This window comes from Adelges cooleyi, unplaced genomic scaffold (assembly GCF_023614345.1).
Source record: "Adelges cooleyi isolate 19-005CV unplaced genomic scaffold, UGA_ACOO_1.1 ACOO_flye_CR_arks_rails_tigmint_CR_PRNA_247, whole genome shotgun sequence".
NCBI lineage: Eukaryota > Metazoa > Arthropoda > Insecta > Hemiptera > Adelgidae > Adelges > Adelges cooleyi.
In genome coordinates, this window is record NW_026095912.1 from 4,701,397 (window position 1) to 4,773,485 (window position 72,089).

At 33.2% G+C, this 72,089-nt stretch overlaps 2 protein-coding genes across 2 annotated transcripts in view; one reads left to right on the forward strand and one right to left on the reverse strand.

Annotated features, from left to right (window-relative positions):
- Positions 1 to 1,156, forward strand: part of LOC126836751 (segmentation polarity homeobox protein engrailed-like) — a 12,718-nt gene extending 11,562 nt beyond the window's left edge. The window contains exon 2 of the mRNA XM_050570375.1: positions 1 to 1,156. This exon is cut by the window's left edge and continues 93 nt beyond it. Within this exon, the coding sequence (XP_050426332.1) occupies positions 1 to 293 (293 nt within the window). The 3' untranslated portion in view covers positions 294 to 1,156.
- Positions 1,157 to 31,874: 30,718 nt separating this feature from the next.
- LOC126836994 (homeobox protein E60-like) lies at positions 31,875 to 59,312 on the reverse strand (the record flags this gene model as incomplete). Its single annotated transcript, XM_050570720.1, has 3 exons — positions 31,875 to 32,215; positions 35,133 to 35,461; positions 59,087 to 59,312. Coding segments are annotated over 3 exons (576 nt in total), but the record flags the coding sequence as incomplete, so codon positions are not given.
- Between the last annotated feature and the right edge of the window lie 12,777 nt (positions 59,313 to 72,089).

Genomic DNA, 72,089 nt, shown 5'->3' on the forward strand with positions numbered 1-72,089 from the left:
AAAAGGAGTTCAACGAAAACCGGTACCTGACCGAGAGGCGGCGACAGGAGCTGGCCAACGAACTCGGACTTAACGAGGCCCAGATCAAAATTTGGTTCCAGAACAAACGGGCAAAGATCAAAAAGTCCAGCGGCTCCAAGAACCCTCTGGCTCTGCAGCTGATGGCCCAAGGCTTGTACAATCACACCACCGTGGCCATGTCCGACGACGAAATGGAAGAGATGCTGGCCCAACAACATCAACAGCAGCAACAGCAACAGCAACAGCAACAGCAACAAGCATCGTCCGTTTAAGTGTATGATTATTATGATTTTTATTATTATACTCTGTCCCCCGAGAGAACGACACTGCGCAGAAACCAAAACGCATCACTCGCGTGTGCGCCTGCGCAGACCAGAAATGAACGGGTTTTGGTTTCTGCGCAGGGCCGTTCTCTGGTGGGACAGACGCTGTAGCTGTTTACACTACGACTACAGCCGATTACCGCCGTTTCTTCTTCCATTCGCCAGTTTGTTATTTCTTCCACGTTTAGAGCGCATGGAAAAGAAAAACAACTAGTTGTTATGACTCTATTTTTTTTTTATACGTTAAACGGTTAAGGCGTTTAATTATTGTTTTAAATTCGATATAAAATATCTTTACACGTTTTTAACGTCGCACCCGCCTAGAGTTTTAAATATTATTAATATTTTCCCTTTGTAAAATACATGCGGTTTCTAGAAAAAAAAAATTCTTGTATTCGGTTATTCAAATAGGTACAATAATAATGTTTTCTAAAACTAATCTTTTTATTGTTAATTTTCGACCGGATATTATTTTGTGTCGTTATTGGTTTTTTTTGCGCCCAATAAACTAAAAAAAATGTCACATTTGTGACGTTTTCCAATAGTTTTGATCAAATTTATTAGCAGACTAATAAATTATTTTGTGTACATATTTTAATAGTCTTTCCCGTAAGCGTTTTACATTAAAAAATTAATTCCCTGTGAATATTATATTTAACTAAAAATCGGTATATTTATATTATTATTATATAATACGTCGTAGAGAACAACGTTTTATTACTTGTATAGAAATAAATATCGTGTAGACTGAAATCTTAGTAGTTTTCTAAGGATTATTATACAGTAGCGTCATTATTATATATTTATTTTTAATCGGCAACGTTTCGATTTGTTTAATTTGTATTATTATTATTTAATCTAAACAATAATATTATTGATCTAGTCATTAATTTTTACATCGTTTGTATAATATTATAGCAGTGTGTGTGTGTATACACACTATACATACATTTTTTAGTGTACAAAAAATAAATAAAAATATATTTGACCTTTATATATAGATGTATATTATTAGATAATATTATATTGTCATTATTATTATGTTGTGCGAGTATATTATTATTATTATTACATATTGTTTGTGTGTAAATACAATAGACGCAATCAAGCCGGTGTAATTATTATAGTATTATTATACATATAGAATTTAAAAACAAATCAGAAATATACCTATATATATATCCATATAATTAGTATTAATAATTACTTGTTGCGTGGAGTTTTCAACTAAAGTGCATATGAAAAAATCATATTTAGACGGTTTTCTCGAAACAGGTTTTCCAACCGAAAAGTATATCCCGTCTTCAAAGTCAAGACGTGCCGCATAACGTGATATGCCAATTGACATACAATACCTAATTAACTTAATTAACTAACCGAAAACGCTAACATACCTAGTACTACTATTGGCGATCTCATCAAAATATATTTTATAATATGTGTTAATTGATTACCAATAATAGTGGTCTGGTCTACTATCGATTTTTAATTAGTCCGTTTGATTTCTACAACCCACGTTAGGTATTAAAACATATTGTTGTATAAAGAACAAATCCCAAAACTAGTCTTACATAGTAGGATATTATAGTTGAACGCTCCGACCAGATACAACGCCCGACGATGTGCCCAACGCATGATGAAGATCGAAAAAATCATCTACCGTAGATTTAACATAACAATATTATGCCGTCGCTGTCTTTCAATAACTCGAGTACAGTAAACCTTATGTGAGACTTGACCGGGGATGTGGCCTATATGTGTACTTATACTTGTGGCAAAAGGCTAGCCGATAAAATATGCAATATAAGTATCGAATGTTTGAGCAATTATAGAACTTAGAACCTGACCAGTCTCAAGACCTTATGGTAGGTTAGGTTAGACATTTGTTTTAACTTCCTTGATTTGTACTTGCTTAATGTCCACTATTTGACATTGTACGCGTAACTGTTATTCCCGTTTAAAATATACTTGTTTCCGACCTATGCATATCTTTGTTGCTGCTGTATAATAATTATTAATATTATTGGCTGCCAACTCAAATACAATAATTGTTAACTGGCGTCCACTAGATAAAACAAAAACATCGTAAATTTATCATATTATAATAAGCATTGACTTAGCGAGTTCAGTCTATAACAAAAGTCTCTAGATCAAATTCATAAGAGGGAAGCACAATGTACCAGGTAAAGACTGTATTTTGACAACGTTTATGACATAGGTTCAAAAGGAAGCGGCTTAGACTGTCAAATTGGTTTTGCTACTTTAGCTACTTTGGAGTTCGGACACTAGGTTATTATCATTAATACTTACTTCAGACTTGTAAGTATATAAGAAGGTCCTACCTATATAGCTGTCATACTTGGCAAACAAAATTGTTGCATGGAAATTAAATAGGTTTCTACAAAACTTGTATCTAAATACCAAAGGAAAAATGTTTAATGTTAAAAAATTGAAATCCAAAATTGTTTAGTGTCATCATTTCAAAACTACACTCAACACCTACAACATTGCATACCGCATATTGTGATTGTATATTATTATGGTACCTATACATGTGTATGTGTCATAACTATATACACCGGAGAAACGATTACAACGACTTAAGTCCCGTGACGACGCGTTGGAAACAATTTTCATAATCGATTTCCGGCGCGTGCGCGTTCGGATCACATCCCGTACAACAATAATCGGCATTGGTTTCTGATAACAATAATGATATCGTTAAAAATGGAACATTGCAGCAAAAATAATATATTATTATATTATATTGTGGTGTTAATATTGCGCACTAGTAGCCGCGGTCGTCGACTGCCAACAGTGACAAATCGTACGGTCGTATTGCCTCACACAGTATAGATATGTATATCTACCTAATAAAAATAATAATAATTATATACCTAATAGAAAAACAATAATATTTAAACAAATTATTCACGGTTAAGCTTTAGAGCTTGCGTTCCGACTAGCGGCCACGGTCGATTATTATTAAGTATTTGTAATAAAGGTATTTTTTTAATAGGTATTAAAAATAGTTCCTACTAATAATTTTTTTTTTTTACTATCGAGAACAAATTGCATATAAATACAATTAAAACCGACGTGGATTATCCAATCGATTGACAGGGGCCCGCCCGTTTTTTTTTAAATTTATTCATTAATATTATTGTCATTGTCGTCAACAAATGATTATTAGGTATGATAATATATTTTAAATATCGTTAAAAATATCATTTATTTTTAATACCGCCCATTAGTCAGCTGATGCCAGACCGTGACCGTCGTCGTCGGGCTACCAGCTACACCTTCATCTTCAGCAACAGTATGTGTAAAATTTTTAATTAAAAATCGTCACATTTAAGAAGAGTTTAGTGTAAAACATTTTTCAATGTTGTAATACTATACCTATTTTTTAAGCTCGGCAAGAATCGTTATCACCAAGCTTGAGTTAACCTAAATCTAACCTATGACAGTTGATGTAAAGAACTAAATTTTATACGTTTTTTTTTACAGGAAAGCAAAATGAAAATAATACTACCAATGTGAGTCTACACCTCGATGTTCTTTAGTTACCTTCATTTATACATCTTACAAAAGTCGACTATAAGACAATAATACACATAGAAAAATGATACGTTGATGTAACAATGTAACATGTTTATGATAACGTTTCCCTAACAATAATATTAGTTAAAAAACAAATTTGTCATAATTTTTTAAAACACTTCCCAGGAAAAAAATGTAATTAAAAATGGTTTCATGTCACAAAAATTTGTTTAACTGAGTGAAAATCATTAAATCAAAATATACCTACGGTTAACATATATTTAGCAATATTTCATAAGCGTTATAAATACAATAAGTATACATGAAATATATGTTAAAAACTTTAAACGAATAAAATTATGCTCAAAATATGTTTGTACCCAAACCCTTGGGAAGTTTTTATCTCTCTTAATTTGTGCGTGGGAATAAAGCGCGTTGGGACCTTATATAATATTGTATCCTTTTGAATGGTTAATAAACGTCTTAATTTACGACGAGTTTGGATAAAAAGAAAAAAACATTATTCAAACGACTAAGATTGAATTACTTAATATTGACATAACAATTGACCATTGATTCGGACTCGGCAGTGGGTGTAATTGTGCTACAACGACACTGCCGAGTTAAGGTTATACTGGCGCAGCAGTTATTTGAAATAATCTTATTTGGTTTTAAGTAGAAAAAAAATAGTCATAAATAGTTACAAAGTTAGTTTGAGAACGAAGTCTACTCCTATACTTATTTGAGTCATATATAATAGTATGTAGGCCGCATTCGGCCAAGACTTCATTAAGTATTCTACTCCAGTTTGACAGGCAGCGCGTAGACACCGCCAGCATAGCAAAATATAGTACATCAGTTTGGTACGCTCTCCAAACAGAGACACGTGTTACACCACGGCCAAAAAGTTACCAAAAGATTATGGACTTTTTGAAATAATTTATATCCACCTGAGTCCGAAGCGGTGTGTAATCTGGCGAACAAGTTTTAGGAAAATAGAGACTTGCGACCGACTAGAATAATACAGTCAGTTGTTTTACATACAAGTGTGTATAAATTACCTGAACACGTTAGATGTATTTTTCTTGTTTGACTTTCTAATGTGATGATTAGTCGTTGTAACGCGACTGCGGTTTGCATAATTATTTTAACGACACAAATAAAAGTAATATGGAACATATTATAAGTATATCCAGTCGATACCGCTTTGATTGAATTATATTAGTTGAGCAGATATGCAAAGATTTTTTTCTTTTTTTTTTTTACTTATTAAATTTGATTTATGTCTGCCGCGCCGCCGTAATTACTGTAATACCCACACATGACACGTATGAGTGAACAGCTTGTGAACACATTATAATCGCCGACGGGTTGATGATACACACCTTCGCCAATGTTAATGCGCGTCGTGCGAGAATGGGCTGTATTTTATGATGTGTATTACATTATGTATGTATATTATTATACGCTTTTGTCGCATTCTTTGGCTGGAAACCGCCATGGCCGTAATAGCGGTGGGAAAACGGCCGTAAATTATACATCAAGTTACACAGGTACGGGCTGCTGCGAAATTACCTAAAGTTAATGAGACGAGAAACGTTTTAATTATCCATACGGCTTAATATAATAATATAATGCAGTACATAAACGCTTACTCGCCGTGTTGTTCGTACAAACAAGTTAACTATATCTTTTTAAACGGTATCGGCCGCTTACCGACCCGTGTAAGACAAGGGGGATGTGTAGTTTCAGAGGGAAGGGAAAAATCGGTTGTTCCTGAGTACTAAGTTATAATATCATACTGCTTAAACACATATTGAGGAGTCTAGTTAGGCCAGCTGTCCCAAACTGGAACATATAGTCGTGTAAAGATTTGGGTCGGTTAGCAACTCATGTTAGGTTAGGACTTGGGTTGATTGAGGTCGGTTCGTTTTCATTACTGTTGCTCACGCACTTTGAACATGCTCAAACTCCTTCGGTCTATGTCTAGCTTGACTATATATGTATATTGATTTAAATTAATATAGATATGCGTATTGTAAACAAATAATATATACTTCATATTAACATATATATATACTCATTGGCGTCGTGTGGTCGATATCATCCGACCAAAAAATAATTATTAATTAGCGAAGGGAAGTTGAAATTAAGTGTTACTAAAAGCGATTTCCGTGTACAATTATGCTACAGACCGTCTTGTCTTTCGAAAGACAAGACGAAGAGTGTTGTAAAAAGCAAACGACTAAATTTAACTTGTGCCTTGCAACGTTTGAAAAGCACAAATGCGAGGACATGATATATCAATAATATAATAGTTTAGCCTTGGGGGCTGCGCTAGCTCGTTGACCAGCCAGGACTTGACCGCGGTTACAATGGATTCTTCAAAGGGTGTCCCGACTCGAAGTACTGAATGGCAACGTTGCCGTCCCGGTTTGGAATGAAATGTAAGAACACGTAGTGTTTGTCCGCTTGAAAGATCACCTTGAAGAGACACACGCAAGCGGCCGCCCTGAGATTATTCTTGGTGCAGTACGAGTCCTTCAGAAGGACACTCGTGGGCGGCACTCGCAGTAGCTTCTGGTCCTCGTTGTTGCAGACTTTCTCACACATGTTTATCCCTCTCTTCGTGAATCGCACACGGTCCACCATCGTACCCTTGGAGAAAACGCACGCCTCGCACACGGTTTTCGCGATCGACGAATTGAACCCTTTGCCTGAGAGAGAGAGAGCAGAATGCAGTATTACTTGACCGTCCGTAAGATGTATGGGTTGTACTAGCACTTGATTAACAGTGGCACCGGAGCTAGGCTTGAACACTAGATGAACACTAGAAGATCGGTGACTTGATCGGCAGGTGTTGTGATCCCAAAAGCTTGCAATTCAAAGCGACCCTCTCCTATCACACTGGAATCCCCCCGCCCTGCCATATGGAACCCACAAGCGGTAAGATTCAGTTCCTGTATTACCCCCGTTTAAATTTGGGGCTGCTGGGGAAGTAGAGCTCTATTTCTGTGGTACTATTCGGCGTGGTCTAGAATGAATCTTTTACTTATAGAAATCGGTGTAAGTTCAAGTAGGTCTTGTTGGCCGATCGACCTAAACGTACATAAACTAGATGTTATAATATTATGTTCTTACCCCAAACGCGTTCGGCCGGGAAAAATTCTAAAGTGGGATCGCAATTATCGCTTTGTCGACACGGCAATCCAATGTACTCTGGCCCGCTTTCGGCTTGCATTGGTATTTCACCAGGAAACTTTCGTTCGACGTCATTGCCTGGAATGACAATTTTGCATCAGACTTAACTTGACTGCCAGTGGTCGTCGCGTGGGGTTTAAAATAATCGAATAATATATATCATAACTTACTGTCGATAGAGTATTGCTGTGCGGTCGGGGCGTCGCCGACAGTGTACCCGGGCTCGAGTGGATTTCGTGCGACATCTTCCGCAGAACATAAGATTTGAAAATAAATCACCGCTACGATGTGTAATATTAGCATATTGTTAACGATTGACAGCGATCGGCTATACGAGAATCAAATTGGTTCATTTGTAGAGAAAACAGTTGTTTTTATTGAACCGTCCGTAAGTGAAACCATAGAGATCAGATGATAGCAATCGGCCGTTTACTAAATGAATCTTATTGATAAGTTTGTTATAAAAATAAAAAATATAATAATAAGTTTGTCTGGAAATTAGGTACAGCGAATAGTAAATTGTTGACATTTTTAATTTGAAGGGCACATGAGAAAAAGGGTAATAGTCCATTGTTTTCAATTTTGAGATAATGACACCATTCGATGGTACATTGGGACTACTATATTAAATGTCGAAATCCGGCGAAAGAGAGGTTATGGTGGGGCCAACTTAGCGCTTTAAAAACGGTTGACACATAGATTTGTACTACTATGAAACTAACTATGTTGTTGCTCTCTTGAAAAATTGTCATAACTGGACTACTGCCTTTCATCCCCTGTGCCCTTCATTTATGTATCACAAAATATACGAATTAGGAAAACCGACATAATCACTCCACGAGTTGCAACTACCTACTTCCATTTGCCTTTCATATAGTTGACTCAACGTCCAACACTTACTTCCATTCAAAAATGCTGGCCTCACTACAATAGTATTAAAAACATACATTCGTTATAAACAGTGCCTTTTACGAATTTTTCTATTACTTTACTAGGAGGTTAAGTTGGACATGCAGCCTGCAGGCAATGATGCAGTAATGATGAATAACACAAGAGAGTTGAGGAATCTTAGATGATAACACGGTGAACAAAATTCCACCGAGTCTAATATGTGTAATTTGGAAGAAAGAACATGTCGCAGGCGTGTTTTAAAGCAAAACTATTGCATATAGATGGAAAGAAATACGCAAGTAGTTTAACATAGAAAGGTTAAGCAACAGATTGGGCGGCTAGGAACGAGTCTATAAGTGGTAGTTTGAACGTTGTGCTTATAGCAAAGAACATTATTGTAACGGTTTGGTCATGTCGAATGAAGTGAGAGAAAAAATATTCAAAAAAGCATGAATGATTAGAATAAATATACCTAAGGGTCTAAGTAGGAGATAGATTGATAAATAAGTGGATGACATTCAAAATAGATACGTAGAGAGAAAGGATTAAGTTATCTATTTTAAGCTGCGCCCTCGGGCACACAGAGTTTGAGGGCCCTTTAAGAAAACCCCCCCAAAAAAAAATCTTAAAATGTGCCACACGTACCCTTAGGGTAAAGATGCAGCTGAGTACTAGGCGACTTGTCTCAAAGCTCCTTTTATTATTTAAAAAAAAATCTCGATAGCTGACAAATGTTTGAACATTTGAAATATCCTTCGATTTGTCAGCGTAGTTCTTGGGGTAATTTTTTTTTGCACCGTTAAACAAAAAAAAAAAAACAAAAATACCGAGACTATTATAATATTATGTCGTGCCAAAGAATGGCGAGACCTACAGTACGTTTTGCTTTGGGTCAGATCGAAGGGTTAGAGTTTCCGGTCAATTGCGTTCAGTCCGTTTTGTATAATATAATATTTAACACATAATTCGATACGCAAAACATAATAATAATACAGAAACGGTACGTCTCTTTGGGTTTTCTTTTGTACAATCTGTATGTATAGGTATATATTGTTATTATTGTCGTTACGGCGTAAGGACAAACGCGCGTTTACTTTATCGCGTCACACCCTTTATTTCCTTTACCTTTCCGCTTTTTGCAAGTAAGCAAGCAAGCATGTACATTGTACACTCCACGGGTAACGTGAACGGATCAAAATATTTTGGTCTCAGCCGGGTATGACCTTGTACGATATATAGTTCTGTTACGAGACAAACGTTTATAATTTGACGCGGTCGCGAAAATATAAAAAGAAACCAACGACACACGGGCACATTTTACTTTTGTGTGTGTGTATGAAAATATTCCATATATAGGTATAACAGTACAATAGATAGGTGTGCGTTTGTTTACGACCGCCCGGTGTTTACAGGGATGTACACACGAGCATGAATCGTTGAACGAGAGAGAGACAGAGATAGAAAGATGGATTTTTGTGATCACACATATTATAAGGACTCTCTGTGTACAGCAGGGTTTTTGGGTGGCCCCGGCGGTGAAGGATAAACGTTTTTTTTTCGGTCTAGGCGATTCGGAGCTGATTAAGAACCGTATATTGTTATTATAATATATAAGAATATTATGTGCGTGTACCTACCTATATCTCGCAAGAGTCGTGCCGAGCGTAACCGTATCTATGTGTGTGTATGTTTTTAACATATTACACAGGAATATCCTATATGGCTATATATGTATATATAGGTAAGATATAATAATAGTAATAATATGTAACGCGTTGGTGGTGGTGGTGGATAATATTATTATCTAGAGCATCCCCGCTGGCCCGTAACAAATCGCACCGCGACACGTATTAAGCCATTAACCTTGGACGGGGTATCAATATTATTATTACCATTATCTGTCGTTATATCACTATTTTCATGTATTGTTGTATGGATAGGTATTTCTGTGGACCACCGAGTACTCTCTATTCGTGTGTGTGTGTGTGTTATGTGCATTACGATTGTCCGTGTTTTGACACCTGCACTCACGCGATACAATACAATTATTATTTATAGTAAGTAATGATCGAGTGTAGACACACAAGGGTCAGCGCGCGAAACATCGTATAGGTAATAATTGTCGCCAAAAAAAACGTTATTCAGGAGATCGTTGCCGGAGATCAGGGGAAGAAGCTTGGTATTCTAAAAATCAGCGCTACGTTTATTTCTATTTCAAATGCACTTATTTTATATGTTTTAACGGTATTTTAGTATCCCAAGCTTGAGTACAGTTTTTGCTCGGTATCCAGGCGTGGGTGTACACCTATATGTGTATACTATGGTCGGTATCGATAATGATAATAGATAATAATAATTGCTGCAAGTATTTTTTTCTTTTTTTTCGGGTTCCAAAGGAGACGGCGGCCGGTCGAGACTTAACGGATGATTTGATACGCACCGCGATTTCCAATGCGATGTGTGTTACAACTATCCTTTATGTCTGATACACACACATATAATAATAATAGTAATAATATATAGAATATCGCCGTTGTTGTCAATATTGTTGTGTGGAAGTTTTTACAATAAAAACTCTTGATAATAAACTGCGAAAAACTATAAAAAAAAAATCGCCCGGAACGCTATTATACCCACAAGTCGGTTAGGTCGGTATAGGTGTGTGTGCAAGTATATTATAATTTTTCATCTGATACACTTTATCGAAAACCGTGAAAACGTACAGGCGTTCCTGCATAATAACATTAAGCTTAATGTGTTTATGTGTTTATTTATTAGTTTTGAATTTATTACTGTTATTCGTGTTTTACAACGACTGTGACGCGCTATAAATCCGTTTATAGCCCGTCGGTATAAAAAAAACAAGTTGTATAATATTATGTATTATATTTATCTGTTTAAGTACACACAGCGGCGACCTGACGAAAATTAATTTCTATACAGTTAAGTCGGTTTAGAAATCGAATAACTAAAATAAAAATGTAAACGCAGTTCTAATTTATTGCATATAATATGTATTTACTTAATTACGTAATACTAAATGTGTATGCAGTGCAATAAGACAGTACATTTTAAGTATAAAAATAAATGGCTTTAATGTAATATACTTATCACCGTCTAGTCGGTAAAAAGGAATCATATTTTGTGCTTTTTATTTCTTACCCAACATGTTCTTGTTGTGGTGCTTCAGGTATTGTACCAACAATTTTTGACGAAGAAAGTATGTATCTACTGAAAAAAAATAGGAAAAAAATGTATAGTTAGTGTTGTCTAAAACTAAATGATATGTCCAATAAACTCATTGCGGCGAAAAAATGTCAATTGAAAAATAAGTGTCCACATTTTAGTAGAATACCCTATAAACTCAGATCATAAATCAGATAAATTTCAGATCTTATAGCTGTTCTTAGGTGGTACCCACAAGAATCGAATTTCAAAAGTACAAACAAAGAACAGACTGTAAGGGTAAAGTTATACTGTATGTGTTATCATCTTTGATCTTAAAACACTATAGGTATATAATATTATATTGTAAGTATTATATATTTTGCTCTAACTATATATATATATATATATATAATGCACCGTGTCAACGAAGCGACTGCTAAACGCCAAAGTGTATAAATAATACATTTATACCGGGTGTTGTGTTACATATAAGTTATTTTATTATCGATACCTTGTACCTATATATATTGTATAGGTAAACATGATGATGATTATCATGATTCAGATCCATCATGTTAGACATCTGAGAGCTGTGTACACTGACTAATATAATATATGCAACACAAGAGTTCATAAATACTTCTTTCAGACGTAGGCGCTTGATTATGTATATGCACAATATAAAATATAATATGATTAATTACATATTAATATCATAGTAATGGCTGATTTTGGTTTTCTGAATTGGTTTAGTACAACAACAGTAAACAACAAATGACAAGAGAACACAGTGAAGTAATTTGCGATAAATTACAACAGCCTATAAATGGCTTATTTACTGTTTAAAATTGAAACCTTTAACGCTAATTCAAACAAACTTCAAAGTTCAATTCAATGCTTTACTTTATCCAGCATGGCCTATTATTCTACTTAAACGGTAGGTAATATATTTTTGTTGATATTGTTTTTAAGTCTAGTAGAAAGGATGATTATAATTTAAAAGTGTAAAACTTATATATGGTTTAGTTTTTTGAGGTTTTCCATTGAACTGTACAATATAATAGTCGCTGTAAAAGTCAAGTTAAATAGCAAAGTTGAGCAAATTACTAAAAATCGAGTAAATAATTACAAATTGGAATAGTGAATAAAATTGCAAACAACAAATTACCTAATTGAATCACAAATACTTTCTCGGTTGAATACTTAAACTAAAATTAAAATAAAAAGTTATGCGACTATTTGTTATTTCTAATTAGGCACACACACATATGTATCTTATTAATTGTACAATAATTGAAAATACAAATTACAAAATACATACATTTTCAATAAACCTACTACCAACAGAGCTACCAATATTATTATTTGGGTAACTGAATTGAATTGCGGCAATTCAACAGTGCACAACCCAATGGAATAACGTTTTCACGGAAAATCCTATTCTCGACAAATATTTATTGCCTATACGGAACGCCTTAATAAATTCGGGCGAGGCGTTCACCGAATAGCTGATAATAATAATAATAATTGTATAATATGTATGAGGTCACCGCGGGGAATCGGCTGTCGTTTAAGTGAAACTAAAAATTGAAGAAGAAAAAAAAATACCTTGGTTTTTCGTCGCCACCAAGTCGGGCCGATATTATAATATTATTATTACTATAATGCATGTTGTTGGTTTTGTCGCGCTGAGATCTATATTATGTAGATCCGATCGATCATCCGTGTCAACCGGTCGGGCTTATACAAAAATATATTATAATAATTATACCTATACCTGTGTGATTATGATGTCAAATTCGGGTTTGGAATTAAAATCGATTAGGGAACATCCAAAAAAAAAAAAAAAACCCACTAAACACACATAACGCTATACCCGTTTTGTCGTTTATCATAATGTTATTATTTTTAAAAAACCCACCGATGGAGGGGAGGGTGGGGAATGAAAAAAACGACATTGTATACAACCCGATGAGTACTGATGCGGTCGCACAGGTACACGTGTATGGTTAATGGACCAATTGATCAACAAACCGCGTACATTATAATATATTATAAATAATGTATAATAATATTATATACTTAGGTGTACTCTCTTACTCGTGGTCACAATACTCGGCGTGATTATCTTAACGCCGCATATCTACGCCAGTTCACTCTTAAAAGGATTGAAATTTTGGTAGTTTTTCTTTTTGAAAACAATTTTGTCGATGCCACACACTACAAACCAAGGCAATATTCAAAATTATCATATTTGTTTTTTCAGTGTTTTCTAAAGCCTTGTGGACATTTTTAAAACTTACTTACCGAGTCGGTTAACGTAGGTATATTATGTTTTATACACATTTTTAATTAATAACGATTTCCCCCCACCCCAGGAATTTCGATAATTTATGTCCATTCTCTTTACGGTAAATTTTCTAAAATATTTTGGTATACTACTTGTTAAAATTACTAAAAAAAAATTGTTTTATATTTAAACAATAGGATTTATTAAACTAGTTTAAACTAGTTTTTTAATCTTTTCAGTATTTATCAATGCCTTATAATTATTATTTGACGGTCAAATTATAATAACAACGAAATGTTTTTTTGTATCTGTTATTGTATAAGTTCAAATAAAATGATATCCAAAAAAATTTCAATTGAATTAATTGATTTTATTAGTTTTTTGTTATTCAGCTAGTCGGGCATTACGATTGGTGTTTCGAAGGATTTGTTTAATTAGAAAATATAAATTTAGCGTAATCACGTTTTTAATGATAACAACAAAATTCAAGGGGTGCCATCTACAAGATATCTAGAATGTAATAATTTAAACCTCCTTCGAGTATCAAATATTATGTATGCTACCATTTAAGTTTTAAAAATGTATAAACTCTAGAATTTCTAGCATGACAACATAAACAACAAACGTTTTCAATGAGAAAAAACTACAAATTCGCAATATTACATAATTATATTTTAAGAGTAAACTAGTGTGGGGTGGTTCAAAAGAATCATCCGGTACAAAAAATAATAACAATATTATTATTATGTCGAACGTTTGATATTATAATAATAATATTATCATATACTTAACCGTAAGCGAGCGCAGATTATGTTACGGTCGACGTCGATCGGTCGTTACTGTAATTCTGTGCGACAGCTAAAAAAATATATGTATTTATTAAAAAAAACACTCTATATATAAATGTATAGTATACCCAACACACACACACACACACAGTCACACGTCTTGTATGTGTCGTTATAACGTAACAATAATATTATTAAATACTTAATAATCATGTTAAAAAATTATACGACGGAAAAACCTATATAGATATACCTATATAGACATACCTATATGTATATATTTTTTTAAATCACCGTTTTAAGAGTCAATATTATACTTTATGCGTGCCCATTCTCGGTGCCAGTGTAATGTTGTTTCGTCTGTATGTATATATATATATAATATTTTGTACATATACATACATTATAATAGGCGGAGAATTATGGTATTTTTTTTTCTTATAACAATTTCTTAAACCGACTTGTGTTTGCGTGCGACTCCACGTGTCCAGCTAGTACGTGCCATCGGGTAACGTTATAAAAAAAAACAAAAAAAAATAACAATATCAATATTATTGTATCATATTTTATGTACTTTTTGTTTTGTTTCGTCTTGACTGTTTTTAAATTATTTATATTTTGTTTATTACAGCCACCGACGACATGTGGGTTATTGTGCGATTTGACTGACTTACAGACAAGTAAAAAAAATACATAACGACATTGATGATTTAGCGAATGTGTTTATCACAATATTAACGTGAAACAATAGTATGTATAAAATTAAATAATTACAAAATATCAGTAGTCATTTTGAACATTTTTTTTTAAACATTAAGTATATTATGTAGCTTTAAGTCTTGATGTCGATGGTTTGTAGATTATATGCTTTGTTATATTATCACAATTTTTAATTTTTTTAATTTGTACGCATAATTTTTGTATTGTATGTTATTTTTGTTTATGAACTCCAAACTTGTAAAACTATTTTGTCAGATAATAATTATTACTTCTTTGATCTGTTGTTCTAAAGTCGTTTTTACCCGTTTTGTAAAATATGTAATTAATAATAAATAATATTATAGTCAATACGACTAGACGTGAACAGTTAAGGGTAAGACTTGTGATTGTTTTTTTTTTTTTAATTTTAACAAAACTAAATTGGTTATGTCTGTTTGTTTGTTTTACGCACGAATTCAACTATGCCAAAATAGCAAACCACTCGCACAACATGTAACCTACAATTATTATTGTAATTATTTTGTTTTTTTTCCACCGTAGGCTCATGTTATTTGCTTACAGTACCTAGTGGGTATTGTTATTCGGATGTTATCACACACACACACACACACATCGCACAAGGGACACAGACTATAGATAGGTATATATTGTAATATATTATTTTACAAGTACACAGATCGGTAATGACGATTGTCAAAAAAAAAAAAACAACAACAACAATTTAGGAAAAACAATAAAAAACGCGGTCTGGTCCTTCCGCTCGTCCCTTTTTTTTTTTTTTTGGTATATTTTTTCCCTTTCGGTAAATTATTGCCGATTGATATTTTTTTTTCGGTTATCTTACATAGCCTCCTTATTCAACTGTGGCGGTGGTGCGGCGGTCACCCTAGCGGTATACTACATATAGTATATAATATTATTATAAGGCTGCGCCAGTCGATTACAATATATTTACAACCTTTTAAAAAACGCTAATGCACACGACAATGCGACAACAAAACTCAAAGGGCGGACACCCTTCGGCAACCCTCTGTCTTGGCACTCACGAATTACAAAACAAATATAATATGTTCTTATCGAATAACAAAAAATTACACGCCGTTAGAGATACCATCGTTTTTTTATGCGTCGCGTCCCGCCCAAATCCTTTATTATTATTATTTTTTTTTTTTACCCCAAGTATGTACTTTTTGGGTCTTAGATAATAATATTTTATTCACGATGGAATTCGACGGCCTTTTTTTTCATTTAATATTACATTGTATATTTTTTCTCACTTGTACAGTTACAAATTACCCAACGCAGTGGTGTTATATTATTATCTACCAATTTACACGCGTTAAGGGTAGTACCTACCACCAAAGTCGAGGGTAGATCATCAGCTGTTCGACAGAGAAAATATTTTTTGGTATTTCCGGTGAACACATAGGTCATGGGTACTCGGTTAACGGAAAAAAACTTAAAACCGTCAAATACAAAAAAAAAACAATTGTCTTCGTTTCTTAATCGAAATTAGAAATTAAATTTGATCCGTTTATAACAAAACTATAAATTCACGTTTAAATACCTTCACTGGGTCGTGCTATACATAATAGTACATACGTTACACTAATATTATTGGTCGAATAACAGATTATAAAAAATAAATTAATAAATTAAAAAAAAAAACCACCAAACTTCGGGAAAGTTGCAATTCTAATCCGACCCGTTCAACCCGTTTATTTATATATGAGTTAGTTAACATGTTTTGTAACCAAATTTGTACGACCATTCTCTAAAATATTATGTTCGATAAAAACAAACCGCTGGTCGTTGAAAAGTATAAATAATATAACGACTGATAGTTGATTTAACAAAATAGTTTTAATTCAGCCACATAAAACTAGACACTAGCACAACTGTGTTTATTATTCGAGTTTATAATACTATTCATAAATATCGCGGTTAGGTTAGGTCAATATAATTGGGTTTTAAACAATATTCCGGAAAAATAAACACAAAATATTATTTACCGGTAAAATGATTTACAAATAGTTTGTAGCAATACAAAATTACATTGATTTTCCAAGATTTTGCTCACTAATTAAAAAAGATTAAATCATAGTTTTAGTGCGATAAGTCAAGATTTAAAAAAAAAAACCTGTAAAATCTATAAAAACCTATGTTTCCACTATCATCAATGCAGGTTTTGTATACACTTTAAAAATATCTTGAACAGGCTTTATAATACATGTTTTTTTTGTTTAGAAAAATTAAAAAATGTATAAAATAAAATAATAATGATTTTAATCATGCGAGATCTGCCACATAATTGCAACAAATTAATTTTCAAAGACAATAATAGCCCAAGTGTTGGGCTAAAACGAATTATTCTTTCTAAATGAGTGGAATATTTTATTATAAAATTGAGTTAAAACCTAGGTATGAAGTTTTTAACTTTTCCAAGTCAACCTAATAAAGCTAATTAAAAACAGCGAAATTCAAAAAGTCATATTCGTTAAGATGGGGGAAGGGGGGAGGTTCGGTAGATATATTTTTAACTATCTTTACTTCCTAGAGATTTATAATAGATTTTCCATGTGATTTTTAACCGCTCTTCTACCGCTTGTGTATAAGGAGGACCGTTTCGCCCAACTAGACAAGTTAAGTAAATCAATTGGCATTTCGGTCGTCGTATCTAAATCCAAAACACATCATAATATTAGTGTACAAAACGTTATTTGAACTCCACCGGGTCGTTGTGCAAAAAACAGCACTCAGACCTTTCACAAGTGTCTGTGTAGTGTTTATACATTGTATATATTGTATAAGACTTGGTGGTAATGACAGTCGACCGAAATAGCGCAGAATGTGAACAAAAGCAAGTTTCGAAAACTTGTCAGTATTTATTGACGGGCGGAAATGGGCGAAAGTAACAAATCAATAACACACCAGCCAAACGCAGTGCACAAATACATGTAGGTACAAAGATACGATTTAATTACTTTAACAGAGCCGTCTCGCTGATCCGTAAAATCCAAAGCGCATATAAAATAAAATAGTTCATATTTTAGTATTTGTTGTGTTTTTCTTGTAGGTCGCTCAACCGTGCGGAATATGGAAATCATAACCTAACTTTTGATAATATGACTTGGTTTGAAATAGAAGTGTTTCTTTCTTAACTCTTGTCTTTCGCCCACATAAAACATAGTATTTGTAAAGCCATTAAGTTAAATATGAAAAAAATGGTTCACCACGGAATTTTTCACTATTCAAGTGATCTTGTGTAATTTTGTAAAAACAAAATATGTACATAATTATAAAAAGTAAACCTATAAAAATGTAGGCATTCGTTTATTGCTTGTCTAAAATTTAAATTTAATTTAATAAATTCTATTTCAGAATATAGTTTTTTAGATATATTTTGTACAAATATTGCCTATCTTTTGCCCCTAATAAGTATCAATTTTTTATGGGTTTACTAGGAGTTAGGCCTAATCAATCGACAACATTTTAAATGCAAAAAAAAGGACTAAAATTGTATTTTTTGCATTAGAGTAGATACGGTTAGGGTTGATCGACCGTCTATACGATTATTTATTGCCGTTGTTACCCGAATTTTTTAATTAAAACTATTTTCAAATACCTGTCGACTGTTGATTGGCACTTACGTGGAGCAACCTAGAAATTTATAACGGTCAAATGGTAATTTCTCTCCTTTTTTTTTTGGGGGGGGGGGGGTTGTTTCCTAAATAAAAACCAACACATGTGTTAAAATTTTACCAATCCGTTGTGGAAATAATTTACAATATCAATAGCAATACCTTGTTTGTCGGTTTGGCCTGTACAAACAATATATTAATACATTATACGGTGCGTTTGCGCATTCCGTATACACCTTCTCTCCTGGCCGTGTGAACTTGCAACGGGAGAGGAGAACCAGGAGGGGAGAACCAAGACGGGCTACATAATATACAGACCAAAGTCACGCGCCATTAAAGGACTTGAAAACTTCCAGACAAATCGAATCCAATATGTTTACCCGGGGGCTGATTTTTCTCTTACACTTGTCTTTTCCCTTATCCCTCGCTCTCCCCCATCCCCTTTCCGACGACTATCGTTTACTCTGCCGTTGTTCCACGACATCCATCAATCCTTCTTCTCCTCTCCCTTCCAGCCCCGTCGAAAATACTCAATTTGTATATAACGTGCACGACTGCGATTTACACACACACACATTGGAACGTTATCCTGTGTTAAACCGAGCACAACAACCACTCGCCGGTGCACTTCATTGGGTCCCACCGACTTGGGCGTTATCACAAATCGGAAAATCGAACAGCTACATAATGTTGTCGAAAATAACCAGCACCCCTCCCCAAGATACAGTGTATGCTTATCGAATATAACCGCGTAAGACATATACACACCTAATAATATAAAATATATTAATATTGTTATACATATTTATATTTATTATGTATGTCTATATGTACAGTACATATTATTATTATTATAGCCGATACACCGCGGGTACACCTATCGTTTTGTGTGTTGTGCACAACCGATAAGACACTAGCCGACCGAAAGGGGTTGACTGCAGAGTTTACAACTTGTGTTATAAATATTGTTATTGTCCGGACTGCGCAAAGGGTTCTGGTGGTTTTACAAGGCGTCTAATATAATGACGATAACGACCCGCCGCCGGTGACGTTAGAGACCATTATATTGCTGCCTAAATAATATAAATTATACATACACACAAACAGGAAGTGTACCCACTGAGGTGGGGTCGCACACCACCCTCGATTGGTTAATAGAAATTAGCGAGAGTGCCGTTGCATTTAATTACCGCGCGAATCCACACTATATATTACCCACCGTGTTCACCCTTAGCTAAAGCATACACAGCCCACCCCCTTTTCCCTTCTGTATCTGTCACCCTCCCCCTCTCTGCGCTCTCTCTCGAACTCTCCCATCCTTACTTGCTGGCCCTCGTCATTATTGCCAACGTTGTTTTTTGACGAATCATCAGAACGATGATAGTTTACCTTAAGTGTTTCTACAATAACCACCGATATAATATTATGTTCATTAACATATTGCTAATTATAATACTGTTATTTACAATTTGGATTGGATTCAATTTTAACGGAACAATACGCAGAGCGAATGTATTATTTTATAAGGTTAAGGGTGTTTGAAATATTATTTTATTAGGTATATAAAACCGTTAGTAATAAGTTGCTCAAGTTTTTTCTAGATCTATACTTTTTTCAAATTTTTATGGGGACCTGTTGGTAACATGATTTCCCCTTCTTAATTCATTTGATGTATATTTTTTTTACACAAGTCATAAACTATTGTCATTGTAAATTATTTCTACAACATATTGGTAAAATTTTAACACATGTGTTGGTTTTTATTTAGGAAACACCCCCCCCCCCCCAAAAAAAAAAGGGAGAGAAATTACCATTTGACCGTTGTAAATTTCTAGGTTGCTCCACGTAAGTGCCAATCAACAGTCGATAGGTATTTGAAAATGGTTTTAATTAAAAAATTCGGGTAACAACGGCAACAAATAATTGTATAGACGGTCGATCAACCCTAACCGTCTCTACACTAAAGCAAAAAATAAAATTTTAGTCCTTTTTTTGCATTTAAAATGTCGTTTCGGTCGATTAGGCCTACATTCGTACATTTTGGGATTAGATGCAGTATCATGTTAAGGATATATTCATTAATTGTTTCCGGGGATGTTCACATAGGTCTACCTAGGAATAACTATAAGTAACTGAAAATGATAAAATCACTTTTAAATAAACGTTAATCTGTGCACAGTAGTGATAAAAATATCGACAAAACCGTTTTAAAGACAGTAATGTGCTTAAAATTGTAGGTATTTTTTTTAGTATTAGACTTGATTGTCTATGTGTAATAATGAAATCTTTTTATGACATACTTGTTCCCTCTCACGAGCAACCTAGATTTAAAAAAAAATTAAGAGTATCCACTCTTCATGCAGATACATCAACACATGGATATTTTCTGATAATTAAATTATTATTTCCTATCTATAATCTTGTGATATACGATGAAAGTATAGTCTTAATTATATGTTCTGGCCAAACGTTTTTTTGTTAGTTTTATAATATCTGACCATAATCGATTTACTGGCATGTGAACTAGACAAAACTAAATTGGCGCTTAGCACAACATATTTGTATCGCTACTGCTTGTGGTATTGCTATATATGTTAGTTTTTTTGTGTGTAGCAAATTTCAGACAAGAAAATGATGAATTGTCTGTGGTTAGCTGCACCCCTGACCTTATACTGTGCCATAGGCTACTGCGTCCGCTTCGATTACAACCGACGGCACGCAAAGGACTTCAAAAAACAATTAAAAGAAAAACGTCGGAAAAACACGGAGGATTACAAGGTAAAAGAAACGATCCGCACACGGATGTGGGCCAAGCAAAAGGAATTATTTGAGTGGTCGTGCAAATTTTTCTTGCACTATAATGATGTACATATGGCCCTCATGCTTCTGTCTACGATTCTGTCGTTCCCGGACAACCACGTTCACGATGTGGCGCAAAAGACTTTTGGACCGTTTTTGGATAAATTGCCTCCCAGCTCCTTGAAAAGATTCCACGAATCCGTCATGATCCAGAGAAACTCCTTTAAAGCCATCAAATACAACGACACAACCCTGTACGATATACTTGACGGGTCTAACAAGTTATAAATGTTGAGATAAAAATCTGTGGCTTTCAATAGTGAGTACGTTCGTGAAGTATAAAATTAAGTACTCTTTCTTACTAAAATCGCTTAAAATTGTTTTTGTTTCAATATTAAAAAATTAGTGAAATTCACTAGGAAAACTATACTAATGTAAACTCTATTGTAATCACCATCAAGCTTAACATGCCTTTTAGCAAATTGCCCCTTGTTTGACAATATTGAATTCAAGCACTTGCATTGTTCGTAGTATAAGTAACGGTACAACAATTAACAATTAAACAGCTGAATTGACCTCACTTTAAAACACGTCAGTCCTAACTTTGCCATCATATAACATTATCACACAACATATTTAATTTTTACTTTGTCTATGCACGCATGAGTTTCTAGTATAACCCGACACATTACTATAATAGCGTGCATCTTACCTGGGTAGCTTCACAATTTGTGCTGTCGACCTTTAAATGTTGCTGATCAGCTTCATTAGCTGTTTCAAAAACAACACTCATTTTTTTTTTATTAAAAATAAATTTTCTTTATTTACAATCTATACAAAATATGTATAATCAGCAAGTCTGATGGCAGCGGTGCAATGACATAGTGTGTGAATAGGAAGGCTCTCAGCAGTGCCACCTGACCAGAAAAAACAACACTACTACAGCTATTATATAATTTATTATGTAACGCTATACAGCCTTATCAAATTCAGTGTATGTGTCGGACGAAAAGAGATAATCTAATATAATAATTGAATAATAAGTATTTATGTACTAAACTTGTTGTGTGGAAATAGGAATGTGTTTGCCATAGCCAAATGTGACTCGACTTAAGCGTCAAGACGGTTTACAAATTCGGTTTTCTAGTAATTAAACTAATATTTTGTATTATACAAATAAAATATAGTCGGTTAGGTTTTTCATTTTTTTTTTTTTGCTTAATTAGGTTCTCGTTTTGCCCGTTTTTCGTCGTCGGCTAATTATCCACTAATTAGTTAACGAATAATAGGTTTTTTTTTCTTATTTTGATTAGAAACGAATAATTATAATATATTAAACTAGAATGCGCCTTTCGAACGCGTTTTTAATGATTTTTTTATACCACGAAAATAACCAGTCTTGATGCGCAGTATTTTTTTTCTCTAATTTTCTTACCTATATTATATGTTCATTATATAATGGTATAATAAAATGGTGTTAAAAAGACATAAACATTGGATTTTGTTTTAGCTATAAAACTCTGTGCCGAAATCGCGTCCAAATTAATTACTGTCGGAATAAAACAAAAAAAAGAAGCATTTCCCTATTAAAAAAAAAAAAAAAAATGACCGCAGACTCTTGCCGGATTTGTATACCTAGCGTTTCACATAAATTATTCCGACTTGATATGATAATATCTCTTAAGCTGACACAAATACGACAGGGCGGCACGTCGCCGTCTAAGAAGACCGGATATACACGTTATGTATAATGTAATTAAGTGTATTTTATTGAAACCACGCTGTAGGGAAATACCCGAAAAAAAAATAATACTAATAATGACCGACCACAGAGTATAGGTATATATTATTATAATACCTAATACAAATATTTATGCGTTACATATTATGTCTTATGTCCATTGTTCACAGTTTCATTCGAGACACAATACAAAATACATACCTATTATGTAGACTATACTTAAAAGTAATTAATATTTAAAGGTAATACCGGAACTATAGATTAAACTGTAGGTACTATTAGCCGACAAGTTTGATTGGCGCCAACAGTAATACTTGTACACATTTTAATGCACACACAAAAAATCTATTAGTCTATTTTATTTACAGAATGTTTCGAGTCGTTTCGATAATGATAATAAATGTAAGCTGTTAACCAACACCAGCCCAGCTGAAACCGCTTTAAAAATATAATATAACATAATATCGTGGCCAACTATTCCAAGCGGTTGGCACATCAGAAGACGCTAAACGCGTTGATTGACCCTTATTTTTTTTATTCTTCTTTTGTCCAATATATATAGGCACTCATATATACTGTAAAACGAACCGTGGTGTATAATAAAATTCAATTTTTTTTTTCAACTACTACATCATATTATAAGGGTCGCGTTACGGTTCTAAACCTATTCGATTAAACCGTCCACCCTTTTTTTTCCACTGGTAAAGACACGGCGATCAAGGGTAGCATAAATGGTGGGGGGGGGGGTGCTTGAGAGGAGAGAAGGGTTGATTTGGTTCGCGAATTTGGGGAAATTAAAATAACTACACGGTGTCTAAGTTCAAAGAGGAACTTCACACACACACAGTGATGTGTTATTAGTAAAATAGCTTTCACGGCAATTACCGCGCCGACGTTTCCAGCCCCTTTAGCGGGGTTCGATTTTGAAATTCAATTTTTTTTTTTTTAATCCCTTTCCGGAATTTTTAATCAACCGACCGGGGTTGCGTTTATATTGGGAGACACGACCGGAATGCAACCGGCTATGGCACATTTATACACCGTGTGTTGTATTATAACATATTGCAAGACGTGCAGTATATTACATAAGTACAACAGTGCAAGGACGGTGAAATCCTACTGTTTTGGGTGCCCAACAGAACCGTGGTAGTATCACAGAATAGATTAGATTTAGTCTAGTCTGTGGTAGTGTGCTCAAACAGATTCATGCTATATAATATGACTATTTTACTACAATCTTGTGTTTTTTCCCGAACAATTCCTTGAGAATTCCCCGTGGCAGGGTCCTCTTCCTGCCCTATTCACGCCTGCTGGGAAAAGATCCATTGACAGATAATGTATTTACTATATAGTGACTGGAATACCTTTGTGCAATAAAATATTACACGCAGGCTCAGACTTAGACTTTGCCAAATGAAATGTATTTATATTTACAACGACAATTGGCAAGAAATTACAACAACACTTAAGGATAACCATAAGGATGTTCTTAAGAGTTAAGGATTAAAAAAATTGATAGATTAGGCTACTATTGAGGAAGGATTTTTTCAGACACCGTCTAATATAATATATTATATAGTTAGATAGATACATTGTAAGTTTAATAACGTGCAAGGCCGGCGCAGTCATTCGGTATCGGCCGTTGTTGTGCAGAGCCAATTGTGTGAAAAATTAAACAATATTACAAAACGGGGGTACATTGTGACCGGGACTTGGTGTGTATCATAAGCAAGTTGTGTGCACGGTTTAAAATTGATAAAAAAATAACTCAAAACGACAGCGGTTGTATTGTACGCGTTCGACCGGCCGAGAAACGATATTGTCGTTATATTGGTTAGGAAATTTACCGACGAGGGTAGTTGTGATAAAAATTAAACGGTACCTACCCGTTTGGTATGAGACACAAAGTCAATATATATAATATCACAAGAGAAAGTGCCAAAAAAAAAATATATATATATACAACCAAAGCGTTAAAATGCGGTTTAATGGCTCGCAAATCAGCGCTTTCGGCGGATTGACCAGATATTTACTTACATATATATATACTTTTTTTTTACAACAAAAAAAATCTTGGGCGGACGATTAAATCACAAAAATCGAAAAATACGATTTAAGTTCAAACGACCAAACGTACCGGAAACAGATTAAATTCAAGCCTAAGCACATAGTTACAAAATTAATTCAATTTAAACATAAAAATATATTTCAGTACTATCGAAAGCAAAACGTTTAGTTTTTAATAGATTTTTAGAAAATAACAATCAACACCTTTTATAAAATGTCAAGTAGATATTTTAATCGATTTAACTTATTTAATTAATTGTCAAACATAAATAAACTTCATGCATCTTTATGTATTTGATTAACTGAATGTAAAAATATACCTACTGTTAATAAAATATCAATAGCTTCAGTCGTCTCAACGCAATTATGAAATTGTAGCGGTTGTAAAGATGAGGTAAGGAAAACTTTACCGTGCGTGAACATTATATACTTACCCGAGGAAGTTACTAGTTTAAGGCTAACTTTCAGACAATAATGATTAATGTATTTTTTTTTATAGTAGTTATGTTCATATTATACAGATAGTATTAATAGAACTCTGCGGACTCGTTTTACCGACTTAACAAGAAATAGCATTAACGTTGTTCGCTAAAAAACTTGTAAAAAAGCTTCTTTTTTTTTAATTTTAACTTTGAAACGTCACAACTTAGTTATAAATCGAGGCAAAGCTTCCCGCCCCCTCTCCCAAAATGTTCTATATATAATAATAATGTTGCATTCTTGCACCGCCTGCGAGCAAACTGTCCAGCGTGGATCTGAAGTAAATTTAAAAAAAACAAGTAGAGTATAAATCAATACAAAAGAAGTTAGCAAAGTTGAGTCAAAGCACTTGTGTGTCAACTTGTGACCTAAGAATTGCTGTCGGCTAAAAAATTTATACACCGTTAAATCATACATATAATGCTAATTAATATGAGTTGTTTTTTATAGGTACGTTTAAATCCGTGCCGGGTGCGCCTTGACTGGCGTTTCTAAGAAATAATAACAATATAGGTACATATTTTGTGTCCAAGACGATTAATTCTCGCTGTATCTAAATGGCTTGGTCGTGTGCCTGAACGTGGTAATCACAATAACAATTTACAAGGCAAATATCCAATAATTGTTCTGCTATCTTTTGTTGTACTGTAATAATAATTATTAACGAGTGTGAGAGGGAGGAGGAGGGGTTGTCACGAATGAACAATAATCACGATTTCATTAAATAAAAAAACGTGTAAAAAAACCAAAATAATCGAACGATTAATCCCCATATGTTTTCCTTATCGGTATTGGTAGGTATACATAGACTTATCGTGCGCACAATATAGCCAATTTTTAATAACCAAAATTCATTTATGAAATCCTAAGAAAGTCCTGCAAAACGCATTACACGTCGCTGTAAACTAGTAGTTAATAAATTTGAGTTAAAATACATGTACAGGCCGTCAACTATATAGTTAAACCAAGTCAAAGTGATTACGATTGTAATCAGGTCGATTTGATAATGTACTCTTTGTTTCCGTGTGAAATTTAAAATATAATGTATTCCTTTTTTTAATATAACTTATTTATTCAATATAAATTGTATATTATCGTATAATAATACATCAAAAATAACAGAAGAGAAAAAAAGGTACATATATATAGGTATAATAAACTTGGTCATTGGTCGTATTGTATGATGCCGATTCTGTAACTTAAATATTATAAATAAAGGCTCAATCTCAAAAAAAAAAATAATTTACAATACCAGTGATAAACTTACCTTAGTCCTTGCACTGTCTCATCTGTAAAATACAAAAGTGGTGTTGGACAATACGTGCAAAATGAGATTTATGAAAATAACACAACACTGCATTCCGGTACTTACCATAAGTCACTGGAAAATTAATTATTACGTTTAACCCCCCCCCCCCTTCAGATGGTAGTTGTAGTACGAGTATGTATGGCCAAGGTTGTATTGTTGTTCATCAATCACAGTCGGTTTTAAGAAGCGAACCAAAGTGCTGTTCGAGTCTGTGAAAACCAATACTTCCCTGACATGAAACACCTAAATCCAATTGATCGACATTAGTTTTGGTGATCCTGTGCTGCCTATCATACAACAAGTCTCGTGCCACGTCTGCTGCTTACAAGAAGATCGCTGATGACTTCGTTTTCCAAGTCCACTACCACCTCGTTAGAATAATCGTCAACGGCCAGGTCGGGCCCGACTACAGTCTGACAATCAAACCCGTTGTAAGGCGTTTCTATGCATTTCAAATACATACTGTTGCCATTCGAACCGGAACAAAAAGAACCCACACAATCACTGGCAGCAACCCGTAATAAAAGGCCCAACAAGGTAATGAAAAATACACAATTCTCCATTGTTCGGCTGCCTAATTAAACCGCTGTTTTATTATAATCAATAAAAACCATAGATATACACACACACTTACCAACGGTTTGGACCAACACGATTTACAAGAATAATATAGACAAACTTGCCCAAACACACCGCACTATATAGAATGTTATTTTATTAGGAAAAACTACAATGGTCCTATGTGTGCGTAAAATGTGTAAATATATTTATATTATTATTATTATTATTAAGAAAGCAATAATGGGTACAAGGTTTTACGACTTGTTTATTTTTCTTTCATTCGCACTCTTGTAAAATTGTTTTTTAATGTGAATTTTACTTGGTTATTTTACGAAGGGTGTACTAGGAGTGACAAGCTTAAGATTAGAAATATAATACCGTCCTACTGAGATTTTTGATAATATAAATTAATTGCAACTCTTGTCACTTGTAGAGCAAGAGTTATCCAAACCGACCAGATAGACAGGTCGTAGACTAAAAATAAAATATATGTATAATATATATCACGTAAGCATTCGCGAATACAACAGTCAACTTTGTTTTTTAGTTATTTAGGTAAAAAAAAAAAAGCCAGTACAGTGGTGTCGGGTCATAGAGGGGGCGGAGAGGTCACAGGTCTATAGATTTTATTATAACTAGAAATGATAAAATCACTTTTAAATAAACGCTTTGACGCGAATCTGTGGATAGTATGTTCAAACTAGTTATAGTGGTTTATAAGATATCGTGGGACCAGCAATAATGTACTTAAAATTTAATATTTAGTCTTGTGGAGGGTGGATACGATAAGGGTTGATGATCGTCTGTCTATAAAAATGTACTGTCATAGTTACTGTCGTAATTAACAATATAATGAAAATATTTTCATTACCTGTTGACTGTGGATTCACACACACATAGAAACTTAGAAACTGACTACGGGCAAAGTGTAAATTTACCCTATTTTTGGGGTTTTTCCTTAATAAAAAAAAATTTGACTACAGATTTTTGAGAAAATTGTACATGTTATAGTTCCATTTTAGATCTACATTTGGTCTAATTTGCAGATATAAATCTCAAAAATTTTGCTTGAAAAAGAGAAATAAAGAAAAAAATTCTATCCCTTCTAAGGGAAAGGGAAAGGGTTTATGATATTTTTTTGCTTTGTTAATGTTTATCGACAGTACTATTTTTGAAAAACAATTCGTAAAAATTTGGAACATTTTCGACTATTTTTAAAAAAGTTATAGAGCATCGTAATTTTAAGTTGAAAAATTTGTAAATTTTTCGGGTATTTTTCTCGATTTTGATGGGGAAGGGGTGAATTCTTTTAATTTTTGGCCTGAATAAGTACCTTCCAGGTATGATTTTTGATCTATAGAGTTGCTACACGAAGAAATCGGTTCAGCGGTTTACGAGGTATAAAAACACATCATTGTAAAAACAATACCTTCTCAGCTCCGCATCAAAGCTAAAAACAATATTTAATGTATATAAATCAGTAAATAAATCATAAACATATAAATCAGAATACAAGTAATGACGACCACACTGCAACCAAAACAAACTAGTTTATTGGAATAATTACTTACAAAGACCACTTACAACTTTTCTTATATTATAACGAGCTGCAATAATAATTGATTATTATTAATTATATTATAATAATAGTTAACTGTTAATAATTTTAATAATAACGAGAGCGTATCACATCAGGAATATACACAAGTAATTCGATTGATAATTCTGTTTTTAAATACTTATATAAGATTATTATTATTATTAGTATTATTAAGAAAACAACTACATTAGACGTTTCTTTTACACAGCCGACACTTGTTTGGAGACCTGCCAATATACTTCAAATATAAATAATAATAATCGTTCTTATCGAGACAATCGCGGTTCGGTTAACCGAATAATAATAACGGCAAATACCTGTTGGCTGTCAAAAATGCAAAATAATAGGTACCAGCCAATGAAGATGTTGTCACAGTTATTGCAATGAGATGAAATAATATGATAATTATCTAAACATTATTCCTAAATATCTAATTGAGTAGAGAGGCTTGCACCAGTCTCAATCCACGAGTACACGGATTTGTTAATACTATATTGATGGTTTCTTTTTGCCTAGAATAATTCCAAGGAGTTTAATTCTACATAATATTTATATCCAAGACGTACTGTAAGTACACTCACCACACGGAGCAATAATATAACGAATTAAAGTAGATTTAAACGTTTAAATTGTAAAATGACATTTAAGTCTTAACTCTTAACACTAATTAGACAATATTATAATAAACAACACATCATAGTACATGGTCGATATTCTATATGTGAGGAGTTCAAACATTTATTGTAACTTATCATATTATTATTCAATGACACAGCACTGGCCACTGGTGAATATTTTGTTTTAGCTGTAAAGATTTTAGTTAATTAGACTAAAATATTATATGACTGTATAAATATGCAAATTTGTTTTTTATTTATAGACAATTCAATTATTACTCTAAAGAAAATATCAAGTTACATTATAAACGTATTAACACTTTGCCTACAACTTGAGTAGTTTATATGTAGGTACTTTTGAAAGTTATAAAAATATTGTATTGCTGATGTTTTTAATTATTCGAATTTATCAATATTTACAAACTTTAAACGAAATGTTAGAATTTCCTTATTTTCGAGAAAAACAAATAATAATAGTGTTAAATCAGTGTTTAAGTTATTACATTTTTTTTTTTTAGATTCAAATATGTATAAGAGAAATAAGATTGTACCAATAAATAGCAAAAGTCCACCAGTACCCTTTGGACTATCTTGATTTTTTGAACATAAAAAATAATTTGTTGTACTTAATATTTAGTGCGAAATCGAGAAGGTATATATTTTTATTTGCTTATATTTTATGTTATTTCAGCTATAAAGTAGTTGTAGGCTATAATTTAGGAAAAACCAAATTTACTCAATTTCTCTATGATATATTTCAATTAGTAATACCTCCAATTAGGACACATTTAATTATTTTATAATAAGATAAAGGCAATGTAGACAATAAAACATAGATTATCTTTACATTGCTAGTTGGCTGTCTGATATTTACACATATGGAATTAAAGAAAGAAACTTCATTTTTTTTATAACTTGACAAATCAGTTTTAACGAATTTGATTTTTCATAAAACTCAGCATAGGATATTCTTACAAAACTTATCTAAAACTATTAAATTTTTTTTTTTTTTAATATATTTATATATATATGTATTAGATATAAAGTGTGTTTTAATTTACACTTCTTACTAATTTTAATATATTCCTAGAAAATGTTAAAAGTGTCACTTTTCCAATCATAATCTTGCCATAGTTTAGAACATTTGTCCCTCAATGGTGTGTTTTTATTTAATTAATTTTTTTGTAGTGTAACTTTTTTCTTGTTTTAAAGAATTTAATGATGCAAACACTGTTTAATCTTTAACAGTGCTCCATTATAATTCTCCACACTCCAAGCGATCGCCGACTGTTTGTCTGTTAGCAAACGTATATGCAGAGGATATACCTAAGTATATATTATTATTATTATTATTAAAGGACTTGTTGACGGGAAGATTTCAACAATACACCGTTTGATGTACAAACATTACTTCCGGTGTTGTACTCAAGTGCGTTTGGTGTTAAAATAGTTTAATATTAAAAGTATATATTGACAGACACTCGGACGAATATTGTTGCCCAAACGCTAACAATACTTATTATTATTGTGGTTATGGATTTTTTTTTTAATACAATAATTATAGACACATACTTAATACACACGCTGTGGATATACTTACTTTTAATCGTTAGGCTTTTTCTGCGTTCTGTTGTATTGTTATTGTGTTGCTGATTTTTCTATAAATCTAATAATACAGCCGGGTATCTAATAGTGTTTTTGTACATTTTTATTTTAATAACAATCACTTATTCTCTTCTGCGTCTTATCCCACACAAAAGTGGATTCGGTCAACCTAAACCTATTTCTCCACACATACTTCACATATTATTGTAATACCTAAATATTATACTAATTACCAAAAATTTCTTCTGTTCCCACCGCGTGCACTGTTGTTGGGTATCAGGACAACTGCTTTTACTACCAGAAAACAACAATGTGGTTTTTTTTTTTTAATTTTAAAATTGTCGAATATATTTAACAAAGTATTATACACATTATTATGATACACGAATAAATAAAAATACAAAAGGAACTAGTTTTTTTTTTTAAAAAAAACATTTTCTAATTAAATAATAAAAAATGTCAATCTCGAACGTTTTTGATTGATACAACTATTACATTTTTTTTTGTTCTCGATAATTTGTACATACATAATATATTACAATATTATCGTTTAACGTTTACACAAACACACGCGAAACTTTAAGTACAAATAAATAGTGATAAAAAAAAAAACTAACACATTTTGTTCGATTATTATTGTTGACTAAAGGGGTAGGTATTTCTTTTTTTTTAGTCATCCATATAATATACTACTAAACGGATATTATAATATAATATGCAAGACTTCACGAAAATATATATATTAAAAATGATATATTTATTAGGTTACTGACGGATTTCGTCGGCTGTACCGTGCGGTTGATTTTGATCCGAGTTGAGCAGGTGTCGATCAGTCGTTAATCTCCATCGCCTGAAAATCAACGGGGAAAAAAACTTAATAAAGACAAATAAAACAACTTTCTTATAAAGGAAACGCTCAGACTTCAGAACTTTACATAATTGTGTTATGCTGAGCACAACTCGAGACTACATAAAGAATTACTACTAGTGTGTATACTACTTCATGTTAGTAAAAACCGACTAAATAACAAACAAACCTTAGCCATTGTTCGTTTTAAGGGTTCATAGCTTTTTCTAAGTATTTTATACACTAAAACTATAGAAAATATATTGGCTATGGTATTAGTAGCTTTAACGGTTCTAATGGATTATAAATCTATTTAGGTTAAACCCTGTTGTGGATTTTTTTTTTTGGAGGTAGGTATTTTTATGACTTATTAAAATCGCTATACTAAACCTGAGTTTAAAAGAATATTAATCTCGTGTATTTTAGGTAATATGGTTAATTAGGGTTTCACTGGTCCGGTCAAAGCCTTGGAATATAAAAAAAAAAACATCTAACTTGTTAGTGCAAACAGCATAATACTATATTAACGAGAACTAATGGTTGGGTATCAGTGTTATACTACAGGTTGATTTTTTTTTTCATAATATAATGTGATCTCAATTTTGCACAAATTTACTAAATACACACATGTTAAATATACAAAAGCTCTTGATAGTTATACAACAAAAAAAGTACATGTGTTGCTATTTGGACTCGAGATACTAAATACCATAAAACTTAGTGCTTTTTAATATCCCTACATATGTTTTTGATTTGTTGAAGTAAAATTATTGTAGCACTAAATTTAAGATTCAAGATATTTTTAAGGTTTTTAGAATCCCAAGCCCATCTCCGCAAGTAAACCCAGTGAGATATTGAGTGGTTCCCAATAACCTAATCAACCTGTATTGTTTTTATTCTTTTGGTCCATACCGATGAACTTGGAGAAATAGGTTCTTATCGAGGACGGCGATGACGGCGATAAATAACGTGTAAAGTATTATATCATGTTATTAATATTATAATACAAATGTAAGACGAACATGACAAACATCTGGTGACGCCACCGAGAGCACACAGAATACTAACTGGGCCATGTCTAATTTTAAAGCTAATTCCGGGCGGTATTACAATATACAAACACAGTACGGCTTATTGAACGACAGAAGACATGAAGACATGTGTGTTCACTTGCGGTATGCATTAACTAACCATAATCTGGTAGCCGTATATTATATACAGTTAACATTCTGATACATATCGTTGGTTTTAGATGATGTCAATTAAGAATATTTCACAATTCGGGTCCACGATATGATGTTCATTTACAATTAGTATTCGGCGCCGACCTGACTAAAAAATATGCATCTATCTCCAACTAATCTAATAAGGGACACACACAAAATAGAATCAACTATAAAAAAAAGTTTATGTACAACCAAAATGTTAAGACTGGTCAGAGAATCTTAAGAGTGACAGACAATAGCTGACCCCAATAATAATGAAGACACTGTCTGATAGCAAACAACTATTATTATCCACCAACTCCAAAACACAGAGTATACTCTATACTGTATTAATAAGAGTGAGTCTAAGTCTAATTTTTAAATTATGATTTTGACAAAAGTTTACCTTTACCAAACGACTTAGTAAATCGACAAAATTGGCAAGTGCGGCGTATGTCTTTATGGAGTCGGTCAAGGGTGAACTTTGATGCAATATTTTTTATGCTTAATTTAATTTAACAATTATAAAGCTAAGCGAATGTGCGTGGATCTAAAAAAGGAATGAGGCTCAATACATTTTTTTTATGTATAAAAGTGATATCACTATCGATATTGTTTTTGGCTCTTGATATGACAATAATTGTAAAGAGTTAAATTGAGGAAATACTTGTGACCACATTTTGAGGGGGCTCGAGGTTTTAATTGGAAAAAAAATATGTTAACTTTGAATCCTCCTCGAACCGTTTGGCTGACTCGTCTCTAATGTATTTTTGGTCTTTCCAAAGCGAGCACCAGACCTCCCAAAAAAAATAGCATACACTTAGAGTATTGCCCAATTGGTTTTTCGACATTTTACCAGCTGTGGAATTTTTGAATAATTTCGTGTGCTCTACACAAACAATAATAATATGTACCAGTTTAAGTATACCTCTATACATACAGTGGTAGGCGGTCGTACCGTGTAAATTGAACGATGCCTTAGCAGACCATCGGCCTACACCATAAGTACAGTAACGGCGGATCTTGTACGTCTAATGTGTTTATCCGTGAATGGAAAAGCGAAAAAACACGTTTTGTATTTAACACAATAATCGTTTGGTATAGACAAAGTACCAACCGGTGACAAGACGAAAGAGAACAAGCTCGGTAAGTGTTTGATTACAAAATTTACTATATTTGCCCGCGTTAACCTAAACGTTTTTTGTGTATTTTGTAAAACTTAAAAGCCTGATTTGAATAGTATCACAGCAGGCGTGGGTCACATCAAGCAAACCGCTCGTGTGCCTCTCATTATCTTATCTTCTACCTATCCCACACGCGACCACCCTAACCGTGACGGCTCAGGACATCCGTTCTCTTCGTGTTCGAGACCTACATCTTACAACGCCCCTGTCTTATCACGTTATTGACGTTATCACCGCAATAATTAAGTTACACTCAATTTAGAGCATACAGGTGTTTTTTTTTTTAAATTGTTAGTCGAGGGAAAGTGAAATTAAAAAAAAATTGCTAATTAAAAATTTCAGAATATTAACATGATGTATAAATAATTTGTGCCATACTGAGCCACAGGGATCTGTTTAAACGGCCAACTACCTAATTTACAACAGAGAAATTAATAGAACCACAATATATGCATATGAGTGGATATTTTGTGTGTGTGCAACTTATGGAAAACGATAAGAGGCTATTTATTTAAAGGCGATTTTACTTACTTGGGCCATCATCTGTTCCTCCTCTTCTTTGGTAACCATCACCGTGCTGTGGTTGTACAGTCCCTGGGCCATCAGCTGCAGCGCCAACGGGTTCTTGGTGCCGCTGGCTTTTTTGATCTTGGCCCGTTTGTTCTGGAACCAAATTTTGATCTGCGCCTCGTTAAGTCCCAGCTCGTTGGCAAGTTCTTGGCGCCGCTGCTCGGTCAGGTATCTGTTCTCGGTGAACTCCTTTTTCAGCCTGGCCAGCTGGTCGCCACTGAACGCCGTCCGCGGTCGCTTCTCGTCCTGCTGCTGTTTGTCCTTCTTCTTCACCCTTCTGGTACGCGGACCTGCACAACACCAGACACGCACACATAGAAATACCTTTGCCAACACCTTTGAAGTAATAATATAGTCATTCACACAACCATTAAAGGATAGGGCCGTGTATAGGACGCTTCGGACAAAGGAGTCAAGCAGAACTAACAGCCATTTTTAGGCAAAGGGTGAAAGATCCAAAAATATATTGTAATTACTAAAAAAAAACGGAAGGGGACATCCTCAGTGTGATCAAATTTTAGCGACCCACACAACTTCTACAAAAATAATTGCAGTTGATTTTTTAAACAATACGTTGATTTACAAAAATATGAAACACCTAAAATTTCATCTTATTTGGTTGTTTCAACTTTTGAAACCTAAACGGTAACGTGTGTATGAAATTTTTTTTAATCGACGTTTAAGGTTCAGATTAATTTGCTGAAAAAGTTAATTACTTTTAATGTTAATAGTGTTTTAAGTTTAGGAAGGGAAGAGCGGCAGAATGTAATAATATTTTTATCTGCGAATATTACTTGAGCTCTAGTCCTAAATTTTAATCTTAAATAACTTTCAAAGTAATTATTAAAAACTGCTAACCGACCAATCAAAATTGTGAGAAAATTGTTAAAAAGTGAATTAAATACCATTTAAGTTTGGAAATTCTATAGAGCCGTGAAAAGTAGTAAAAAAGATAAATGTTTTGGAATTTTAAAATGACGCTTCATAAAAATGTTTTCAAAATAAAAAACTGTGATTGTTTTAAGAGGAAATCAGTGAATCATCTTTGATTGAGTCACGTTATACCTATTAAGGTCTTTGATTGGGCAAATCTTAATTTAATGTGTTAAAAAGTAAAAAACAAAAACGAATACATCTTCTGTGATGTTTTGACTTGGCATAGTATCATTATGGAAGCACAGATATCAAGTTATATTTTACATTACCAACATAAGCATTTTTATTGGTCTTAATATTTAAACATTTTTTTCTCTGCCACTATGTCTAATATACATAGTGTATTATGTAAAATATATTATTATAGTAATATGTATAATATTACCTATAAAACATTGAGACCTCGTAAAAAACAAAAACTCCAACACTCGAATGAGATATTAGTAGAAAAATATAATAATCAGCTGTTAAATGGTTGGAAAATCAATCGAAGCTGGACAACAAAACCAGCTTTTAGTTAAGTTTCTCCAAGTATAGCGTTAACACCAACTCAAATGCCAAACATTGGCTGGGTCATAACATAATACCTGAATTTTTTTTTGAAGGGGGGTCCTATATCTTTTCCAAATTTGTGAATTTGTCGGTTCGCTACTGTTTTGGTGAAATCGATCACCCTGTAAAGTCACGTAATATGCAAAATCTATGCCACGGGGCAGTCCACGTCCGGGGTCCGCTCTATTATTATTAAATATAACATTAGAACTGTACCTATAAGAAAATTATATAGATGACTATTGCACACACTGGTGCCGGTCGATCCGGTTATAGCAATATAATATACCTAATAGGTACAACGCCCGGGGGTCGCTTTCAATCGCATATTATAATAATATTAGGTATATGAAGGAAACGATTATCTTAGTCCACTAAAATGCAAATGATGGGCAAACATCCCCAATAACATTTAACATGTGATTTACATAATATTGTGGTTATCGAATTACAACCTGTCCCATTGACCTCTGGCAGCACCACGGTCGGTTGCATATATTGTTATTATTGCTCATTAATATTATACTTGCGGTATAATTAATCGAAATTTGTCTTTGTTTTACCCGTAAGAACTTACAAAACAACAATGTACACAGGGTGATACACCCACTATAAGAGCCGGTCATTTTCGAATAAAGACCTATCGTTGGACAAGATTTATCTGCCAAAAACTGTATCAAAGTCAGTAGGGAACGTCTTGGCGTATCAAAATTAAAATACACTTGTAAATTCCTTCTATGCAGATATCACCTCCTAATTTTTTTTTAGAATAAATAGTGATGACTGACAGCTAAAACAAATTATGAGAAATATTTATTTTTCGTCTTTAGAACTCTTAGGCAAACGCCTGACTGCATAACTTCTGCAGGATTTGACTAAAACAACAGCTATATAATATTTTATACCCCGTAAATCTTTCCCGCCCGTGATACTCGGTAAAAAATAATTTACTTCTACATATAAAACAAAAATTAATAAATAATAATAACTGTTTGGATCTCACTTTCATCGTGGCGCAAGTCAAATTGATATATGTACTATATTTTATAATATATTGTAAATATATAACATGTAGGTAGAGGCTGTCTGGTAGTATATTTATGTTTGGCTTGTGCAGGTACTTACTTCTTCCTGTATTTTAATAACAAACAAAAAAAAACAACAAAATAAGTATTATGAACAAAATAAACAATACATAATAATTATTACTATTAGCAAAATGAATATATTTTTTATGCGACTCTTTGTGTTTTTGTGACGACATTCAAGAACGACCTATACATGTATAAAAAATATGATGGATATTATCATTTTTTTTTTAATCTATTATGCTATATTTTATGGCACACAACTTAAGTACTTGGTGTACGGCTAATATCGAACCTAATTAAAATAATAGTAATACCGAAAGAGTTGTTACTACTTTTCTACCTATATTTGAGATATTCGTTGAAATTTTTTAATATGTTTTTTTTTATTTAGTTCCTCATGCCAATTGGGCTCGCGGTGTGTGGCTAATAGGTCAGGTATTAATATTATAATTATTGTAATGGTCGTGTTTATACCTTATAGGTATGCAATAATACTCGCCCTTATAATTATGTACAATTAAAATCATCGATGACGTGACCGTCATTAGGTACCACGTTATAACGTGTATACATATATAGCATAGCTCGTCTACACATTTGCCTATATAATGTCTTAGGGACATGATGAATATAATTACTGTTTCTTCGGCACTAGCACGCGAATCGGTCCGATCTATAGTATTCATATAATGTATATACTATTATAATTATTACTATACCTAACATGTATGCTCAACTAGCCCACTACGACATCCGTTTTTGATCGACTTACAAGGTAAAAAAATAACGTCGCGCATTTAGTTCACATAGTTAAGTTCGGTAAAAGCTAATATTGACTTACACTATAAAATCAAGAGGGGAAAAAAACGTACACAACTCAAATTTATCATTCATTTTTGTAACAATAATTAGATACAGCTGTAATTCCAAACCACAGATTCCAACAAGTTGAACTACCGATTGAGTCGATTATGACTTAAAAAAAAAATTGGTAGAGTTACTAAGCTAATACTAACTTGACTTTTTAACTTTTTACTTTTGAACATTACTGGTCGTAGCTTTTTGGGTATATATTAATTTTCAACTATGAATTGTTGTGGAATTAATTATTTAAAAACAATAATAATTAATAGTTAACTTGATCTTCTTCTCAGTCTTATCCCACACAACACTTAGAAAGTATAACTTGTTAGTTGTTTCTTACAATTTTTTTTTAGGTTTGGTAAAAAGCGTTATAAGCACATAATATTATACACATATATATTCGCCTATAGGCTTCGTGTTAGAAGACGGTTGACGTTTTAAGGAAGGAAAAACTGAGTTGGAAGGAACAAGTTTAGGATCTACCGATCTGGGATCTAATGCTTGGATAGCAACAAAAGGGGTGGCGACATTTTTAAAATATCGCCTAAACTATTTTCTTTGGATTGTAAACAAATACAATTAAAGCCATTACTTTTATTTAAAAAAAAACTCCTAAACTACAAACGGCGGCTATAACAGACTGGTAAAATTCCAGTGGTTCAATACCGATAACAATATTATCCAAACGGGTTTGTCTATTGATTACGTTATTACTCGTTAGGCTTGAGTTTGGAAATTGGGATTTTTTTTTAGTTAAATTCACCGAAGCTCTGAGACAACCGCAAAATGTAACAACATGGTCGATACCAAATATATGCACACATCATAATAATATAATATCGATTCATATCTCGATACAATATGTCTCGATAATACCTAATATATTCATTTAAATAATCGATCAATCTCTACTTGGATTGAGACTTGTCGACAGTTTCCATACTCTTTGGTCATTTCTGTGTGTCAAAAAATAGTCACAAACATTAATCATCTAGTAAAACCAGTATATAATAAAGTGTTTAGGTAAAACGATACGGTTGCGGCTACCGAAGGGCGGCTACAGCAGCTCGAATCTCGCCATATTATTATTATATCATTAATATAATTTTTAATAGTACTGTTGTTGTGGTTTAAATTAGGTGTGCGCAACCGGAAAGGCAATTGATTAACATACCTAATAATATTATATTATCACACTAACGGCCGGCAACCTGATACGACGAACCGGTAACGCGGAAACGTTTTAATTATTATTATTTTTCAGAGAGGCACCTGACATGGCGGGCAAGTTGATTAGGACTCGATGTGTGTGTTTGATTACATAATTTTTTTTCTAATATTTTTTACGGAAAATAAAAAAAAAAGGGGTAATAAATAACTATGTCGTCGTATCAATCTAAACGGGTCGCGTTGCTATCGCCACACCGGCACAGCCGAGCTGTATAATAATATAAAATAATATGCTTATATTGTCTGACACGCCGTTGATGATAATATTTTTTAATATAATATAAACGGCATTGCGACTAGCCCGTTCCATACATATATATATGTACACCGCATTAATATCGCTGAACGTCACACTCCGTATGTCTGTACGTCTGTATAATATATATATATATACATGATTCCAATTAAATTAGCGGCATTAATTTGTAGACTTACCGTGGACCGCTGTGTATAATAATATTATACGGAGGATAGGAACGGCGACAGAGGAGAGAGAGAGAGAAAGAGAGTTAAGACCACCCATGGAGTTTGCTGGCCAGTTGCCCTATCGTCTTGGTCGTCGGTCGTTGTAATAATAATATAATATGAATGTGAATGTGAATGTGTGTGTGTGTGAGTGAGTGAGTAATGCAACAGAGTTGATAAGTTTGCATAGTGGTCTGCAGCACGGCCTCTGGTAGTTAGAATGCATTTATAGGTATAATAATATGTAAGTGTATACAATATAATGTACGGTTCTACGGACACTTTATTTTTTTTTTTTACTTAAATTTTTTTTTTGTTCATCGTTTATAATCACTATGTGTATTTTTTTTATTTCACATCCGTCCTGGTCTTTTTCACTGTGTGTGTGTGTGTGTGTGTCGAGTCATACCCACACCGACGGTTAATACTCGGAACGTAGGTTATAATTTGCGGGGGGGGGGGGAAGGAATACACCGCAATAATGTCGTGTCGTTTTGCAATAAACAAAAAATTAGCTCAAGATATAATAATATTACTTACAACGATTTTATAGGATTTTCTCGTTAAATTTTTGTGCCACAAGTCAAGTTTTTTAATATTGCCTACTATTGCTCTAACCTTTGAAACAACAGGTTTTTTTTTTGCCATTTCCATTGAGTTTTGCAAATACTATTGAAAACAACATATATTTAGGCCAATACAGAATATAATACAATCCAAATCCGACACACTCCGTTTGGTGGCCGTGTCAATTTATAAAAAAAAAATATTATTATTATCACACAAACGAACCGCTAAGTATATGATAATTGATAATAATAATATGATCGTGCACGCCATTGAATACAGTTATACACATGATGGGGTAGGTCAGTTAACCACGATGAAAGTGAAACGTTCTCACTGCCTATAGCCTCGGGTGGGATAATGTCATAATGAAAAACATACGGTACCCAATTGTAACGGATAGCGCTCAAGTATAGTCAAAATATATAGCCATACCTAGTGGAAAATATATATTTTATCAACCGCCCACCGTTTAACGTAGAAAAAAATTAAAACTCCAACGGAGCACACCTCAAGTGCCGCCTGTCAACGAGGTATAATATAAATTACCTTAATTAATATTATAGTGAGCTTAATACACAAGCGTGTAAATCAAACTTTAAACAGCCGTCGTCCAATATATTATTATTATTACTGTTACATTTGGGCGGTAAAGTCATCAGCTATAATGACCGCAATCCATCCAACAACAGCCAGTGGTACAATCAAGTGGGGGCTAGGGAACTGATCCTCTGAAGCGCTCTCGAGGAGATTTGTTTTAAATCGTCAAAAGAAAAAATATTACCACTGTGGGTGCATTTTGGTTGGGTTAGAGTTGTAGTAACTTCCCTCCCCCCAAAAAAAAAAACACACAACTAATTGTTAAATAGCCTGTTAAGTCGAAACGACTGGGCAAGTTGCACAGGCTCAGTTTAGGGTACCTATTCTGACTTCAAGTTAGTGCTCAAAACGACCCCACTTGTTTATGTTATAGCCACTCTTGAGGAGCAACCAGTAAGAACGTTTTTTTACAAAACGCGTTTTTCAGTAAACCCAAAATCGTCTCCCAAAATTGAATAATTTTCCTTCTTCGACACTTCCCACGCCTGTACGGTAGATCGACCGGTCTAGTTCTCATAACATTCTCGGTTGCTTCGAATGGTGTTTTTTTTGAAATTGTATCAGATTAAAAAAAAAACCAACTCGCCAGCCAAGAAACGACAACGATTATCTTTATTGTGTATCTGCGCTACGTCGTACAAGACCACCCGAGAGGGTGAGGGTAATAAAAATGATTGTGCGACGCCCTCGTGATCTATATGCAGCACAGGATGAACCGTGTACGAAATAATGTTATGGATTAACGTGACAACCGGCAACGATTCAATTGACACCACAGGATCCCAAAAAATAAATAAATATATATAACATTGAGATCCGACTTAAGATAACCACACACGACCACCGACAATAATTATAATCCACACTCGATTACTGGTCTATTATTATACCCAAAGTTCAGCAAAGCTGAGAAAATTTGGTAAAAGATTTAAAATACAATTTAAATTGTTATGTAAAAAAAATTATGTTCAGCTAGAATTTACTCGAATCTACTCTGAACTTATTACTTGAATATACAGTTTAGTTGTTATTTTAAAAGTTAAAATGTAATTTATTCCTCTAAGCACCATTGTTATATTAGGTAATCAATAGTATTCTTTTGACCGGCAAATGTCCTTATCCAATGACTTTAAATACAAACAATCAGTCAATAAATAATGAATATAAACAAATTTATAAAATAAACATATCCAACAAAGTTGGAAATAAAAAACGCAACAATATTAGGTATAGACGTACCTACACTAAAAACTATGATCTACAAAGATGTAACAAAGTTGAAGTTAAGTTTAAAAGTTTAATATTCAAAATTAACTAGTATAACATTATTAGTTTTTTATAAGCAAAACCCATTTAGATATCAATAGAAACTGTTCCTATCAACAGTCGACTAGTTAAAAACTTAAGTTTAAGTTTGACCGTTTTCTTTCAACTTTTAAACTCTGGTTAATTTTTTCTTTTACAAACAACTAATCATTTCTGTTCATTACATGTTATCAAAAGCAATGTGCTTTTTTGAATGAAAAAAAAGTAACATTGCTTTCTTGACAGAGTTTTTTCAACCTTTTTTATTAGTCTTAACCTAATAAGTTCAGTTTATTTTTTGTTTAACTTGACGCCGTCGAGTTAAATCAACTCGACTGTTTAAAGTTTATTTTTTCAATAAAGCTTGCCCGCCTTAGATCGACTATGATTTACTATTACCTTTACCTACATCCCCAGGTGTTGTTCTTCGGTTTACTTTTTAGTAGAGAGAAAACCTTGATTTCTGCAAGTCGGCTTAAGTTGACGGTTAGTAAACAAAAATTTTAAAAAAAGGTCTGTACGCTCGCCGAGTTACCGTTTTAATAAACATGTAACTTATACTACTTGTTAGAGTTGTATAATAATATAATAATGATAGCTATGGAAATAATAATAACATAGCGGCGGCATAAGCAGTACATGTGCAGTTAGTAGGCAAGTATATTATTATTACAATATTTGTATAACGTTCAGTGGATGACGTCACGGTTATCCGCCTCCGCCCGACTGGTGTAAGCTGACTGTAAGTACCTTCAGCTGTAATACATAATCTATATTATAATAATATGTATAACAATAATACAACTGATCCGGATGATAATTAGACAATTGACAGTTTCCTTTCAAATGAGTGTAGGCACGTGAAAACATTTGACGATTCAATTATTATTCCCTATAATGTTCTGGTACAAAAACTTACATTGACTTTATACCTACACGGTAATAGTCACCACTATTTATAATACTATACTTAATAGTATTGTATAGATAAATGGTTATACATTATTGTCGGGGACGGATTTAGAGTTGCAATGCTGCTAAGGCAGCAGCTATTTGCCGCCCCCTTTAAATGTTAACAAAAAATAGCCACCCCTAATAAAAAATTCGTTTAAAAATGTATATTTCTTAATTGTTGCGTGGGAAACATAGCAAAGTAAAGCTGCTACACTTAAGTTTGAGTTTCTTATACCTAATATTATAATGAACAGCAACCTAGTTATGGCGACACGGTCTTTATACTAAAGGGCTTATAATATTACATTTTACTCGTTAGGCGAGATCCGGATTTCTCGAACCGTACAGTGATCAATACGTCTTGTACTATGATGTTATTTAGAATTTTTTTTAATTGAACGGTTACACTTAAACGGGCAACTACATTCTAAAAAAAACAATATATATGTGGATATACATAAATATAATTTTATAAAGATATAAAACGGGATAGGACGCGCGTTTTATGTGCACAAGAGTTGATTAAATTATTATACTTATATTATATTATACATCATTATCGATCTATATGTATACATACACATATACATACACTGGCCAGTCGGTATTTGTACATGTCGCTGTTGTGTAATTATATTGGACCCGACCGGAGACGCGCATATATATAGGCGGCGGCTAATTTAAATCACTTAAGTGAATTTCTATACTTACATACACACATCATCGCCGCGATTGTTATCCGTGATAACCGGGAGAGATCGATGATGGTTTTCGGGGTCTTGACAATATCATAATATATAAGATAGCGGGTTCCACACACGTTACACACACTACACGAGAATAAAATAATAAAAGGGGATTTTAACAGTTTAATGAACGCCGGTACACGTCGCTTAATAGGTATACATGCCCACCGTATTGTGTAATTGAACATTAGGTATATTATTTAAACATGTACAAAATATACAATTAAATTTACACTTGGGCACGTCAGCGAGTGGCGTAGGAGATTTGGAAATTTAACTATGTCAGCTCAAATTATATGCAAGAAAATAGAGAAAGATTTGAGTAAAAAATTAAAGTGTGAACCTAACCTAACACCCGCCTAGATCATCTTGACACCACCTGACGACCGTTACGCGGATTAGAAAATGTAGGGGTCAGAAAAGTAATACTAGTGAAGAGGTGCTGCCAGCCTTTTTTTTAAAAAAAGGTTATATTAGCTATTAAGTAACACGGTTTTTATAAATAAAAAAAAAAATAATAATAATAACAAATACCATTGATGTTTGCTCAGCTCGTATCAATGACCAATGTTAGACAGTATCACTAAACGGTGTCTAAATGATTTCATATTATTTTTCTTATACTAGTAACACCGGCAGACGTGTGACGTCACTAAATATCAAGATGAACTGGACGGGTTCTGACATCCGGGTAGGGGAAATAAACCTAACCTAACCTAATCTAAACTGCCTAACCTATTGAAGGGAAAGAGGCTACAGGAGTGTTGGGTGACCAAAAGGATTGAGAGCGAATGAAATGCTCAAGTCAGGCAGGAAGTAATGATGAATGGAAAAAGAGTGTAATAAAATATGAATAAGAGCGATAAACGGAAAACGCAAGTAAAACTGTTATGAGAACGTAGCAATAAAAGCGTGGAGCTATTAGATTGAATAGAATTAGGATGCAAATTAGTTTGAGAGTTGCGGAAATGACATTTGGAAATGAATAATGAAAATATACATTGAGACGGTCTGGACATGTTGTAAAAAAGGAAAAGCGAGATTTAATAAGTTTACCGCCATTCAATCGGCGATGAACATACCTACTCGATGACATTTTTATGGGAAACTATATCAAATAGCAAATGTTTCAGTTTAGGTCCAGTGTAACAGAATCTCAGAATCAGTACCAATATTATATATATATATTATGTTGATTTTAATGCGGCAACAAGTTAATTATTCGTCGAATGCGTTCCATTATAATAATAAAATAATAACGACTTACAGGAACAAGTCTGGACCACGGTTAGGTTAGGTTAGGTTCACACAAACGACAAACGTTAACGATTCTCATAAAAATATACTAGCGCAGATCAACTGATATCGTAATTATTATTATTACGGACTAGTCGCGAGTATAAGATATAAATGATATTTAAATAATTATTTCGAATCTCACGTTTACTTATGTGTATGTGTGTTAAAAAAAATAATAATAATAACGCCAAACTCACGCGGGTGGTCATTCTCGGATAGCTTATAATGTGTTTCCTGCTCTGCTCCAACGTCACACTGGTTATTTTATTATGCTAAAGAAATAATAAAAAAATATACTGACAGCCTTCGACGGTTTTGACAGCGTCCAAAGTATACCAAAGTATAATCTCAAACGTCTTGTGTTTATCAAAAGTGTAAGGTTCAGTATAAAGCTTCAGAATTTTGCGCCATTTGCCAAATTTAAATACTATGTCATTGACACTCTTGGCGCAAAAAACTATTGCTAAAAACGTACCATACAAGATTTTGTTAAAAAAAAAAAACCCAATAAAAAATTCCCAATTGCTTAGCCATAAATATATACTAGAAAATACTATACTATGCATATTTATATTGTGTTTGACCTCCTGTTTGAAAAAATTATTACAAAATATGTAAAAATAAAGGAAATTAAAAAACAAGCATAATGTAATATTTCACGCAGTGTATTTCTGACAACATGAACAAAGCGCTATATATAAGGTATATGTGTGTCCTATTATTGAATCATTAGCCGTTGATCATGATCGTTTTGTTATCGATTCCACTATAATATTTTATATTGTACACGTATTACGTTATAACATCATAATAGTGCAACCTATCCGTGTAGACAATGATGTTGATCAAACCGTAACCGCGTGTGTCAATTTATTATCAACTGGTAAAAAAAGAAATTAAAAAAAAATTAAAAATTAAGGTTTTTTACACTTTGAGCAAACGCCAGATATTATAAGTATAAAATAATTTGAAACAATAAAACAAATACAGGACATATCCCAGTCTAAGTATATGTTTTTCTTGGCATTTATTTACAATTACACTTAACCCTAATCAAAACTCAACAATCGACTACCACCATTACAGCAAAGTCAAGTTGGGTTTATCCCGATTGGGACATATATTTCACAAGCTGCCAAAAACGGTCTACAGCGGCGGCGACTACCGTCTGACAACAACAACAACAGTATAAGTAATCGTTTAATCATTATTCAAACTAGGCGCGAAAGGTTCGGTGGGGGGGTGTTAATTATTATGATTTTCAAACGCAGGTAGGCTGAGACATTATTTTTTATTTTTATACCTATATTTTCAGGTCTTGTCCATCTCGGGCGGTCGTTAGAAGATTTAATAAGATGCGCTAAAGAATAACCGTTATCGTTAAGGTGTTTTTTTTTACCGGATATAATAATAATTCTAGAGGGGAAAAAACCAACTAACCACCCTGTGTGTTACCTATAACCAGGTAACGAGGCCGTACTTAAGGGGGGCGGGGGTGAGGGGTACGTCTCGGCCACCAGAGGTGGTAAAAACGATCAAATGCGCTATCGTACGGAGAAGCGTATTGAGCCGAGGGGTGATAGGCGGGCGGCGTGGAGAGAGAAGCGGATAGCCGATAGAGAGGCGGCGGCGGCGGCGGCTGCGGCAGAGAGAGACGGGCCACTGCACCGCCGCGCGTCCGCTCTAATGAGGTAACGTTATGAAGGAGTTAGCGATGTGACATGCGGCACTGTGGTGGGTCCGGCAGATCTGATGTCTCTATTAGGACCTCTCTCTACCTACTTGTCGTACGTGTGTGTGTGTCTGGATCTCCCCTCCCCTCTCCGCTCCGTCGAATATACACACTTAACCGCCCTCTCCTCCGCGGACGTCCGCCTCGGTCTCGCGGTCGTCTGTCGTCCCGTCGAAAAATACTCGGCGGCGGCCGACGACTGAGAGGAGACCACACAACGCGGTCGTTGGTCGATCACAACAACGGCGGCGCGCTAACTCGGTACACACATAATATATATATGTATACATTATACATATTACATTTATATGTGTGTGTGTGTATATTGCACACACACATACATAATAACCGTATAGTAGGAAGGGGTAAAAAAAAAAAAAGCATCAACCTAAGAGGAGTCATCGCCAACACACATTTGAAAAAAAATTCTCATATACGACCTAACCTATAAGAGCAGCCCGGCCACAACACACACGCACGGCTAACGGGTATGGAAAATATTTTTAATATCGGTAATAATTTTTTGTATTATGTACAACATGTATGTTAAAAAAAATAAAAGGTGATATTTAACAACAATAAAAAGGAACGAGGGCGAGACGACGCTTATGATATTGTAAGGAAGTAATAACAATAATTCCGCGGCTTAGGTTTTTTTTAATTGATTTGGCGGAGCAGCAGCGCGGGGGGGGCGAAAAGAGAAGATTTAACAGAGAAGAATGGTATGGGGAAGAGAGAGAGAGAGTGAGAAGATTGGTATGAGAGATAGAGAGAGAAGCATATATAGACTTATAGTCATATACCGGTAGCTTATAATATAGGTACTTTACACATAAACGGTTATTATGGTTAAAACAGGTGATTAACAACATAAATACTATTGACAAAACGACCGGCCGACAATCGTTTTTTTAATTTTTTTTTTCATTCCTCGCATAATATTATAATATTGTAATGATTTACATACAAACACACACAGTGATACTATTACTTATGTCAATTATTATTATACTATTATAATATAGTATATATGCGCCTCAATGATTTCTAAACGCGTTTTGAATATTGTTCGGATTCGAAAAAACATGATAATAATAACAATAAAAAAAGCAATTTTTTTTTATCTACAACAGTGGTCAGTGTACCTAATTAACATTATAACATGTATTGGTAGGTCCACTACCACAATACATGTGGTAATACCTATTGTGAAAATATACAAGCCGTACTAGGTATAACGTCAATCCATTGGCCAAGTCAGGGTTGACGCATGTAGACTTTCTTGATTTTTAAAAAAAATTATAAAAGATGTGTATACGATTCAACTTTGTATTTTTTCATTCATGATTTACAACTTTAAAGATCTATAGCGAATGGAGTACATCAGAAAAGTTCTGAAACTCTTCACTGCAATTATTCTACATGCCAAGGTGTTTCTAATAAGATCCTAAACAAACAAATCCGTTCATCGGTTTCGGTGAATTGTGTAAAACAAAAATCAAACCATATACCTTGTTATCACGTTCATGGGAACCTAACTTAACCGACCCTAACCAAATTATAGGTAATGAGTTTTTATGTAAAATGGAAAAACTTTAAAGATTAGAATTTGTCTCGGAAAAGCTGTTAATGATTTACAAAAACTTTGTCGAGTCGAATGCTATGTTATTATTAATTCATAAATTAGTAAAATATATATATATATAGTTATCGTTGATCCGGATTATGTAACGTCTTGCGGACTTAATTAAAAATATATTATAAATGGCCATCCTTGCGTAATTTTATAGTTGATCGGATGTATGTAAATACATATACAGATAAGAAGATGTACTGTAAAAAAAAACCAAGATATTCGTTAAAAATCTGATATCATAGGCGACAGAAGAAGACCCTATTAGAGAGGAGGAACGTACCTAACGGTTAACCCGTAAAAGTTTACCATACGCACATTGTATTTAATTAATTAACGGGTGTGTTAATGTCGCTAATTAAGTCTATCGAGATCAGCAGCTCATATACATAATATAACCTATCTAACTGATGACGGTTGAAAATAATAATAATAATAATATATCGATTAGAGAACGGATGATCAACACCGTATAGATAATTGCTTTGCGCGCATTATCTTGTCACGGTTACTGCGGTAGGTAATGTGATTGTGCGCCAGCTAAACATATACCTAATAATATTTCTAACTCTGTAATAACACTATAATAATAATATTAATATGTGGCACACACACTAGCTTAAGTTACATGTTGTTCGTCTTTTTTTGTCAGAGGTCAAATTCGCACGTTTCCAGTCATATTATTGTACTTGTGTACCCCCCCCCCCATATAGTCATTTTTTAAAAACGCGTTTCCTATACTATCATATATATATATATATATTCTAACAAGCAACAGCCAACGACACAACAATAATAATAACTCCGTTATCATAAACACCGGTGGTCCACGGGCACAGATAAACCCACGGACCGGACCCGACTTAATGTGTATATATATATATATGGTTATTGCTTATTATTGTAAGTAATATAATAATTATTATTAACGACCGTCGTTGAGGCGGCCACGTTGAGAATGTAAATTTTTTCCTAGCTGCGGGTCCGGGCCAAAGAGTCTGTAAGTATAAACCGAACTATAAGCAACCGTCGACCACAATATACACGTGCTCACTATATACGAAATGAGTGTGGACAAAAATATATGTATTTCGGCATGTTTAAACAGGCCCAGACGTCAGGGGAGAGGGGTGGGAAGGGGTCAAGTTTTGGTCTTTTTTCATTTACCTGGTAAAATAAAACGCTACAATAAATTGACTTGAAATAAGTCGAGTTTAAGTACACTACAGTGACAAAAAAAAAACAAAAAATGTAGGTTCATAAGAAATGTACTCGAGTTATTTCTATTTTTTTTTTTACAACTTAACTAGAATATTTTACGAGGGAAAAATTGGAACCGCTTCGACCAGCTCTAAACTGGTTATAAAGGTATGATTAACTTAAATATTAAAAAACTTGTCCATTTTTGGATTAATTCTGAAAACATCTAATTTGTAGTTTACAAGCGATAATCTTATCTCGGATGAACAATTATGTAATATATATAAAACTTGATATCTATATAGAAATACAATTGTAAAAACAAAATTAATTTTAATTTTTTATCATAAAAAGTTACATAGTTATTGTGTAAATTATCATTTTTTTAATCTTTTTTCTTCGCCTATAGAACTTTTCAATATATCCAACGTCAACACTAAATATTGGAATTTAATTTACTCAGTTTTTTTTTTAATTATTTTACTTGATTGACTGTTAACGTTAAGTTTATACATTTTATATAAGTTTATATTGTCTTTCGCCGAGTGGTAAAAATTTGTTTTGACATATTTTTAATAAAGCGCGTTTCCTGTAAGTGGAAAAATGTTCTATTGTATATAAATATACTATTTCCGGACAATAATAATAATAATATGTTATAGCTATGCGGTACTGTGTTTACGGCGGAAACGCTAATACACTTACTCGGGCTATAAAAACATGCGGTGCTCCCGCGGGAGAGGATTTTGAGCCCCACGCAAGTACACATATACTTACAATACAGGGAAGGCGCTTGTATATTGGCAAACGTTACTGCACAGCTCATGGTGTTTTTTACTGGCATGTATAAAAAACAAAACAAAAAACGTGTAATAATAATAAAAACGCGTGACACCAAACACGCCCCGCCAAGTCTCTTCGCGGTTTATAAAAAAAAATAAAACGTTGCACTTATTTATATTATGATGATGCGGGCACTTAAAGTGTGTGTGTGCTTGTACATAATATAAATACACGGCCCCCGTTATATATGTATATGGTCTTGCATGATTTCTATTCGGCCACATCTCCTATACGGTGGATTCGGACTTGGTCGGCGCGGGTTGCATACCTATATTATACTTATGTCTTATCCCCCCATATAGAGGATAATAAAATCTGAACTCGCCCACAAGTGTTTACAACAGTGCGAAATTCCGGTGGCGACCGGATATTATGTGTTTGTGTATCGAAGCTTGACCTGTTCCTGACACTTAGGCCGTTGGCGACCACCACCAAGTTTATATACCGGAGTAATAACCTATGATAATGTATTAAAACTGGTACATAGATTGTAAGTATGCTGAAAATCCGGAATTATTTCAATTATAAAAACCCAAAATGGAAAATAATAAAATAATCCCACACTACACCAGCCTACCTAAGTCTTACCAATCACTAACCATAAGGACAGGTTCGATATAATAACTATTTCTTGTTTTACAATTTGTATTTCTTTTGTTGCATACATTTTTTTACTTTTAGTTGTATACCTACCGACAATTCATTATAATATTATTGTCCATACATTTACCTTAAGTATTAGCTCATTCCAAGCCGCTAAGGACCTATCCACGCTTTCCTGGCTGTCGCTAACATCGCCTCTGTCTGCCGGTTAAGGAGGCGCACAATATTCAAATTCCAGGTGCAACAGTAAACACAATATAATACAAATCTTTGCTTCGGGTCGTTTGCAAGTACTTTCCTCGTGACTCAAGTCCCCCCAGTAATATCGATTAAACCAACGTGGTGGTATCAAAGTACTCCCTTGGCGAGGATTTGTCTTGGTTGAATTTTTTTTTGGAAGGGGGCTAAGTCTCCCAAGCTCCCCTTGTTGTGCTATAATTATAATGTGTTATATTTTTTTCATCTTTAAATCCGACTCGGCTTATCGCGGTAGCCGCGCCGCTATGTATGTTGTTATAATAATAATAAGTGTGTGTATTAGTGTAATATATTTTAATATACTAATATGTAGGAATTGCTAAAGGCGCGAATACCACCGGGGCAGTGATATATTGCACAAGACCGCGCCCCCTCGTCGACGACCACCCGCACCCCACGGCCTTGTGTATAAACTTAACGACTTGTACACATGACAAATTCACTCACTCGCTTTTATATATATTATGGATAATAATTAGGGTGTAACTTGTGTGTGTGTGTGCACATGCTGCTTTTAAACGGGCTTACTAGCCTAATTATACACTCTGAGTACCGCTAAAATGTATATAAACCGCCGTGCTCGCTTTATATTACAATAATATGATAATATGCGGTAATACCTGGTATATTAAACGGTAAACTTTATACAGTCTATGTGTGTAATGTTGTCACTCATCAATAGTTATTGAACTCTGACCCGTTCAGCACAAACAATACACGGGTATTAATATTTTTTAATTGTAGTAAAAATGTGTTGTTGTAATAAAAAAAAACCTAGTCTGCAACTTAACTAATTCATTTTGGTTTTAGTCATCTTAATCGCCAGTTTCTAATTTCAAGATTATCTTAATAACCGTAATATTATCAAATTTTCTATAAAGGAAAAATATAAAGTATAAACAGAAATAGTCTACAAAGAAATAAGTTAAATTGGAGTGTACAAATTGAGATTAACTAAGTTAATTTTAAAATTTAATTAAAATTTTAATAGGCAATTTTATTAAGCTACATTTTTTTTATTATATCTAAGTCAAGTTATTGAAAATAATTAACTTGCCTAGCCTTGAGTATAATTCAAAGATTTTAATTATGGCAAAAATATGTTGAAAATAAAAATAAAAAAACAAAACTAGACAAGTTACTTTAATTTTCATGCACAACTGACTTCGTTAAGATAAATGAAATATTACCGGTTACAACTTAAAATTAAATTAACTATTATACCTAAGTTACCCATTTTTAAGTTAAATGTTAATATATTATAACGTAATGAATCTTGTCTAACCTAAGTTAGTTAAAACATTTAAAAAAAATTATAAGTAAGTTTAAGCTAACCTAATCTTACATGAGTTATTTCAAAAACGAATAAGTTATGCTTATGATGAAGTTAGTAAAAACAAAAAACAAAAACTAGTTACAAAATTTAAATTATAAAATTGATGAACGCGAAATTATTGTTTAAATTATTCTTCAGTAAAAAAAAAAATACAACAATTTGTAGACAAAGATCTTATTTAGACATTGATTTTCTTACTTTTGGTTTCTTACAAAAAACTAAAAACCAACAATTTGATGTTCGATCTAAGTACATAGTTTAAGACCTATTCCAAATGATTAACCTAACCCATAATGGTTAAAATTAAACCATTAATTGACGGTTAACGATTAAAACAGGCAATTGGCCGAGATAGCTGTTTATGATGTCGGAAAGTTAATTTCAGTACAAACAAATTTTAACTCGCCTAAAACTTCTATTACCTAACCTAACCAAACCTTGGGATTATGCAAATAAAGATTATTATTGTTATGATGCAAACTAAACAAAAAAACGATGACGCCATAACTATACATTTATTATTACAATAATAATAGTATTTTAAAAACATAATATTGTATAAGTGTATTGTAGAATATGTACAACTATGATTTAATCGGGTAACGCTGTGACGCCAATAGGAGAACATTAATTCCTATAACAATGTTAAAGCCTCTATTTGTGTGTGTGTCTAAGTACATATTATACACCGAGTAAAAGTTATTATAATTATTATTATATATATATATATATATTTTTTTTTTGTCGAGCACCTTCACACATGCAACATAATAATATACACACAACAAACGGGAGAAACTCCAGTCGAGTGCGGTGCTATATTGTAAGTATTTCTGTGCGTGTGTAATATAATAATAATAACAATAATTGTTGGCAGGTTCCCTACTTATTCTTTTACTTGTACTTCTTTACAAAAAAAAAAAAAAAACGTCAAGTGCGGACTGGCTCTGTTTATTCGAGTGTTTGTTTTAGCGGTCCGCGTGGAAGTGACCGTCGCCAAGGACTCATCGGCGGTAAAACACACATGGTCGGTTGTACAACCCGAGGGCAGCACAATAATAATAATATTCATAATCATAATAATATAATATGCATATTATATTTTTTTATAATTGTTTACTATGGGATTTAAAAAAAAAATGACCTGGTCCAGGTCGCTTTTTTCAGGTTTTTTTATCCAGGTCACCTGGATAACCTGCGGCGGCCGTGCCTATGTTTACCCAATAAAAAAAAACCGTAATCTACATGTAAAATTTATAAAATTATTTGCTATTAATTAAAATGTCCATAACACAATATATATATAAAAACCAGAATACAACAAATTCAATTTTTGTGGAGATATTTCAAAACAAATAAAAATATCCGAAAATTGAAAACTGAAAAATCAGAAGTGTTTCTTAATTGTTTTTCAAATAAAATAGAAAAAAAGTGTGTGCGGTGAAATTACAAATTTGTCCCCCTTTCTGTATAAAAAGCAAAAAAATATGTCAAAAGCCACCAAAATATATGTTTACAGCAAAATAAAATACGGTTCAAATCATTTTTTATCATTAATATTAAAAAAAAAAAACGTATATTGACTTTTAAAAATAAAACCAATGTTGAGACTTTCAGAAATGTATTGTGTAAAAAATTATTTTCTATTTTTATTTTTTTCCTTCACTCAGTTTTACAACGATGCAAATTTATAACATCAATTTTTTTTAGTTCCATCTTCTAAAAAATAACTTTAAAAAATAAAATCATTAATGTGAAACAACTCAACTAACCTGCCCCGTCTTAACCCCCCCCCCCCATTCCTGTAAAACATCCCCCGGTGTGTTTGACATTCCACACAATTTTTACTGACCCGTTCGTGTCTAGGTTTTCTTCTGAACTCACTCTTAATTAGTTTTTTTTACTCTCCTGACCACTATACCTATAACAAGCATGAGCGATACGCGGTACTACGCGGTGTGTCCGTAGGTATAATATATAGGTAATAATCACATATTATTATTATTGTGTATTCGATAATTATATGTAAATTCATAATATTATAATTACATTAAGTCGAGTCGGTGATTCGACGGATTTTAATGACTCAATCCCGGGATGCCACGCACGGTTTGGACTTATTTTTTTTTAATTTTTGATTTCCATAAAACGGCGCGTGTGGGCATACCCGGTCCGTCCGAATCGACTTGTCTACAAGACGGTAGTAGTATTATAATACTACTTATGTGTGTATAATACACAGGTAGGCATATACCTACTGCATCATTAACGCCACAAAATATATACAAATATCTAATATCGTCCCTCGACCGGTGCCTAATAATTTATTCAACCCGTTCGGGTACTTTTTCCGGACCGTATAAACGTCTTATCTCGTATCTTATACCTTACATTGCACACGCGTTTATCTCGGGGTGTTAATTGTCAACTCTGGTCTCTCTCGTTATCATATGTACATTAAGGCGCCCCTATACACAATAGTAGAGCGTCAGCACTGGGACAAGTCAAAATCCTTATAATATATTGTATATTATTACTATACCAGCAGCAGCGCACGACACGAGACATGATAATAATAATTATTGTCGGATCGATCGATCATGTCTTGTTGTTGTTTTGGGGGGATTTTTTTTTGTTAAAAAACACATATTATAGTCCAGTGTATATATTATGCTGTGTGTGTGTACGAGTAAGTATAACGGAACTGGTCGATTTATATAATATAATATCACATACATACAGACTAATGTGTGTGTGTGTGTAATATGTGTTATGAAGTGAGGCCAATATTATGATGTTATACATAAATATTACTCAATGATATATCAATGAACGGCACAGAGCTGGATCTACGGGTAAATCTCGGTCCGGTTTTAACAAATGGAAATCGGAACGAACCAAAACCAATATTGCGTTTGGGTGGTCTTGGCGATCACTTGTAGCACCAGCAGCACCGTAGTAACACGTTCACACACACACACACACACTGGCATTACAACTGCTGCAGACGTGGTGGCCACCACAAGCCGCATTGTATACCCAAGTTGTAATTCGATTTGGATTTCGTAACGGCGCGACGGAATGTACCTGCTCGGTAATAATATAATAATATCACCAATAATAGCCATTACATGTAATACATGACTTTTTTTTTTTTAATACAAACGAGGAGAGCCGAGGTCGAGAATCGAAAACTTTGTGAAAAGTCCATAGACTTAAACGCTAGTATCGAAACTACACGATTAAAACGATTTTGACTAGGTTCGGTCTCGACCAAATGAGAAACCAGATTAAGGCTCGCTTATGTTTCATACAAAATGGATTTAAAAAAAAATTATTTATTTTATTAGATGATCAACACAAACTATCACTCGCCTTAAGTTTCCTCTCTGAACCTAGCACAGTAAAAATAAATAATATTGTTTAACTCGTCTTGACATCAAGTAGAGACTATGTTAGATAGTTAGGCTGGAATCAAACAAAACCGACCGAATTTTTTGATAACTTTGACGAATGAGCTATTAAATTAGGGGTATAAAACATTTACTACACGGCATAAGTAGATTTTTTTTAATATAAAAATCCAAGTATTTTCCAATTTTTGCGTCAAACTAATGTAACACCTGAGGTAACTTTGTAATGGTCGGGATAGTAGTATACCCAGAGTATACCTGACTGCCGTTTAAGGTAACAACAATAATAATAACCATCATATTATTATTACACATATAATAGGAATACTAACCGGTTGGTAGGACAAACAACAGCCAAAAAAAAAAAAAACTACTACATCGACAAGCACGAGGTACTCCATAATAATATGACGCAGGCGTCGAAATATGATATGATTATTATTATTACTATTATATTATTATTATACACCTTATTACTCTATAAACAAGATTGTATCGCGCGCCCAGGCCGACCTAACAAGATTTGTATATACCTACCTCACACACACTGACACATAAGACATAATAGTCGGGACCTTGTCCTTTTCTATTCGTTCCGCACCGACTGCTGGTTTTGAAACGACTCGTTTGTCATAATAGTAATGTTAAATAAAATAACGACAATACTATACTATAGTTAGCTCCGGGCCGGAATTAGAAAATTCGATTTTTGTCAATACCACAAATTAGCTAATGTGAGCGTTTAAGCTGACAATACTGACAACACAAACTCGGTCAAATCGGTACAAAAGTCAAAGTTAGCTGTAAAACTAACGTGCACGTTCAGCTTACCAAGGAGAGGAAGGGTGGAGCAGTTTTATTTTCTAGTCATCATTCACGCAGTCGCTCAACTGTTTAATTCCGTTAAAAATGTATATTATATTCTTAATTTCTAACAAAAATCAAGCTTAAACCTAATCACCAGTACTTCGTTTATCCTACCTAGACCTAACCAAACCTTTTTTTCCGGTGCTCAACCATTGGTAACCCAGACTGACCAAAAACGGCACGAATCTCTTGATACAATGCCAATATCTGCATTTATAAGATGTTTACAGCGCTTTTAGGCACAAAAACAAACATGAGCAATATCAAAGAACTTCTGTAAGTCGTTCAGTGCGACAGCTTTAACCGACCAAAGTCGTTCTTAACTTGGATTAACGGAAGTTTTCGGATCGTCCCTAAATGTCGATAAAGCGTTTGCACAATTTACACACGAGCCGCCCGTTTCCCTGTGAATACCGCACACTGACCCACAGACTTCTTGATAGACTGGATTACTTCCAATTGAAGTGCCTAATCACAGATGATGTGAGCGCTACACGGGACTTCACAAAGACCAGATTCGTCCTGGCGCACTCCAAAAAGGAATAGTGTTTTAAAAATTAAAACCATAAAAAAATTACACGAGGTTATTGAGTATAAAAAATTACCACGTTGGAAATAAATCTCACTACATATCATTAATAATGAATTAATTATTTATTATAAGGCGAGTAATTATTGTTCATTTAAGTGCAAAACTGAGTATTAAAACGCGCTAATAAGATTAGTTGGATTTAAACACTGGTCGATAATTTATAATTTTAAAATCAATTAATTATATAATCAATTCACCGAGTTTTTGATTAGTTGTAGTGTCAACTATATTTACAGTTACTAAATTTATTTGACAATCCTTTAATTGCGAGCCAGCTAACTTGCATTTTTTAATTAATAAATTTACATGACGTTTGTCGGGTACAGTATTTTTATAAATTTGTATGCGATTTCAAAAAAACACAGATGCAGCAAAAAAATATATCATGTATATATATTTTTTCTCATCAAAATCGTGTTGTGCAGTGTTTAACAAATATAGATCTTTAGCGGTACAAATAAAATGAATATTTTATGTTATTAAGTTATTCTGATTCCTGTTCAATTATTCTTTTATGATATTTTCTATATTTTAGCCTGCAATTTGGACAATTTTAAGAATATTTAGGTTTATCATTTGCTTATTTAGTGTATTTTTTATTTATTTATAAATTACCAAACGTTGGTTAGGTTTCATACCTCCTCTCATGTACGCCCATAGACTTCCGTTTGGCTACTTTTGGTTCTAACTAATAATCTAACCTAACGGCTTAACGAAGTCTGCGTGGTCTGGTCGATGGCGTGTGCGGACAATAACAGTTTTTTTTTTTGTAACGGGCGATTTACAGTCTAATCCTAAGTACAATAATGAGTAAATGATTTCGACTTACCGGATGAAGGTCGGTCCGAATATCTGGTGCAGTACACCCAGGCCGGCCACGGTTGCGAGCCGTTGGCCGCTTCTTTGTCCGGCAATTGCGTGACGGTGGTGTCTGCGGTGGCCGTGGCGTCGGCGAGATCCGACCGGGACAGGTCGATGGGCGAGCTCGGCGGCTCCCGGACGCCGGCCGACGTGACCGTGGACGACGACGAGGACGCCGCCGACGACGACGACGACCGCCGCGACTTTTCGGCGGCCGCGGCCACCCGGTGCGCCGGTTGATGATGGTCGCGCATCGACACGGGCGTTTTGCGAACGCCACCGAATTCGGGCCGCAGTATGTTGTCTATGCTGAACTTCAAAGGCCGTTCGGCGGACGCGTTCAACCGCACCGTGGCTGTGGCCGCCGCAGCCGCCGCGGACGCCACCGTGCAGCCGTCCGACATAGACGCTTTCAGCAACAGCTGCTGCTGCTGTTGTTGGTGTTGTCTGTGATAGTGTTGAACGGCCGCAACGGCCGCGGCCGTCAGTCCTCCGCCGAAGCTGCAGTCCATCAGAGCGTTCAACGATCGGCGGTCTCCGTTGGTGGTCGTCGCCCCTCGTCGGAATGAGTGAGTGCGTGCGTGCGTTTAAGTGTTTGAGTTCGCGTTATGTTTTTTCTTTTTCTTTTAATATTACGTTTTTTTATCGTCTTACGACGCGCGTGCGGCCGCAACGCTTATGGTCGTCGGGGTGCAAACCCATAACGCTGTCCAACATCACGTTCGCCGTTACCAATGACCGCGTATCTGGTTAAAGAAAAAAAACAAAACACACACAATGTCGGTTAATAAATCAAAAATGTTTTTAATAGTACCTATGATAATTTATTACTGTTATTAATAATTATTATTATTTTCACATGCGTTAGCCAATGCGAAATACACTACACCAATAACCAAAGATATACCGGATATTCTTCTTAAATTATAAGAAGCCGCAATGTAATATGATATATATAACATATACTTAGGGGCCTGATTTAGACATTTTTAACCACAAGGTAAAATATTTTTAGGCAGGGGGCCCTTCCATTAAGTTGAATAAATACCTCCCAAATGTTTCCCCCAGTTTACTATTATATTACTAAAACTAGGAACAACTCGATTGAGTAATAATACCGAATTTTTTGAAAGGGCGAATATAAAGTTTAATTTTTACCATCACAGCTGGCTTATACAAGTACTCGGCACACTTCAAATTTCAACCCTAATTTTTTAGAAAATCATAAAACAACTGTAGAGCGTATTGAAAAAAATTGTGGCTTCTTATATTAATTGTTTACTAGTCTAATTTATACAACTGTTCCTTCGTAGAACTTCCTAACCTCTCCATACACGATACACTCAATATTTATCTACCCCCCCCCCCCCATAAACTGGATATTAGTGTCATGTAATAATAGCAATTTTCTTTGTTTTACTAAACAATATGGAAAATTTCAACTTTAAATTTTAAGTAATATTGTGTTTACCTCTACACAATACAACTAGCGTTTTTCAAGCTTAATGGGCAATATGACCCTGTTTTTAATTATGACCTAACTTTTACATTTCAAAATCAAAATTTTAACTCGTTCGCATACCAAACAATTATTGTATACTTTTTTTTTTTAGTTATTCCACCTCAGCGTGTACTTTTAATAACATAGGTATTTGCTTATATAATAATAATAATGGCAACCGTTATGAGGTTGTAAATCATGTTGAAAATCAATTATTTCCTCGACGCTTCGCGGTCGCACGCCATTGCGTTTATTTTATACCTACACCACGTCGGTCTACTTGTCCCCCCCCCTCGTGTCAGGTAAATAAATTGTAAGAAAAAATTGCACCGACAAACTGCAGACTACTACTGCTGCATTATATACATGAATTCTATAGTAATAATAAAGAAATTACTGTACGTTGGTGTAGCAACAGTAATAATAATATGGCGTTTCCGCTCCGACCGGGCAATTCGTTAATTAAATTGTTTTGTCCCCACTATAATATTATAAACGACAGTTGTGCGCGTTCAAGGTGAACTGATCCGTGTAGAGAGAGAAAAAACAGCGACTCGTTGTGTGTTAAACAGACATTGTACCTGTATCCTATTGCCGTCCACATTATACAGCCGTTTATTGCTTAAAAAACCGAGTTTGTTACACGTTGTTTTTGGAAAGAAACTAGTAGATTGAAAATAGTAGACAGTAAATGAAAAATTCATCACCGAAAGTAATCAATGTTTCAAATCTGGTCCTGACCTAAATCATTTTAAAAGTTAACTAATCGGGATTAAGTACTAAAATGACAAAAACTGTCAACAAAATGTAAACAATTTTTTTATTTTTTTTCCAAAGCACAATGTTTGTCTTTAATAATCCATAACAAGAGTTCTTAAAGTTAAAGCACCGAGTGTATACACCATAATTTACATGGTCAAAAAAGATCAAACGCGGGCAAAATCATTTTACTTGTCATTATTATAATATACCTAATAATGTAACAATGCGTACATACTTCATCGAGTTGCTATTATTAATGACATCATAATATTATTGCGTTGGAAAATTATTACTTGCTGATTACAATAACGGTTAATTAATATTTTAACCGCGTGGTCATCGCTGTATACCAACCGCCGCATGTATCTACATAATGTTTATAGCCCTCCTATATATGTAAACCTGTATATAACCTTATTTTCAGCTAATTGTGTGGTTTATCTGCTTAAAATCAACGGGTTATCTTTAAAGTTCTCATTCGACCAGTGTCGATATTTTGCTATGTACGAGATGGACCACAAAAAATGTTAATTAATCCACCAATTTTATTGTGTACAAAAATGGCATTCCTGCGTTAAAAAATTGATTCAAATTACGAGTCGATTCAACAGAGAACATGATGAAAAATAAAATCTTCAAAGCTCATGTTTGCCATTATTCAGCAACTAATGTCAGTTTGCCATACATCTAAATCTCAACTGATTGGTATCAAAAGCGATTCAAGTTCTACATAATATCGATTTAAAAAAAAAACCGTGGGGGAGATCAAAGCGCTCTCTCGGTGAGTATTTTATTTGAGAGGGCTAAGTCCCCTCAAAACCCTCTCTATTTGGGCGTTTGCCAATGATTCGTCGAAGGTATTTGTGTGTCGACCTCAAAGGATCATTAGCCAGAATATTATAACACACCGAATCAGTGTCCTTGGCGCCTTGGTTAAACACGACCTTCTTGCGCGAACGGTATGTAAAGTCAAAGGATTTATGGCAGCCAATTAAGTGTACCTGTATACAGATATAATAGATACCTGCTCAGAGACACTATACACAACAACCACGATACCGGACCGCAAATTACACTCTGCCACGTGCCAGAACGATGTTGAGTGTCCCTCTCGGTAACTACCATTAATAATTACTATGATCATATTCCATCTGTAACGTCGAAAACCCATTGGCCGAACTAAATAGACCGCTTAAAGAATCAATCCTTAAAGGGATCGCCAAACGAGGTAACAAGATTTTGAATAATGCGCTTTACCAGTCCAGCGAATTTATCAACATTATAATACTATAATAGTATAATAGTAAACACCATCCGATTAAGTCATCAATCCTCGGATATCGACTAGTGTTGTATATTATTATAATAGCCTTTTAAATAACACAAAATATGAAAAAACAAATTCTCCTCGTTAAAACTGGTCTAAACATACTATTATAAGTACTATGATAATATTATTATATTATTGATGATAGGTTGGGTGGTCGCGGCAGGCCGGTTTCGTCGAGGCGTCGTCATTATGCGCGCATAAATAATATAATGTCATTTAAGTTAAAAAAAAAAAACCATTAAAACAATAATGCGAAAAAGTGCTAGCAGGTATTTGTTGTTTAATTTAATGCTACAGCTACTATACAGAAAGATCAATAAAGTATTAAGTGAGACCTAAACCCCAGGCTATATGAAAACGCAGATAGCTCATTCGACCGAAAACAATAGAAATTAAAAAAAAAAACTACCTAATAAGTCGAATATAATATAATTTCAAGTGTTTCCGTTAAGTATAAATATTTTGTTTTCTACCGAAAACATGATCCAAAAAAAAATTGTCGACAATTTATTAAGAAATATTATAATTTCCAATGAAACATTTTTAAAATATATTATTGTTGTGTAGGATGCAATGATTGTCTTAGCCAAAATTTTTGCGAATTTTGCTAAGTACAAAACCCGTTTTTCAAACCTTTGAAAGATTAAATGAATTATATAACCACAAAAACAAATTGGATGTTATTTAATAAAATTATGATAATTACATAATGATTTTCATAGAACCAAAACAAATAATGTTTGTATAGGTATAGAAAGTATTTTTTCGGCGGATGGCCTAAAACTGGTAATTTAAATTTCAGAAAAAAATCAATTACTACACAATTATTACACAATATTAGTTCATGTTTTATTTTTTTTCTATGAATCAACACAAGTATAATATGTTAATTCCTATGTTTATTTAAAAATTATCGTTACCATTATTTTAATAATATTTAGCCTTTAGGTCGTCTCATTGAAATAATTGTGCTGCTAATAGGTATTTGATATTTCCCGTCAAATCATGGAAAAGCAATCTAGTTATATACTGCTATGGGCAGAGTATACTGTACCGGTCTTATCATTGATGAATATTACAAAAGAGCTTTTCTCGTGTAATTATACAATGAAAACATGCAAAGCAAAAAAATGTCTGTATAAATTCTCGGGCTTTTTCATCGACACTAATTAATACTTCAGTTATCCGGTTTTCGGATTCCAAGTATAACGCACAAGACTGTTTACCAGAAAGACTATATTATAGTCTATAACCATCTTAAGGCATTATATCCAACTCCTATTTAGTTTGCACGTGGACAGGTGGTATGATTCGCAAGAATCTCATATATATTAATTTAATTACACTAATTAAGCAACGGCTTGTCAATTAACTATTTTTTTCAATTACTTAACGTCGTGAAAAATGCAATTAAGTCGTACACATAACAAGCACACGATCCGCATTTAAAACGTAAGATATAACCGCAAAAGGAATTTTAGAAAATAAAAAAAGAGACATTAAATAATAGCGACACAACAAATGTTTTGTTATGTGTTAAAGCAACATCCATTTGTAATGCACCAAACGGGTACCATACTCATAATAACGCCCACAAAACCTCAATATAACATTTACAAGACATAAATAATTATAAACTACCTTAAGGGTATTTTTTTGATTTCTTGCCAAAGTGTGATTGTTTTTATAATTTACAGAATATTATATTTTTAATGAAATAGGTATTATTATTGTTGTTAATAAAATAATAATAAAAACTCTTAATCATAAATCAACCATCTTCAACAGATGACAACGACAGACTGTCGTGAGCGCTGAAGATGACAACATTGTTGCCTAAGTACGACGTATTCGCGGAGAGTATATAATTTTTATGGTTAAGGGTTTTTATTATTATTTTATTACAAATAACCATAAGAGCTTAAGTTTTTTCTAGATTATTGTTGTTGTATGGGATATAATATTGCAAAAAATGTGTTAATGTTTTAACATTTTCTAGCAAAATATGGGTTTTAAATATTTTACAATAACTTTTCTGTCAAAAATTCAATGATCTATTAATACCTACTATAAAATATTATAGATTAGGTATATTATTTTATTATTATATTAAAAAAATAGTAGTTTACTTTTTTAATATTAATTCACTAAAATAATTTATTCACAACATTTTAATAATTATCAATATTTTTTTTAATAATACTTTAACATCAATATGTAAATAATATTGATCAAAATGAAAAGAATTTATTTTTCTGTTGTCTGTAAAATTAAATCCTATTAATATAAGTCTTATTATTAAGTACGCTTCCATAAAAAATGTAATTAATTTAATTTAGTAAGTATCATTTTCGGGAAGTTTTCGCTGCTTGCCTTTCAACGTTTCTGAGAAAATCGGACCTCTTCAAATCCTTTTGCGCGCTGCGCTGCTTAAATCTCAACCTCAAGTTTCAACTAAGTCGCTGTTGTTAACTAAAAGAGTTGAGTAGTTTCATTGCTGTTATTTATGCATTTTTTCTCCTACCGTGACTCTATAAGCGATTTTTTAAGTAATTGTCAATAAACAAATGTATAGGAAAGCCAAGAAATCGATGAATAAATACGAATTGGCGTTTTGGAAAACGATAAGTATGAACCGGCATTGTCTGATTATGTTGGAATATATTATAATGTACATAGGAACAATTTGAAGTGAGCTTGGGTGTGCTTTTGTCATCCCTAGTTTTGAAATTATCCCCTCCAAAATTGTTTGCGTTTCATATCTAGTAATAGAGAGGAGATTTTCTAATATTTTTAGTGTTTAAGCACCACGTATTAAGGTGCCCCGCTACTGTGATAAAATTGGGCGTAATTAGACCCTTGACCATTTAATCACAGACTATATGATAAAAACAAACAGTGTGGCCACAGATTCAAACATAAAATTTCATTATAATAACATGCGGATTAGGTAAAAAGAAATGATCTCATCTATGATAACATTGTCAGTTGTCGAGTGAGCTATCTCTTTTCATACTATAATCCTTAATGTTAAATTTTAAGTTTTAGTGAAAAATTGTCTACATTATGCGCCTTAATAAATGCATTATTTTTGCAATGATTTTATCAGAATCGCGAGACCTCTTAAAATATTACAATATTATGATCTGTATCTATTCTATGTGAAACAGCGCATAATTCACAACTCAAAACACTTGTGATTTACAAGTGTTTTGTACCGTTCAGGCAGCTTTCACTATATTTAAATTGCATTTTATTCTTATTAGCTTTATCGTTTTAAAAAAAAAAATAATAATATTTTTTAATATTTTTTTAAACGCCCAACCGTGACACAGTGTTCCGATGCCAGGACCACCGCCGCAGCCTGTCGCTTCCGTTCGGAACTACCGGGAGTGGTGGTGGGCTGCATACGACAGGGCCGGTCGAAGCTATATAATAATATAATCACTGGTGTTTAATTATACGACACAAATGAGACCAGACGGGAGATACGAGAGATAGACAGAGAGATGCATAGCTAGATAGATGTAGAAAAGCATAAAAGGATAACAGACGAGTAGTCGACGGAGTGTGTCAACCGGGCGGGTAAAATAAAAAATATTTTTAAAAAAATCCTACACTCGACTCTCATCCGTATATTATACCACAATATACCAGAGCCCGAGTTTTAATATCATTATTATTATAACCGTCGTGGGCTATCCATAGCAGCTTGCCGACCGTCCACCGAGTGATTCATCAAACGCAAGACACACTCACACAGAAAAAATAAAAAATAATAATAACAATAATACACACTATTATATGCCGTCTTTGTCAACCTCATAACATACGATAGTCTTAACACACAGTCGGTATAACTCATGTTGCCCGCCAGGTATACCGTCACAAATGTGTTATTAACATAATAAATTACACTTTTCTTTTTTTAGGACTTTTGAACCCGAATTAATCTGAAACTTAAATAGGTCTCGGGAAAAATAACAAGCCAGCTCAAATCAATTTGTTCGTCAATCCGTTTTTGTAAACACCCGAAATCATCTTGAATGGAAAAACTGGTGCATAAATTAGTGTCGAACAAAGTTTTTCTGAGATGAACAAATTTTAAACTAAATATCAAAATAATCACACTTAATTCAGGTTGGTCATTCAAAATTTCGTTAGGTTGTATACGATGCCAAATCAAGGGTTAACCTCCCCCCAAAAAATAATTTTAAATATATATTATATATTAATAAACTTATTGACAACCTTACAACATTTTTCCTGTATGGCACTGTTTAATAGTCTCTTCAAACCCGTCTTCACAGACCACACACTTTTCGGGACTTCCTCTTTATAAAAAGGACTCCTACCTATCATCGTTCATCCTCCGATCGGGCGACAGACAAGATAATATAGGAAACTGTGTGTGGGTGTGTATTAAAGGTAACATTTAAATAATTTTTTTGTTGATTATTAAAAACTGGAAACCATATATTATAATAATATTGTAAAACGTTTGTTATACAGGTTCTCGCTTCGGTGCGGATTCCTGACACTGCGTGCGGTCATTTGTACATGATGCGAATACCTACTTATACTATTATAATAACGACCGTTAATTATTACATTACCAACAGTAGGTGGCTGGCTACCTTCTTGTATTTTATTGAGTATTTATTAGTAGAGGTACGTGCATAATATAAAATCTCATCGGTAACGCGGTTACAGTAAATATGCATTTTAAACTCGTTTGTTTACATATTTTTGCCGACAACACTGTTTATAATAATATTATGTACAAAAACTGCATTAATTGACCGAAATGCAACAGTTTTTTGGGTTTTTTTTTACAAAAAAGTATTTCTTATCGTTCGTTTCCACCAAAACTCGAAGCAAACGTCTTATTAACTGACCGAATCAGTGTTGGAAAAGTACCTTTTCAAATATTATATTTAATTGAAAAATGAACCCCGTTTTGATTCCTTTTTCCGTTCATTTAAAATGAATTTAAAAATCGCAGTATTTAATTGATAACGCCTACTTTAGGCCGTCAAAAATTCAAAGTTGGTAAAATTAACCTCAATTTTACCTGTTGAAAATCAAATTTGTTTTCCAAGTCCAAAAACAGTTTATACACGTGTAATTACTACATATGTTTGCTAAATTTGACTTTACTGTCATTAGGACCACCCACCAAAGAATTTATAAACACTGTCTCCATAGCTTGGGTTACATTACATTAACAAAACAGTTGTACACAAAATATTAGCATGGACCAAAGAATAATTTTTTTTCGACGCTTTAGACAATTGCTTTAGAAAATTAAATCTCTAAGCAAAAAATATTTTTGGAATGTTAAAAACCATTTTTTAAATATTATCAATGTTGTAATTATCTATTATTTTAAAGTTGTCGACTGTATGAATACTATGAAAATCAAAATAAATATGTATGTAGGTAGGATACTATAATTACAGGTATACAGACAAATATATTTCTCTTTTAATAAGAACTTAAAAAAAGGAACTACAAAAGTTCACGCTTTCACCTCCCCATTCAACCAATGTTGGCAAAATATAGTATATAAAGCCAAAGAAAAACTTTAATATGTATAAAATATTGTTTGGATATAGTTAAAAGTCATAGTTTAAAAGTTTTATACTTTAATATCATAAATTCTGTATGGGTTGAAACTTTTATGACAAACGTTGTTTTTCGACTAATATTTATAGACACGACTCACAAAGATTTGTATCACTTTTTACTATTAAATGACATCTATCTATAAACATCTTGGCTGTTCTAGTGTACAGGGTGATTCATTAATGTTAATTACTTTGTATACTTATAATAATATAATATATACACTGTATATAGCCAGTAGCCACCGAATTTGCTGCTCTGTTTCGTGTTGTCATATTGGCATTTCACGCGTACCTACACATTTGTTGGTTTAATTTCCCGTGTAATTAATACAAGCTCCAGTTACCTCGAGTGGTTTTCACGAAGGCTATTTGCCTTAAATAGTAGTTACAAAGATATTATGTACATATTTCTTAATATTTCAATACACGTTTTGACTACAAAATTATTATAATTAATTATTTTTACAATTATATATTGACGAAAATTTAATATGATACTAACTGTTTAAGGTTCTGGTAATAATATTCAAAATATTTAAAGAGAAAAATATTGAGAGTGATTAGATGTTCCAAAATTATACTTAAAATGAATGCTGTTAAAATATTTCCAACTATGTCAAATTATTTAGATACCTACTACCTACTACTAACAAAAATGTACACCAAAAATGCCTAAAAATATTATAAGTTTTGTCAAATGTAATTTTGAAGACTGAAGTCATATAAAATATTCAAGTAAATGTATACATTGATAAAGAGCAACTCGTTAAATTACTAATGTTACTTTAACAAGCTAATTAACTATAAAAATTAACACTAAACAATAATTGTTAATAATTGAAGGCAAATTAAGTTTTAAATTAATTTAGATTTATTTAATTCAGATTTTGTCATTTAAGGAATTATGATGGTTTTTTTTTTGTTTTGTTCTGTACAAATTTTTTTTTGTTGAAACAACAAAACCTATAAGACATGTTTCCTAATTAAAATATTTAATTAATTTGTTCAACCATATTTTTGCGTGCAATTCATAAGACATACCTAAAGAATATTATTTTACGTTAAGATTTCACATTATTTATTTAAAAAATAATAATAATGTTTGCTTCATGGTCAGAGATGGAACGATTATATAAATAGCATGCGTGCACACAATATTTCGTACACAATTCTAATTACACACCTAAGGTGTAACAATGTTGATAGCAATACATGTATAGTAATTATTTTGTTATAACGCTCCGCTGCAGCTATATATTTACCTAACATGACTCATGAGTAGTATAATATTTTTGTCACAGAGTACAATATACATTTTCCTATGGTAATTTAAACATGGACCCGCATGTGCGTGCTTTAATACTCAATTACACGTCATTATTACTCTAATTACATTATTATAAATACCAATTTAGTCTCCTTGGCGACTTTCATGCGAATCAACGCGGTTAATAATATGTATACACATAAATAATAATTATATATATTATACATAAAAGTGTACTTTCTGTGGACATTATAGTATTATGTAGAAACAATGCACTGACGCAGTATTGTTGTTCTTAGACAAAAAATTACTATAGTTATACGACTTTATATGTTCGTTATTAAAATATAAAATGAAAATTCATAAAATGTATGATATTTTTATTATACATTTACAACAAAGGCTATATCGTTATAAAGTTATAACACTGTAAATATAACTATACAAAAGGCAAAAAGTCTGCTTTAGCAAGTCGATTAACACGGTTGTAATAAATTATTAAGTTATATAACTTCTAAAGGATTAAAGAAATACCGTAAAAACTGATTTTTAATTTATAATTATGAAATTGAATACAAATTTTTTTTTTTACAAGATAAGTTTTTCTTTGGTTACAGTATTGTTATAACTTTCAGTTTTATTTTTAAAAACTTAAAAATGGGTATCCACTATTTGTTTTGATCATATGCTAAAGTTTAGGGCAAATTATTATCCGAGGCGTGAAAGAATTATTTTAAATTATACCCAACTCGAGTTGGTCTATAAACAAATAAAACGTTTAACTCAACAGAACGATAGACGACCGTTCAACAACTATTCCAACTTAACAAATAACGTTTTATACTTAATACTTGGCATAACGAAGAACCTACCTAACCTAACCTAACTGCTAGCATGATCTACCCATTCCTATAATATCTACACTTATGTCTTTTTACCATTTAAAAAAGGTTAGTTATTGGAATTTTTTTTTATCATTAGACCAAATGCGTTTAATGTTACGTTCAGTTGTACTAGGTTAGGTTAAGTATGCTGTAATGAAAAATAGAAGTAAAAATTTAAAGGCGGCCTCGCAGTACTACCTAGTTACAGGTATAATATTGGCTATATAATACGATACAATAAGATTTATTTATTGCAAATAAACATATTATTTTATTCGATAGTCATAGTCTCTCTGCAATAAGCAATATAGTGTTTAATTACAATAAAATTTCGATTAGTTACACATAACTCATTAGGTAATTATATGGCGGCGGTACCTATTATTTGCGATCTTCATCGAATATAAATACATATTTTATGTTATTTTGTACTGATAATCAATCATAATATTTGCCCATACGTCACTGGTTGACATGATGTGTGTATAGATGTTACATTATGTGCGTGTATACATATTATATAGTTATAACTCATAGTATTGCAATAAGACTGCGAGCATAAATCATTTGGTTATATGTAATAAACAAGCATTAGATACAATTAAAAATATACAATCTATATATATATATATATAATCCATACAACTACAATGATTTTTACAATCTGTATAGGTACCTTAAATGCATGTATCCATATAATTTATTTATACCGCTAATTATATTAGTAATCAATGGGGTAGAAAACCCAATTTTCAAATGGAATATCTCATATAGAATTCCATAAACCTCCGTAATTTTCCTGACGTGTATAAATACTCTATTTTTAAATCGTTATACAATTTTGGGTATTTGCCGTTATCGTTTTGGATAATAATACATCGAGTAATTAGTTCGTAATACATATTATAGAACATTTCATACTATAGGTACCTACAAAATGAAACGTGCAAACACATTATTGCATACATAAAAAAAAACATTCCTCCTTACATGCGCAACACAAGACGTGTACGATAATAATGAAATAAATGATAATAGCCGTTTAAGATTATGCGATGATGTGGCAGAATAAACGCCTATAACCTTATAAGCGATATCAAATAACCTTGTTTATATACATATGTATCGAGCGAATGAAATTATTTTCTACACGAGTTGTCAGTCATTCACAGATAAAAATATGTAAGTCGTATGAACAATATTATTATTATCATCATCATTACTATGTTATATTGTACCGCATTGGATGAGTTTACCAGCCGATGAGACGACGACGATTGCAGACGTTCGTGCAATTTCTATAGGTAAGTTTACACACACAAGTCTTCACACGGTAAAACGATTGTCGTGTGTACCTACGTACATATATATATACATTTCCATAAAAGTAAATGAATAATTATTATTATTGTTATTTACCTACACATAACGTCATTTTGTGTACCTGTGTAATACGAATATATAGAAAATTCGTGTGTATACTATTGCCTTTTGTGTACGAACAACAAAGTATCGACCGCGAGCAAAACATATAGGTGCTTGAAAAGTTAAAACTTTGTTTTTAAGTGATTAAAAAAAATCGTACCTAATTTTGCCA